Source organism: Arachis stenosperma, chromosome 1 (genome assembly GCF_014773155.1).
Source record: "Arachis stenosperma cultivar V10309 chromosome 1, arast.V10309.gnm1.PFL2, whole genome shotgun sequence".
Lineage (NCBI taxonomy): Eukaryota > Viridiplantae > Streptophyta > Magnoliopsida > Fabales > Fabaceae > Arachis > Arachis stenosperma.
The window spans coordinates 28721326-28793414 of record NC_080377.1 but is presented as its reverse complement, the minus strand read 5'-3'; the positions used below and the strand labels follow the sequence as shown (position 1 = coordinate 28793414).

At 38.9% G+C, this 72089-nt stretch overlaps 1 non-coding gene across 1 annotated transcript; it reads left to right on the top strand.

Moving 5' to 3' along the window:
* The first annotated feature begins 60971 nt into the window (after nucleotides 1-60971).
* LOC130951163 (small nucleolar RNA R71) lies at nucleotides 60972-61079 on the top strand. Its single transcript, XR_009073851.1, has one exon. It is a non-coding gene; the product is annotated as a small nucleolar RNA R71 (small nucleolar RNA).
* Nucleotides 61080-72089: the final 11010 nt, after the last annotated feature.

The following is a 72089-nucleotide window of genomic DNA, read 5'->3' as shown; positions in this document are numbered from 1 at the left end:
ATTTATCTGCTTGATTTCTAACTATTATGATGTATTTTAGACGAATTTTAGATAGATTAGCGAACATAAAGACAACGTATTCCAGACAAATTTCAAACATAAAAATATTTCTTTTTAGACAAATTTCAAACAAAAAATATACTTTATTTCAAACAAATTTCTAACGAATTTAGTGAAATATAACAAATTTTTTTCAAACAAATTTTAGACAAATCAAATATTTCTTTTCAATTAAATTTCAGACAAATTTAATTTAAAAGAATTTACGTATTTGAAACAAATTTCATACAAAACAAAATTATTTTGGCACAAATTTTTTACAAATTTAATATAATATTTCAAACAATTTTCATACAAAATAATTTGCTATTTAATATATAAATATTTTAGAAATTAAATTGTATTCGATTTGCTTTCTATATTAAGACCATCATAATCATTTTTTTCATATTACATCATCAAAATTATAAACACATAATAAAGTTTTGAAAAAACCAATCACCATAAAAGAGCTAAAAAATATTTATTATTAAAATACTTGTCCATAAATGTAATCAAGCTAAAATAAAAAAATAATTAAACAAAAACAAAAAAAGCCTTTAAAAAGGTCAAATATCATGAATAAAATCAAATGTACTAACTAATTCTCCTAAAAATTCCTTAATCTAAATCAGAAAAAATATATACTCCAAACATCAATTACTTATGTTATCATCCTCATTATCACTAGAGCCTGTCCCAAGCTCATCATCCGCAAGAACAGACATGGTTGAAGTAAGTGGGAGATTCAACTTTTTATACAAAGCATAAAGTGTCCAATTTTTTTCTGTTGAGCTTTTAGTTGACGTCCTTGAACCTTTAACTTATGCTGAACATTACTCTTCATTGATCATTTCTTCCTCCTTTGCCTTTTCTTTACACGTGTGAAGTTCTTGGTCAATATTTAGATTATTTTTGGATGCAAACAAGTTCCTCTGGAAAATGTTTTATGGCTAGGATCAGATATACTTCTAAAATTTTACACACATAAAGAATAAAGAAGAAAGTTAAAAATGCATAAATGCATAGATTCTTACGTGTTTCCTTGTTGACAACCTGGATCCTCTGACTTTCTTATGCTAAAATTGTTAAATGAGAGATCTCTAAATAAAGTTCATGGAATGGGTTCAGAATCTAAGAAGCAGCAATACATTATATTTATGTACTATATTTATTGACTTCATGGAACACTTATTGCTTAACAAAATCGTAACAATATCTGATAGACATCCATTCTAGCATCAATTCTTGTCTAACACATTTTCCTAAGGTCATATAGAAATTTAAACCTATTTTTAAGGCTAAGTGATTTATTTCAACAATAATATGTTACTAGCAAGACATATGCTTAAGATGTGATAAGATTTATAGTACTTATGCACTATTTTCCCCATTTATTTACTACAAGTGTCACCAGTTTGATATCAAATTGGTATATCTTTCATGAACCAATTGTTTATAATATAAAATTAATAGAATGGAAGGAAATATATAAGGCTAATTTTTTACTTGTATAGGTGGAGCACCAAAAATCTTGAAAATATTTTCTTCAAAGTGTTTCAGTTGCTCTGATAACACAACCCTAGACCATATTATGATGAACCAAAAGCATAGTATGGCATGTTACCAAAAAGTTGCCTTTTCTTAATATTCCAAAAAACATGCTTGACGTTAGGATTTTTGCCAGTAAAGAATTTCATAAAAATAGTCGCGTTGTAGATATAGTCTCTAAACCGACAGAAATCCCTTCGTACAAACGTTTTGGTTATCACAAGTAACAAACCCCTAAATAAATTGTTAACTGAGTATTTAAACCTCCGGTCGTCTTCTCAAGGAATTGCAGGGAGGTATGTTCTTATTATTGGTTACGAAAAAGGTAAAATTGGGGTTTTGAGAGTGAAGAATAAATATGGCAAATAAATTAAATGGTAATTAAAATAAATAAATACTGTAAAGCAAACTTTTGTACAAGGTATGACAAATTGGAAGTGTAGATTTATCGGTTGTGATGGAGATTGGATTTTAATCCCACTTTGTTAACCTCTAACTATGGAGACAAGTTAAGTGGATGAATTAATTTCAATTTTCAATCAACAATGAGTTTGACAAATCAAGAGTTACCAATTGTTTAACCAAGGACAAAAGGGGAAAAAAAGTAAATTGCTGGAATAAAATATCTTCAGATCGGAAGCAATGGTAACGTAAATAAAAGCAAGCAATCATAAACTGAAAATACCTCAATTATCATTAATTCAAACAATAATCTGTGACATGGAATAATTCATAAATTAAATTATAAAAGTAAATAATTAACTCAAATACTGGAATAAATAAGTAAAGTGAAAGGGAAGCTTAAAAACAAAGGAACATAAAAAACCTGGATCGAGAGTCACTCTTACAAGCTAAGAGAAGTCCTAAATCCTAATCCTAAGAGAGAGAGGAAAGAACCTCTCTCACTAAAAACTACATCTAAAACTAAAATTGTGAATTATGAGTGAATAATTATGAATGCATGCATTTTCCCACTATATAGCCTCTAATATGTGTGTTCTGGGCTGAAAAACGGGTCAAAAGCAGCCCAGAAGTCACTCCCAGCGCTTTTTGGTCCGTCCTGGTCACGGCGAAGTGACGCGGCCGCGCGGGTTGCGTTTCTGCCAGGTCACGCGTCTGCGTGACCCACGCGTTCGCGTCGCCTGGCGTCGGGGCAGCTATGGCAAATTATATATCAAATCGAAGCCCCGGACGTTAGCTTTCCAACGCAACTGAAACCGTGTCATTTGGACCTTTGTAGCTAAAGTTATAGCTGTTTGAGTGCGAAGAGGTCAGGTTGGACAGCTTAGCAATTTCTCCAACTTCTTGCATTCCTTCCACTTTTGCATGCTTCCTTTCCATCCTCCAAGCCATTCCTGCCTTATATAATATCTGAAAACACTTAACACACATATCAAGGCATCTAATGGTAATAAGAGAGGATTAATAATAAGTAAATATAAGATCAAAGAAGCATGTTTTCAATCATAGCACAAAATCAGGAAGGGAAATGTAAAACATGCGAATTGTATGAATAAGTGAGTAAAGAGTTGATAAAAACCACTCAATTGAGCATAAGATAAACCATAAAATAGTGGTTTATCAATGCTTTATACTTTATACTAAACAGAGAGGGGGAGGAAAAATAAACCGAGCATATATGGAAGTGAAATGAATGGTTCAAGCTTCTAGAGATACTCTCAAAATTTATGTATTTTGAAATTTGATAAATGCCAAAGTGGTGTCTTTGTCCAATAAACAGAGTTGAGTTGAAATCTTGAGGAAGCACAATCATATCAGCTAAGAGTTCCCAAATGTGTAAAATAGAAGCTTCATATTCACTCAAAGGAGAAAATGAACAATAACTAGTGTAAGGACAATATTTAATAAGACAAAGATAAAAATAATAAAATTTAATTCAAGAAATAGTGTACTAGCATTTGGAATACAACTTACACAAAATCTGGTTAAGATATCCAATCGGGCAGTGGTCCAATTAGAAGGTTCCTAGTTTAAAATCTATCAAAACAAAAATAAAGATGTCAATTCATAGAGTTTAGAATTGTTGATGAACTAGAACATCAATAAATAAGCTCATCCAATTAATTTTTATAGTCCCCAAGGTCTCTTTTATTGCCTTAATCAATTCCACTTCACCAATATCACTTTTAATGCAGTCACAAACATGAATCAATGACCTAAATGGTAGTTCTTCTATGAAACTAAAAACATACTGGCAATGCTACATAAATTCCAGTGATATTTCAGCGTAATCAAGCAACTTTCAACAGCATTCAATCCATAACAGCCATAATCCTAACCTATCTTAACCACTTAAATCCACTAACAACATGCAAATTCTAACTAACTAACTAATTAAAGAAAATAGACTGGAAAGCAGAGCAAAGAGAGAACCTGAGGTGATGACTAGGGTTCTTGAATCAAAGAAAGGGAAAAAGAATGCAGTGGTACTATGTTATTGCCACTGCTGGAGGTGCGGTGACAATGACGCCAAAAAGGAGGAGCTGGCCTGAGCTTCTAGTTGCAAAGGGAGAAGACGAACGTTGCTGAATGAGGGTGAGAAAAAAAGATTTTTTGAGGCTGGCGGGGGTGCGGGATTGGAGACCGACGGCGGCACCCACATGCAGGAGACAGAGTAGTTGTTCGCGAGTGAGAGCTATTACCTGGAGTGCGAGTCACGATGGCAGAGGTGGTCTTAGGTGCGAGAGTGGAGGCTGGAGCGGTAGCTGTCTGAGAATAGAGGTTTGAAGGTCTTAGAGAGTGAGGGTTGTAGCGTTGAGCGCGAAACACGAACGGCGACCACAGACAAGAGGCAGAGCACGCAGAAGAAGGGAGAAGGAGATCTAAAACTGATGCTGAAACCAAAAGGGAATGCTGAAAAAAGTTTGGATTTTTGGCAAGGTAACCTAGCTAGCTGTGATACATACGAGGGAGAAGACACTCAAAAACTGAAATCTGTGAAAATAAAAGCCGGTTTTGAATAAAATTTTAATTTTTGGCGCAAAGTAAATAAGTGGCTTTGAAACAACTACATATAATAAATTTTAAAATTAAAATTGTATTTAATTTTTACTAACAAATTAAAAAAAGATAAGATTGTAACGAAAATATAACCAATAAGTTATGGAATATTGATATCTAAATGATAGGTATTTAAAAAAATTATATCTAATATTAATTTTAAAATTTTTAAATTAAATTATGTTCTTAAATCATTGTTGTATAATAATCTCAAAAGATAAATATTTAGTAAAATAAATATTTGAAATTAAAAATTTCTTTTATATTAATAGATAAGATAAGATAACTGTATCGAATTATATAAAGGGGAGTCAGAGCCCCCTGAGTTACATTTCCCATTCCACACACATATACTTCATAAATCCATTCTGACTTGAGCGTCGGAGTGTTCTTGCTAAGTACCGACTCAATCGCTCCAGTCAAACAATTTAACAACTGTTTCGATTCATAAGTCTCTAATCCATCTCATAAGCCATACTAGAGACTTCTAGATAAGTATTTTTTTTGAGCTACTGTATCTATATATAGTGTACTAAACGAGTCAATTGAAAAAAATTCTTCATAGCTAAATTCTTTTTTTAATAACTATCATTATGTGGTTTGTGCTTTAATGTTCATTACTATAATTTTTATTATTAAAAAATTTAATATTACGTTAAGGTTAGTTCTTTATTGATTGACTCGGTCCTATATAAATATAAAATAAAAAATAGTTAAAATTTTAAAATTAAAATTTAAAATACATATTTTCACTAATATTTTAAGAATATCTAGCTATTCTAAAATAATTAGAACATGAACAATAAGTATTTTGTTAATTTTACTCTATCATAAATATTTTTATTTTATTTTTATATGAAAATAACTATTATTTTTAAATTTTAATAATTTATTAATTAGTTTATATCTATTATACTATTATATACTACAAGTATTTATTAAAAAATAATATTTATAGATATTATCTAATTATGAAAAAAATAAGTGAGTTTATTCTTATTATTAAATAAAAATATAATTAAATTAAGAATGAGTGAGTTAATAACTAAAATTAAAATAAATTAAATAGAAATAAAATATTCGATGAAAGATATTTATATATATTGTAATTTTCATAAATAATATTAAAAATCACAACAGCTCAGTGGCATGGAAGGACATTCCTTTTCTTGAATATAGGGGTTTGATCCCCATGTCATGCATTTCTTGAAATTTTAGATTTCAATCAGTTTTATTTTTTGTACGGTCCAATTCGATTTTAATAACTATGGTTATTTGTGCCTTTTTATGAAAAAAAGTTTGGATTACCTTTTGAAAAAAATATTTATTCTTTTATATTTTTTAAATGTTAACAGATGGAATACTTTTTAATTTTTAATAAAAAAATTAAAAAAACTTTTAAGTGGCCAATATTTTTTTATAGTTTTAATCTTGTATATAAACTAATATTATTTACTATCTAATTTCCGTATTTTCTATATTAAATAAAAATCTTAATTCCCTAATATTTTCTATTAAATTAATGTGAAATGCAAATCGGTGTCTAGACAAAATTTTTATGCCGATGAATTAATCAGTTTATAATAATTGAAATTTTATAAATAATAGGTTAACATATTGAATTATTGATCCTTTTTATGTAATGTAGATATTATTTTTTTAATTGAACAAAAATTTATAATTAATTATGCAATTAAAATCAATTATTGTATGCACCGCAATTAAATTGATTCTACTCATAGTTGGTTATCTCATAAAGGTATAATTTTATTAATCTAACTTTTAATATGCTTTATATGTAGATATGGAAATTTCAGAACATCAAAAGTAGATATACAATATAAATTTGCCAAACCGAAGAGTATTACTGCAGGAATTTGTCAATGGTGTTCGACATTTTATTGATACAGTTACAAAACAACCTCAATTTATACTTGAAGGCGGTGTACTTAGATGTCCTTGCAACAAACATAAAAATAAAATTTTTTCACCTCCGGATGAGGTTTCACTAGATTTATATAAATATGATTTCATGCCAAGATACTGGTGTTGGGATTCACATAGAGAGAGTCCATTGCATTTGAATATAAATCTTGATAATCAAGAAGGCATATGTTCTTCTCCGCATGCTAGTGTGCCAATAAAAAATTCGTATGAATCTATGGTGGTTGATGCTCTTGGACCAGAATTGATTAGTCAATTTGAAGAACACATGGAGGAGCCTCCGAATGCAGAAGCTAGAAAATTTTATGATTTATTACAGTCTGCTCAGCGCCCATTATTTGAAGGATGTGTTGGTCATTCAGAATTATCAATGGAAGTTAAAATGTTGAGTATCAATTTTTATTATTATTTATTATTTATATTATTTTTTTAGAAGAGTGGATATAATTTATTTTTAAGTTTTTATATATGTGATTCTTTTAGATACACTTTATCTTAAATTTGTTACCAAATTAATTTTTAAATTATTATAACGTAAATAATTAAAAGAATAAATTAAAAAATAATAGACTAATTTAAAATATAAATAATATTTTTATACTGAATGTTAAAATTTTTCAATAAACATTTAAAATTCGTTTGAAAACTGATGCACTTTTAAACAGAATTTACAGATGATGTTATTTTCGTCCCAAATTTATGGTAACAAATTTTAGCTACTTCAAAGTGTTAGGTATAGTAAAATCATTTAAGACTAATTATAGACAAATTTGGGATAGAATTAATATTTTTCAAAATGCGTCCTAAATCCGTCTGAAGTTATTGCGCATATTCAGATGGAATACGAACGAATTATAGTTTTTTTCCAAAATGTGTTGCTAATCTGTATGAAAATTTTGGCACTATCCAAAAAAATTTGGCGCCAAAATTGGGACAAAATTTAGACAAATTTAGGACAGAATATATTATTCCAATATCTCCACTAAAAATTGTTCAACATTTGTCTCAAATTTGTCCGAAATGAAAAAAGTCATTCAGACGGAATATATTTCGTTTGAAATTTTTGTCCGAAAAAAATCCTATTTCTAGATTTATACCCCTTTTTAATTTTATTTTAATTTTCTACTTTTCACATAAAATAAATATATTAGAAAAAAATCAACATAATATAAAATCACTAATTCGAATAATAGAATGATCTAAATTTGGATAATAGAATTATCTAATTTTTTAAAGTAAATTGAAATTAACCGCATCAAAATCTGATTTCTATAACCTATTTAAAATGTATCTCCTCGTATTTAAAACTTAATGATCAATTTGTATACTGATGATCAACCTAATGCTCTTTTCATCTTAAAAGGTGCCTTTCCTGCCTTGTCGGATGAAAATTGTGATCTGATTGGAAGGAGCTTTAATGTTATTGAAATTAAAGATGCTTTGTTCAGTGTGGGGGGGGGGGGCCTAAAAGCTCCAAGTACTGATAGTATTCAAGCTATCTTCTATCAGGATAAATGGGATACTGTTGGTGCAGATCTTTGCCATATAGTTGAGGAAGTCTTCCGGGATCTGTAGGTGGTGACCAGCGTTAACGAAACGCTTATTACTCTAATTCCGAAAGTTGATCAAGTATCTTCCCTTAAACAAATGTGGCCTATAAGTCTTCGCAATGTGTCCTACAAAGTTATTACTAAGGTTCTGGCTAGAAGGATTCAGAGTTGCATGGAAAAGTTAATTAAGCTGACTCAATCTAGTTTTGCAGGGAGGCAGACTTCTGATAATATTGTCATCACGCAAGAAGTGATTCATTCCATGATGAATAAGAAGGGGGTGAAGGGTTGGATGGCCATCAAGGTCGATTTAGAAAAAGCTTATGATAGGCTTAAGTGAGGTTTCATTAGAAACACTCTTCATGATATTGGCTTTCCTCAACACATTATTCATCTAATTAGCGCCTGCATTTCCACTGCAAAGATGAGGGTATTATGGAACGGGGAGGCTTTAGAGAAATTCTCCCCTACTAGAGGCATTCGGCAGCGGGATCCCTTATCGCCCTATGTTTTTGTTCTCTGCATGAAAAGGCTCTCGCAACTTCTTAGTGTGCCAGTGGATCTTGACATCTGGAAGCCTATTTGTCTTAATCATGATGGGCCTAAGTTCTCCCATTTATGCTTCGCGAATGATCTTATCCTTTTTGCGGAGCCAACATGGACCAGGCGCGAGTTATCAAGCAAGTGTTGGACGAATTCTATGTTAGCTCTGGACAGAAAATTAATAAAGAGAAAACCCGTATCCTCTTCTCTCAAAATGTTGGAAACAGTGTCAGGGAAGATATCAATGAAGCCCTCCAGGTCACTAGAACGAATGATCTCAAAAAATATATGGGTGTTCTTATCCTTCACAAGAGGGTTAACAAGAACACCTATAATGGTATTATTACAAAAATGAAGTCCAGATTAAATAGTTGGAAGGCAAATTCTCTCTCTCTTGCCGGAAGATCAACCCTGGCAAAATTTGTTCTTTCATCTTTACCTTCTTATACTATGCAAACTGCTCTCTTCTCAATATCTACTTTTAATACTATTGATCAAAATTGCAGGAATTTTATCTGGGGAGAGACTGACCACAATAAAAAACCTCATCTAGTAAGCTGGAGCAAATTAAAGGAACCAATAAACTCTAAGGGGAATTGGAGTACGCCATGCTAGGGAGTTGAATCAGGTGTACATCATGAAAATTAGGTGTGGTCTAGTTGAGACGAACAACAATCTTTGGGCCAAGGTGCTTAGGTCCAAGTACAAGTGTGAAAGTGAAATTCTCTCTATTGTCTAAAGCAGGAGTAAGGATTTGAACTTATGGAAGGGGGTTTGCTCTTCTTGGGATAAAGTGGAAAGCAATACGATCTAGAGGATTGGGGATGGCTCAAAAATTGATTTTTGGAATCACCAGTGGGTTCCGACTGCAGGGCGTCTTAAACAGCATGCTCTTTAGGTAAGTGTTGACTTCAATTCCAATTTATCTACTAATGACTTTCTCTCGGTTTCAGGCATGTGGGATGAAAGGAAGCTCAGGGACTGGTTGCCAGAGGATATTGTGAAGAGAATAATGGCCATGGCTCCTTGATGAATAGACTTTTGTGTGGTCTAGAATTTACAAATATATTCTCGTTGAAAGTATAGTTCCTCTTGGGTAACACGATTAGGATCATATGACTTATGGATTGATGAATATGGAGAAGGTGTATATGGAGATGGTGGTTCTGTGTATGGTCCATATGGCCCGTAAGGTAGTTGGTATGGTGGGTAAGGGTTAGGGTCATACGGTGGTGTTTGGTAACATGGGACTTGTAGGTATGGTGGTTCAAAATTATGTTAGGGGTAGGGCTCATAGGTATAGTATGGTGGATGTTGATTGTCACGAAAAGGTCCACCATAACCATTGTCTTGGTATGCATCATAGAATGGTTGTTGCTCGTGACACATTGGAGCGGGTTGTTGCCAAGAGGGTTGATCAAGTCCTTATGGCGCCTCCCATCTTTGATTGTCCCAACTTTGATGCATGTTCTTATTGTGATCTCCTCTTTCTGCAGCATAATTGTAACCAAACTCATAGCCACAAGGGTGAGAATTCATAGTAGCTAATAAGAATTAAAAACACAAACAAACAAACAAGCAAAAAGTAAATATTTACAATAACCAATAATAAGGCACACGTTTGCAATTCCCTGGCAACGGCGCCATTTTGATGAATGGACTTTTGTGTGGTCTAGAATTTACAAATATATTCTCGTTGAAAGTATAGTTCCTAAACCAACAATAATCCTTTCATGCAAAAGTTTGGTTGTCACAAGTAACAAACCCCTTAAAGTAATAACCAAAGTATTTAAACCTCGGGTCGTCTCTCAAGAAATTGCAGAAAAGTATTCTTGTTATTGGTTATGGGTTGTATCTTTGGGGTTTTGAGATAAGGAACAAGAAAGTAAATTGCAAGGAAATTCAAATGATAAAAAGGTCTTGGCAAGGTTTGGTGGTCAAGGATATCTATCCTTATCACTAACCACAACATGAGAATTGGCAAGGAACAATCCCACTAAGTCATCCTCTAACAAGTAAAGGAAAATCAAGTGAGCCATATCAATCCAAGTCCATAAGTCCTAGCTATTCACTAATTGAAGTAATGGAAGCTAGAGTTAATGGCTATCAATTATCAATCACTTAGACATTAGTAACTCAAGAATTCCTAAGTTACCATCCCAAGCCAAGAACATAAAACCTACTCTAACATCCTTCCAAGCATTTTATCAAACACTTGGAGGGCATAACATAAAAATATAGAAAATTAATAAGAGAATATTAAATCTAAAACCAACAATTGCAAAATCAATTATAACAATTAATAGAAGAAGCAATAAACATGAAATACTTCAAATTGCATTAAAAGAAAAATCAATATAACATGAAGAGTTCATAAACTAAATTGTAGAATAAATAGATCAACAAGAGAAGATAGATAAACTAAAATACTAGAACAAATAAGAGTAGAAGAGAACTAAATCAAAGTATAATAGAAATTTGAAATTGAAAAGGAATAAAACTAAGAATCCTAAAACCTAGAGAGAGGAGCCTCTCTCTAGAAAATTACATCTAAAACCTAAAATTATGTGTATGATTGATTAATGCCTTCCCCCTTTAGTCCTTGGTCCTTTTAGCCTTTTTCCGCCAAAGATTGGCTTCAAAACTGGGGCAGAAGCCTCTCTGAAATCACTGGCTGCGATTTTATTAAAGGTGTCAGCGTGGGCATCGACGCGTATGCGTACAACACGCGTACGCGTCCCTGGAGTAGTGCGCGATCCGTGCATACGTGTCTTGTGCGCGCGCATGTCCATGGGCGCGTTCCAAATCCTTGGCTTTTCATGATTCTTCCACTCTGCATGCTTTCTCTTCACTCCTTTGATCCATTCCTAGCCCTTTTCAATCTGAAATCACTACCAAACACATCAAGGCATCTAGTGGAATCAAAAAGAGATTAAATTTACCAAATTAAGGGTCTAAAAGCATGTTTTCACACTTAAGCACAAATTAGGAGATAATCACAAAACTATGCTATTTCATTGAGTAAATGTGAGAAAAGGTAGACAAAATACTCTAAATTCAACACAAGATAGACCCTAAAAATGGGGTTTATCATTCCTTCTTCTCCTTGGAGAGACGTTGATTAGATAGTGCGGGGGCTGTTGCAAGATGGATCCTTTAGCCTAAAATCAGCTTACAATTCCTTATACGAAGAGTTCCCCCTCCTTATTTGCTGTTCAACCATATTTGGAGGTGGGGAGTGCAGGAAATAGTGCATTACTTTCTCTGGCTTGTGGCAAACGATGCTATTTTAACAAATTACAATAGAAAAATAAGACATATGACTATGTACTCCTCTTTTCTGAGATGTAATGCAGCAGACGAGATAACTTTGCATGTGCTTCGAGACTCTTTTTTTGCCAAAGGGATCTGGGGTCGTCTCATTCCTCAGGAGTATAGAAATACTTTCTTTACCCTTGATCTTCAAGCTTGGTTGACTTCTAATCTGTCCAAAAATAGCAAAGTGGGAGAGAGGATCTTCAGTATTGTTGTTTCGTCCCTATGGTATACAAGGATTTTGCTGATTTTCGAAGGGAAATACACCTCGCAGTATGCATTGGTTCACTCCATCCAGGCTCGGTCAAGGGAGATAGAGAGTACATCTTCTAAGTTACTAAAACACATGAACTCAAACACCAATACAAAGCACTTGATTGGATGGGAACCACCTCTTCAAAAGATGTTTATCAAGATTAACATCGATGGGTCCTTCTATAACCATAACAACAATGCTGCTTGCGGTGGCATTCTTAGAGACTCCTTAGGAAGATTTCTGAAAGGTTTCTCCTGCAACCTGGGAAGTTGCTCCATAATGCATGATGATTTATGGGTAGTGATAAACGGGCTGCATTGTCTGGCTAAGCAGGGTTAGAGTCTACCGTTAGGGATTTATATATATGATAGCCCTCTTCCTGGTATAGTTTATTCTCTTGTTTCTGATTGTATGGGTGTTATTAGGACAAGTGGCTCTGCCTAGGCTTGCTTTTGTTTTTCTTTTTTACTGTTTGGGTCCTGACCCCTCCTTTTCCACCAGAAAAAAATCATCAATGTTAAAACATTTTACTTTGTAGCAAACCACATAATATAGTAAGACGAAAAAAGCACACAATATAGTTAAATATGTAAACAAATTGTTCTATAGAAGTTCAACATATGGGTAACTAAATATTATAGTTATTTAACATAAAAAGTCTTGTAGTTCAATTTAGTTAACTAAATATTCGGTTGTCATGAATATAGTTTAAGATTCAGGGGAATAGTTTTGAAGTTCAACATGAATAGCTATTATAGTTTAAAAAAATTACAGGAAACTAACATGTTAATCAATTTTAGATTTTATACTTCTAATTTAAAATTTAGCATTAAAATTTTATAATTTAAAATAAACAAAATTAAATTATAGTTTAAAAAAATACAGAAAACTAACTTTTAGTTAATCAATGTTAATTAATTTTAGAGTTTATAATAATAATTTTATATTAAAATGTTATAATTTAAAATAAAAAAATTTACATTAAAACAGTTGGCTAATATTAAATGTAAAAATGCTCTACATCCATGTAAAAAATACATCGAAGTTATCCAAGTCTTTTTTTGACAGACACGCCTCCCCCATCCCTTCACTCGTTTGTGATTCATTCGCCACATATAACGTAAACTTTTTCTGCATTGCAAGCTAAACCTTTGCTCAATGTAAATCTACAACTTAAACTTTCTTCTCTGCTCGATTTTTCTTCCTCTTCTTCTTCTTCTTCTTCTTCTTCTTCTTCTTCTTCTTCTTCTTCTTCTTCTTCTTCTTCTTCTTCTTCTCTGTTCACGTTCTCCTTCAACGTAATAAGCTTTGTCGTTCTCTTCTGATCGCGTTCATCTTCTTCATTTTCTTCTTCAGATCTGCTTACATTGCATTTATCTTCTTCCTATTATTCTTCGTTTTGACGCGGTTCTAGTGGCATTGGAAAGCTAACTTCTAGAGCGTTCCAACAATATATAACAGTATACCCTTATATGAAAGAAAAAGGGCATAATCCATTCTGCCACAGCCACGCCTAACTTGGAATTTTCCAAGTTAGGCACCAAGCAAACCAAAGCCAATGGTCCCCACGCTGATGAGGATGTATTTGAAGATTTGGTTTTATTTTATTTACAAATAGAAAAAGATATTATTTAATTTTAGAAAATATATTTTATATTAATTAGAATTAGATATAAAAGAGAAAAGTTTCAGCCCTTCGGGGACTTCTCTTTTACGCACCTCATTCTACAGTTTACAATTTTTTAGAATCCTAGTTTTCTCTTTGAGTCATGAGCAACTAAACCTCCATTGATAAGATTAGGAGCTCTGTTTATTTCTATGTATTGAAATGAATCCTTTTTTATTTTAATTAATGTATTGATTCAATTTCAAGGATTACTTTCGTACTTAATTTTATGAATCTGGGTGGAATAAAAGTATGATCCTTATTCTAGATGCGTTCTTGTGACCCTTAGAAGAGGTCTCTCACCTGAACACAACTTGAAAGTAAATTCCTCCTAAAGTGCTAATTACATGAACTAAGTGGGATACGTGACATATAATCCTGTTAGCTTTGGGTAATTAGGGTTTTTGTGGCACATAAACTAGAATTGGACTTAAACCTCTAATTGAAATTAAGTGACCAAGGAATTGGCGGTTAACTAGGTTAGAGGAGACTAAATTGCTAAGGAATTAGGGTTTAGTCACATATAGTTTGCCATGAATTGAATCTTGCATGATTAAAATAGTTGGTAAGAAATAGAAATCTGGAAGATAAACAACTCCGAAACCTTAACTATTTTCTCCCATATTCTTCACACTAAATTACTGTTTACTTTCTAATCTTCTAAATTTACTGTTTAATGCAATTGATTCTCAAAACACCATTTTCTACTTGTTTGACTAAGCCAATCACTCAATCATTGTTGCTTGATCCATCAATCCTTGTGGGATCGACCCTCACTCATCTGAGGTATTATTTGGTACGACTCAGTGCACTTGCCGGTTAGTTTGTGGGCTTTAAATTCTGCACCAAGTTTTTGGCGCCATTGTCGGGGATTGACTGTTATTGACAACTACCAGTTGTTTGATTGCTTAGATTAGACGTTTTTGCTTTAGTTTTTCTTGATTTATTTCTTTAAATTTTTTAATTTAACCTAGTTTATTTTTTTCTTAATTTTTGAAATTAAGTTTGATGTTGCCTTAAGTGTTTGATTACTTAGATTAGATGATTTTTCTTTTTCATTTAATTTTCTTTTATTAATAAATTATATTTTTATTTTGTTTTTTCCCCTTCAGTTTCGTTCTCCCTCCCCTGTTTTCCTTTTTTCCTTTTTTTATTTTATTATTTAGTTTTAATTTTTCTTTAAAAAAACTAAAACTTTCGTTCTTCGTTTTAATTTTTTTTAATTTTCATTTTTTTCAATAATTCAATTTATTCTCTTTATTTATTTTTCTTTTATTTTTGTTTTCCTTTATATTTTATTTTATTTTCATTTTTTTATTTCTATTTTTCTTTATTTTATTTCTTTTGAATATATATATATATTAAAAAGAATCAAAATAAAATTCTTTCTGTTTTTTTCTCTTTACTTTTCTGTTTATCACATGGTGCGTTTAATTCTGTTTGGTATTTGTGCTAAGGAAAAATAATGGAGAGAGATCACATATGGGTTACTAGTCACACCTAATGAGTGATTCATATTTTTGTGGATGGAGGAACTACCCAAATTTTAGTTGGAAAAGTCAAGACCAAAGAAACTTCAGTGCTACATGTTCCATCTATCAAGAACCACCATCTCCATATTCATACCAAGAACCACCACCTCTCTATCCATATCAAGAACCATCATCTTTCTACTTATATCAAGAGCCACCATCTCCCTATTCATACCAAAACCATCCTCTTTATACTCTTGTCAAGAACCATCATCTCCTTTTTATTCATATCAAAAGACATCATCTCTTGAGCTTGTCATGAAAGAATGCATACATGATATAAGGATGAGTTTCAAATATATAGAAAAATAAGTGGAGTTGATTATCAAGCCCTAGGAAGAAGAACAAGAAAATTCCTTCCCAAGAGATACAATGCAAGAAACTATGAAAGAAAGTGAGAAAATCAATAAAAGGAGTTTATACTCCAGTGAATTAGAAAACTACACACCCTCACAGTTGGAAAAAGAGGAAGATGCAAAAACAAAGGAGGAAGATTCACAAATAAAAGAGGAAGATACACAAACAAAGGAGGAAGCCATATGGTGCAGAATTTATAACCGACAAACTAACCGCAAGTGCAACGGGTCGTACCAAGTAGTACCTCAAGTGAATGAGGGTCGATCCCACGAGGATTGATGGACTAAGCAATAATGATTGTGTGATTTACTTAGTTAGACAAACAAAAAATGGTGTTTGCTTGTTCAAAAGCATTAAACAGGAAATTAGAAAGCAAGCAGTAAACAGGTTGTAAAATATATAAGTAAAACAGTTAAGACTTCAAAGATATTTATTTTTCGTATTAACTTTTCTTACCAACTATTTTAATCATGCAGGATTCAATTCATCGCAAACTATATGTGACTAAACCTAATTTCTTAGACCTTTTTAGTCTCCTCTAACCTTCATCAACTGCCAATTCCTTTGTCACTTTATTCCAATTAGAGGGTTAAGTTGAATTCTAGTTTATATGCCACAGAAATCCTAATTATCCAAATATAAGAGGATTATATATCAAGTACCCATGCGTACACATAGGAGCCAAAACAGCCAAGTATTTGTGCGTCCGCACAGGTCCCTGCACGTGATTTTGTTAATGAAACACGTGTTGTGCATTTTCTGAGGGCTTTTTAGCCCATTTTTGAAGGCTTTGGAGCATATTTGAAGGGGGAAGCAACTTTATATCATACCATACATTACCATACTTCATAGAATAGTTTTTAGGAGTAGTTTTAAAGTAGTTTAGTTTTAGGTTTTCTCTCTTAGGGTTTTTAATTAGGGTTTCAATGTAGCATTTTATACTTCAATTTTATTCTTGGATTATGATATCTCATTGTAAGTATTTCTTTAATTCCTCTTTTATTACACTACTTGTTCTACACTATCTTCTACTTTAATTTCTCTTGCCAATTTATGTAGTTTTGCAATTTTAGATTTCTAGTTGTTGAATTTGATGTTTGATGCTTATATTTTATGTTTATTTGAGTTGCCTTTATTGATTTTGATCATTTATGGTTCATAGCTTTCATCAATTTACCAATTTTGCCATGCTTTATGTTTATGCCCTTTATGTGTTTGATGAAATGCCAATTTTGATTATGGGGTAATTTTCACCCCTTGGCTTGGGAAAAATGAGTTTATGGATTACTAGAGCCATAATATCCAACATTTAGTGATAATTCTTAGGTTGTTACTTGTTATTGTTTCCACTAACGCTAGATTTTTACCAATTAATTTGGTAAGTTAGCTAGGATTTGTGGATTAATTACAATTATGCTCACTTAACTCATCCTTCGATGTTAAGGATTGACTTAGTGAGATTAATCCATCATAATTATCATAGTTGTGGTTATGGCAAGGAAGGGATTCCATAACTCATCCCAAGTCAAGGTTTTATTTATGTTTTGAACCACTTTTCCATCACTTTATAGCATTACTTGTTTATATTACATACATAGTTCTTTTGTTCTTTCATCACTTCATTAATTACAACTTTGTCTAGTTCTTTTATCTCTTTATTTGTTTTCTTCCTTATTATCGAAAACCCTTTCGATCTTCACAACCAATTTTATGCACTTGTCGTCACTAGTTCTTAGGGAGAACGACCGAGAGTCTAAATACTCTCGGTTTATAATTGATTTGAATTGTGACATCTTTAGATTTGAATTTGATTGATGATCAATGGTTGGGTTTGGACTATACTTGCAACATCAATCTTATTTTTAGTGAAAAAATCCAAACATATGCTTTTGGTCATTCGTCAACCACTGTCTCATCTCCCTTTAAAGGCTTCTTCTTTGACAACAACTCCTTCATGAATTTAACATGGAAAGGCATTTACTCCAAAACCTCAACAAAAGAAATATTGATTTGCAGCTTTTTGAAGACTTCCAAGAATTTTGAAAACTACTTGTCCTTGGTCTCCTTTTGAAGTATCTGAGGATATGGAATCTTAGGCTTGTATTCAGGAGCTTTAGGTAATGTTGGATGTGTGTGAAGAGTGACTGGAAAAGGATTGTCTGCACGCCTAGAAGGGGCGTGTACTACTGTGTCTTCAGTCTGCTCTAGAGCTTCTTTTTCAACCGGCTCCTCAGTAATTTGTGCTTCCGTACTTGACACTTGTCCATTTATCAAGGTTATAGCCTTGTATTCCTCTCTTGGATTTGGAATTGTGTTACCAGGAAGGCTATTAGTAGTCCTCTGATCAATTTCATTAACCTTTTTGGTTAATTGACCCATCTAAATCTCCAAGTTCTTAATTAATGCTCTGGTTTCCTGTATAAAACTCGCCATTAGTGCTTCCAAATCAATGTTCTTCTGTGGTTGAGAATTTGCTTGCTGAAAAAACTGAAACTGGTGGTTATTAAAATTATTTTATTGAAAATCAGCCTGAGAATTATTATTAAAATTCTGTGGCCTCTGAGGTTGCTCTCTCCACCCTAAATTTTGGTGATTTCTCCATTCCTGATTATAGGTCTTGGCATATGGATCATTATTGGGGTTTCTAGGAGCATTCATCGTATAGTTGACCTGTTCAAAAGGAAATTGAGCATAGTCATAATTTTTACCTTGAATGAAGCCACCATTCATGTCATATAGAGCTTCTTGAGGGGCATTCTGAGCATTAACAGCTGAAACCTACATCCTACTCAAGTGTTGAGTAAGCATATTAATCTACTGAGATGTACACCCTACCATACAGAGTATTATGCTTAAGTCATAATTCAGAGATGGCAAGGTATTACGACCTCTAAAATAAAAATTTAGTACGAATAGTATTGTGAGAAATGATTATAACTAGGAGCCTTTTTAAGAAAAAAGGGGTAAAACAAAATTTGCAACTCGAAAGCGCAACACTTCGATCGATAATGTAACGAACAAGGATAAGCCAACGCAAGATTATATATATACAAAAGAGTGTCAAAAATGGGAATATCAAAACTCAAAATGTAAAACCCGGTTAATTAACGGCTAATTAACCCATAAATGAGAATTTATTCTAGAAAGCCCAAAATGTGATTTTTATGGCTAAATGTGATAGAGGAGATTGAGACGAGAATTTCGGTACCAATTTTATAGAAATCGGACCAAGATTGGACCGAACGGGTCAAATCGGGCCAACCGGACCCAAAGTGGGCCCTTGGCCCAATATAACTAAATCAAAACCCTAGTTTTCAGCACTTTCTCTCCTCACACAACACTCAAAAACGCTGAAAAGGGGGAAGAATGGGGGGAGAATACTCTCTCAAACTTCTATCTCTCACTTGATCTTCAAACCACCATAACTTTTGATCTAGAGCTCCGATTGCCGCACCGTTTGCGGCCACGCATTCACCATGGAGAGCTTTACAAAACCCATACAATTAATCTTGAGGTAAGCCACATTTTGCTCTTAGAATTTCTAGCCTTGATTTCGAGTTTCATGAGCAAAAATGTTGAGATTTTGGGCTCTTTGATGTTATAGGACCCAACTCTCTTGAAGGAGAAGGTTAATCTTGTCTCCTTGGACCTTGGGTGTGGTAAGATTCTCAACCCTAGTGTAATTTGTTGTTCTATGATGTTTAGGTATTGAGATGTTGTGTATGGGTATGATGGTTGTGGCTTAGGTTGTGTATATGTGAATATTGGAGCTTGATTGGTGATATTGAAAAGCTTGAAAAGGGATTTGGTGGTGAAAAATCTGTTCTTAGAGGTGTTGAGGCCTTGAGAGCTTGAGGAAAAGTGGTTTGGAAGTGCTCCAGTTGAGCTTGGAAAATCGGCTAAGGTATGGTCTCGGTTTTCCGTATCTAATATGTAATGTGGTAGGAAATACTTAGGCTAGAGGCCCTAAGATAGGTATTGAATTGTTGATGTTGTTGAATGGTTGATATATATGATGTGGTCATATATGTGATGATGATTATTGATGCCTTGATGGTATGATGTATGAGAAATATGCATGTTGTGATATATGCTTGATGATTGATTATGGTTGAATTGTGGGTGGAACTATGTTGATGGTGAGTATGATATTGATTGTGTACAATGATGATTTATTGGAATTGGTGTTGTTGAAAATTGGCATGAGGAAGAGAATATGATATGTCAATGTGTTTGAGTTTGAGCCACTTGGGTGAAGTGGGTTAAAATGATGGGATAGTGATTTTGGTGATTTGTGGTAAAGTGTCAATGTGTGAGTCGAGGAGGCTTGATGTTGAATTTGATATATTTTAATTGATTTCAAAGAAAGGGATGAAATTGGCATGTTTTGATTGATTTTGAAAAGAGTTGAAAATGGCTTGTTTGAAAATGGCACTTTGTGGTTTTGTATGAAAAACATAGTTTTTGGGCATATTTTGACGGGACATAACTTGGATTACGAATCTTCGTTTTGTGCCAAATCTATTTAGAAATGAAATTGGATCCGGGATGTCCATGTCGTTCGAAGAACGGGTGAAAAATGATTTAAAATGAGAAAGTTATGTCCGTCGGAAGATTGGGGGTTGAATCTGTGAATTCTGCAGTTTTTAACTTAGAAAATTTTTAGCAGAATGACCCCCGCGCGTAGGCACACTTGGCGTGTACATGCCGTTCTTCCAGAAAGCGCCATCCACATGTGCGTGTGATGTGCGCGGGCACGCCGAATGTGCTGCACCCAATGCCCAACCATTTTCCAGAGAGTTGTGCCAGAACTGTGCCAGTTTTGTGCTTGTGGCACGAGAGCACCCACGCGTACGCATGACTAACGCATGCGCATCGCTCGGCTATTTTTCAATCCACGCGTTAGCGTGCATGACGCATACGCGTCGATGAGTTTTGTGGCCATCCACGCGTGCGCGTGGAGTGCGCGTACGCGTGGCCCTGTTTTCATCCCAAAGTTGATTTTTGAGTTTTAAAAGCCAAATCTCATACTTCTAAGCCTCCGATCTCACCATTTATGTCTTAAATCATTATGATATGCCTAGCAATGGGAAAAGGAGCTAGGGGATGTGGTAACTTGTGAATGAAGCAAGGGAAAAATGAATGATCAATGAGGATCAAAGATGATTATGTGAGATGCGGAGGAGGGTGGTGGAAGTGCTTGTTATGCCATGGGCCGAAAGGCCGTAATTGTGAATGAATTGACTGGTTATGGATTTAACCGTGAGCCGAATGGCAAGATTATTGCCGTGTTACGGCGGAGCCATGATTATGGCTAAGTATAAATGCATATATGCTGTTGAATGAATTATGAATGTTGCACTTCCACTATTGGAGATGAGAGTTTCCCTGGAAGGAAGCAGTGGCTAGCCACCACGTGCTCCAGGTTGAGACTCGAAGCTCTTTTGACCCTATGTCATAAGCGAGTGTGCTTGTGTTTTCTCTTTGGTTGTAAGGGTGACAGGGCACCGATACCCTCTAATGGCGACAGGGCGCAGATACCCTCTAATGGCGACAGGGCGCAAATACCCTCTAATGATAATAATGCGCAACAGAGAGACTGTGTCCGGGTTAGCTACCGAACATGTCGGGTTGGCTTGGTAACCGACAGATGATATCATCAGCCATTAGGGACAGGCATTCATCATATGCATACTATGTGAATTGATTGAGATTGCCTATTTGACTGTATATTACTTGCTAATTGTCTAAATGCCTTATTTGTTCCTATTTGTATATCTCTTGTCTGATATAACTGCGTTTGCTATATTTTATACTTCTGCTGGTGGTTGGGAGGTTTGAAGGAATTGGAAAGGGAAGTATTAGTTAGACTGAAGAATCTTTAGTCAGATGCCCTTATATGGTTTAGTTTGTTTATAAGCTTTGATATTATCTGGAGGAAGTTCTAGGATTGCCTTCGGCTTTCCTCTATTATTATGTATTATATATGTGGAAGCTGTTCCCATGCTGGGGACCTCTGGTTCTCACCCATGCGGATTTTGTGGCTTTCAGATGCAGGACGTGAGGTTTCCCGCTGAGGCATGCTGGAGACTTCTAGATTTGCGAAGATCCTTTGTTCTCGGGACTATGTTTTAGTTTATATGTTTTGCTTAGATACTTTTATCTCCATTAAATAATACAAACTGTGATGACTCTTCTTATGGGAGATTTTGGAGAATAGGTTTCTGTATTTGTGTCCCTTTGGGTTTCCTTTGGGGTTTTCCTTATTCTATCATATGTATATATTGTTATGCTCGGACCGGTTATCTTCGCAGCCGGAATTTGAGTCTTGATATTCCTGTTTTTGACACTCCTTTGTATATATATAATCTCGCGTTGGTTTATCCTTGTTCGTTACGTATCGATCGGAGTGTTGCGCTTTCGAGTTGCGATTTTTGTTTACCCCATTTTCTACAAAGGCTCCTAGTTATCATCAATCATTCATAATACTATACGTACTAAATTTTTATTTTAGAGGTCGTAATACCTTGCCATCTCTGAATTATGACTTAAGCATAAGACTCTGTATGGTGGGGTATTACACAAAATCCGGTTGCGAAGATAACCGGTCTGAGCATAGCAATATATACATATAATAAAATAAGGAAACCCCAAGGAAACCCAAAGGGACACAAATACAGAAAATCTATTCTCCAAAAATCCCCTCTAAGAGGAGTAATCACAGTTTGTATTATTTAATGGAGAAATAAGTGTCTAAGGAAAAACATAAAATCAAGACAGAGTCCCGAGAACAAAGGATCTTCGCTAATTCAGAAGTCTCCAGCATGCTTCAGCGAGAAGCCTCACGTCCTGCATCTGAAAACCACAGAATCTGCATGGATAAGAACCAGAGGTTCCCAGCATGGTAACAGCTTCCTCATATATAACACGTAATAATAGAGGAAAGCCAAAGGCAATCCTAGAACTTCCTCCAGATAAAATCAAAGCTTATAAACAAGCTAAACCATAAGGGGCAACTGACTAAAGATCCTTCAATCTAACTAATACTTCCCTTTCCAATTCCTTCAGACCTCCCAACCGCCAGCAGGAGTATAATATGGAAAACACAGTTATTTCAGACAAGAGATATACAAGTAGGAACAGATAAGGCATTTAGACAGATAGCAGGTAATATGCAGTCAAATAGGCAATCTCAAACAATTCACATAGTATGCATATGATGAATGCATGTCCCTAATGGCTGATGATATCATATGTCGGTTATATAGCCAACCCGACAAGTCTTGGTAGCTAACCATTGGACTGTCCCTCTGTCGTGTCTCCCCAACTCGAGTTATACTCAATATAAACTTGATCATAATCATGATCCATATCCATCACCCTCACTGGTGAATATTTATGGGGGTGAGCTCATCCGGGGCTTTCACAGTGCCCGGCTACCCTGACGACATAGGGTCAAAAGAGCTTCAAGTCTCAACTTGGAGCACGTGGTGGCTAGCCACTGCTTTCTCCCATGGAAACTCTTATCTCCGATAGTGGAAGTGCAACATTCACAATTCATTCAACAGCATATATGCATTTATTCTTAGCCATAATCATGGCTCCGCCGTAACACGGCAATAATCTAGCCATCCGACTCACGGTTAAATCCATAACCAGCCAATTCATTAACAATCACGGCCCTTCGGCCCATGGCATAACAAGCACTTCCACGGCCATCCTCCGCATCTCACATAATCATCTTTGATCCTCATTGATCATTCATTTTTTCCTTGCTTCACTCGCAAGTTACCACATTCACTAGCTCCTTTTCTCATTGCTAGGCATATCATAATGATTTAAGACATAAGTGGTGAGATCGGAGGCTTAGAAGTGTGAAATTTGGCTTTTAAAACTCAAAAATCAACTTTGGGATGAAAATAGGGCCACGCGAACGCGTACGCGTGGATGGCCACAAAGCTCATTGACGCGCAAGCATCATACACACGGACGCGTGGATTGAAAAATAGTCAAACGACGCGTACGCGTCAGCCACGCGTATGCGCGGGTACATTTGTGCCCCAAGGCAACCATTTTAGCACATCGACGCGCACGCGCACACCACACGCACGCATGGATGGTGCCATCTTGAAAAACGACGCGTACGAGCCAAGTGCGCCCACTCGCAGAAGGTCATTCTGCTAAAAATTTTCTAAGTTAAAAGCTGCAGAATTCACAGATTCAACCCCCAATCTTCCGACGGACACAACTTTCTCATTTTAAATTGTTTTTCGCCTGTTCTTCCAACGGCATGGACATCCTGGATCCAATTTCATTTCTAAATAATTCTGGTACAAAATGGAGATCCGTAGTCCAAGTTATATCCCATCAAAGTATGCCCAAAAACCATGTTTTCATACAAAACCACAATATGCCATTTTCAAAACAAGCCATTTTCAACTCTTTTCAAAATCAACCAAAACTTGCCAATTTCACCCTTTTTGAAATCAATCAAAATGTACCAAAATTGACATCAAGCCTCCTCAACTCACACATCAACACTTCACCACAATTCGCAAAATATCATCCCATTAATTTAACACTTCTCAATCAAATGGCTAAGAGACAACACATAAACATGTCATACATACTTTCTCATCCCAATTTCCAATGATACCACTTCCAATTAACCATCATTACACATACTCAATATCATACTCACCATCAACATGGTGTCACCCACAATTCAACCTCAATTTCTCATCAAGCATATATCATAACATGCATATTTCTCAAATATCATACCATCAAGGCATCAATAATCATCATCACATATATGACCACATCATATATCTCAACCATTAAATAACATCAACAATTCAATGCCTATCTTAGGGCCTCTAGCCTAAGTATTTCCTACCACATTACATATTAGATACGAGAAACCGAGACCATACCTTAGCCGATTTCCCAAGCTCAACCGGAGCACTTCCAAACCACTTTTCCTCAAGCTCTCAAGGTCTCAACACCTCCAAAAACAGATTTTTGCATACAAAACCCTCTTTCAAGCTTTCCAAAATCACCAAATCAAACTCCAATATTCACATATACACAACCTAAGCCACAATCATGATACCCATACACAACATCTCAATACCCAAACATCATAAAACAACAAATTATACTAGGGTTGAGAGTCTTACCACACCCAAAGTCCAAGGAGACAAGATTAATCTTCTCCTTCAAGAGAGTTGGGTCTTATAACATCAAAGAGTCCAAAATCTCAATATTTTTGCTCATGAAACTCGAAAACAAGGCTGGAAATTCGAAGAGCAAAATGTGGCTTACCTCAAACGGTGCGGCAATCGGAGCTCTAGATCAAAAGTTATGATGGTTTGAAGATCAACCAAGGGAGAGAACTTGAGAGTGTGTTCTTCCCTTCCCCTCCACCATTTCAGCATGCGTGTGTGTCAAATGAGGAGAGAGAGTGCTGAAAACTAGGGTTTTGGTTTAGTTTAGTTGGGCCAAGGGCCCACTTTGGATCCGGTTTGGCCCGGTTTGGCCTGTTCGGTCCAATCTTGGTCCAATTTTTATAAAATTGGTACCAAAATTTTCGTCTCAATCTCCTCTATCATATTAAGCCATAAAGATAACATTTTTGGCTTTCTAGAATAAATTCTCATTCATAGGTTAATTAGCCATTAATTAACCGGATTTTACATGAGACATAACTTTGTTCTGAGCAAGAATAGCATCCAAGGTCTCTACTTCCAAAATGCTTTTCTTCTGAGGAGTCCCAGAGTTCACAAGATTCCTATTAGAGGAGTAAAGATATTGGTTGTTAGCAACCAACTCAATAAGCTTAGTAGTCTCTTCAGATATTTTCTTCATATGCATTGAACCACCTGCAGAATTATCTAAACACATTTTGGATATTTCACATAAGCCCTCATAAAAGATCTCCAGCTGAGTCCATTTAGAAAACATGTCAGGGGGGCATTGCCTGGTCAGTAACTTGTACCTTTTCCAGGCTTCTTAGAGGGTCTCACCATCTCTCTGCCTAAAGGTCTAAACATCCACCCTTAGGTTAGTCAGCTTCTGTGGTGGGAAGAATTTGGACAAAAATCCAGTGACTACCTTATCCCAAGTGTCTAGGCTCTCCTTGGACTGAGAATCTAGCCACAGTTTTGCTCTATCCCTCATAGCAAATGGAAAGAGCATGAGCTTGTAAACCTCAGGATTCACTCTATTTGTTTTAATAATGTCACAAATCTGTAGGAAGTTAGAGATAAATTGGTTTGGATCTCCCTGCAGGAGTCCATGATACTGACAATTTTGCTGCACCAAAGTGACTAACTGAGCTTCAGCTCAAAGTTGTTTGCAGCTATAGGAGGCACCACAATACTGTTCCCATAGAGATCTAGATTGAAGGCAGTGTACGTATGAGCCAAGCACTCTTTTAGGTTGTTCATTCTCATTCGAATTTACCATATTGGCATTAACAGCACGATTAGGATCCATAGTGGACTCTGCAGCTTCCTTTTCAAAGGTCTCACTTAGATTTTCACTAGTCTTGTAAATTCTAGCTTGTTGCAAGCATCACCTCAAAGTCCTTTCAGGTTCAGGATCAAACTCTATATGAGGTTTCTTGTCCCTGTTCCTGCTCATAAAGAAATAGAAAACAAGAAAAGTGGAAGTCTATACGTCAGAGTGTAGAGAGTTCCTAGTGAGGTAACATGTGTAAATAAATAAAATAGAACAATTAAATAATTAAAGCAAACAAAAAAATTCAAAATTATAAATAAAATTAAAATAGAAATTTTGAAATTTAAAGAAAATTGAATAGGAAAAATAACTAGGTAACACCAAACTTAATTTCAGAAATTAAGGAAAACTAATAGCTATAATTTTTGAAATTAAAGAGCAAAATTAAATAAAATTAAAGCTAAAATACCTAATCTAAGCAATCAAACAACTAATAGTTGTCAATCACAGTCAATCCCCGGCAATGACGCCAAAAACTTAGTGAAGAATTTATAACCTACAAACTAACTGGCAAGTGCACCGGGTCGTACCAAGTAGTACCTCAAGTGAATGAGGGTCGATCCCACAAGGATTGATGGACTTAGCAACAATGATTGCATGATTTACTTAGTTAGACAAACAAAAAATGGGGTTTGAGTGTTCAAAAACATTAAACAGTAAATTCAGTAAATCAGAAAGCAAGCAGTAAACGGGTTGTGAAATATATGAGTAAAACAGTTAAGGCTTCAGAGATATTTATTTTCCGGATTAATTTTTCTTACCAACTATTTTAATCATGCAGGATTCAATTCATGAAAAACTATATGTGACTAAACTCTAATTCCTTAGACCTTTTTAGGCTCCTCTAACCTTCATCAACCGCCAATTCCTTGGTCACTTGATTCCAATTAGAGGGTTAAGTTCAATTCTAGTTAATATGCCACAGAAATCCTAATTATCCAAATATAAGAGAATTATATGTCACGTATCCCATTAAGTCCAAATAATTAAAGATTTAGGAGAAATTGTTTTTAAGCTGTTGTTCAGGTAAAGGGCTTTTCCAAGTTTTACAAGAACTCAAATAGAACAAGGGTCATACTTTTGTTCCACCTAGATTCATAAGATAAAGAACGAAAATAATTCTTGAAATTAAAATCAATACATGAATTAAAATAGAATAGTAATAGTATTAATCCATAGAATAAACAGAGCTCCTAACCTTAACAGTGGGGTTTAGTTGCTCATGGTTCAGAGAAAAAACTAGGGTTCTGTAAAACTGTAACATGCAGAATAAAGTAAGAGAGAAAAGAGGAGCCCGAAGGGCTGATTTTTTTTTCCTTTTATATCTAATCCTAATTAATGTAAAATATATTTCCTAAAACTAAATGATATCTTTTCCTATTTATAATTAAATTAAAAGTTTTAATCAAAATATAAAACAAAATCTTTGAATACTTCTTTTTGCGTGGGGACCATGAAATACTAGTATTGGCGCCTAACTTCACATTTGTGAAGTTAGACTTTGCCATGGCCGAATGGAATTGCTACTGGCTCCTTTATGTGGTGCCTAACTTGGGAAATTCCAAGTTAGACGCCACCTTGGATGAACGCTATTGTGGAGTTTATGGTTCTGGCGCCTAACTTGAGAAATTCCAAGTTAGGCGTCACCGTGACCGTACCAAATGGGAGGAAAGTGTATACTATTTTATGTTGTTGGAAAGCTCTGAAAGTTAGCTTTCCAATTCCGCTGGAATTACGTCAATTGAGCCTTTGTAGCTCAAGTTATTTCCATTAGAGTGCAAGGAATTTAGAGTTGACAGCATCATTCACTTTCTTCTCTTTTTCTACAGAAACTCCATCAAATCCATCCAAATGCTACCTGAAATAAATAGAATTGTACAAAACTCAAAGTAGCATCCATAGTGGCTAAAAGATATTTAAATCTTGATTAAACTCAACAATTCGAATACAATTTACTAGAAAAAGATAGAAAAGATGCTCACTCATCACCATGCACACTCCAAGCTTGCACATTCCAATAATTCCAGAGGAAGCCATACAAGTCCCTTTAATTATATACATGCAAGCTCCTGAGAAGAAAAATCTGAATGCACCATTCATATTTGAATTGAAGTCTTCTCCCCCAACACTTGAATATGCTTTCCTTGGTCCTAATGAATCAGAGAGTTGTATGGGAGTTGCTTTTTGGTGGGTATCATTTCTCTCCTCATGTCCACTAAAGTCATTTCTCTTAACTAACTAGCAGAAGAGGAAGAAAAAGCAACAATCAACTGTCAAGCTAGTGATGTTAAAGAAGCGCTTATTAGGAGGCAACCCAACTACTAGTATCCATGGTTTTGCAGTTACTTTGGTTTTAATTTTATAGTTATTTTGATTTTAGCATTATAATTATTTTAGTTCTGGTTTTAAATTACTTTATCTCGATTTTTTAGAATTTTTATTGCTTTACATGTGTTTTGGTCATACAGAGTGATTAGAACAAGAACGGGAGCAACTAAAAGGAATTTTTGACACCCTGGAATTTTTCTTTGCTTGGGGACAAGCAAACTTTTAAGTTTGGTATTGTAGAGTGCACTCTTTGTTTATCTCACCATCAAGGGCACCAAAAGGAGGTGAATCATCTTCACGGAGGAGCACAGCCTGATGAATAAGATGTCCACCAAGATAACTGAGGTGGTTGAGTCCCTTTCATTCTACTTCTCCTTTCGTTCTTATTTTGTTATATTCCTGTTTTCTGTTGCTTTAATTGCCTACATGATTTTTAGTATTTTTACTTCTTAGGTTTTAGTTTTTAAATTGAAAAGATGTCTCATGTACCACTCACTGAGCTTGAATCTAAATAAAAAAAGAAAAGAAGTGATGTATTGCATGAGAAATTGAGTTTATATTTAAGAGTAGTCTTATTTACTTAATTGTGGTGGTATTAATTGTGATTCTAAATGCATGATATGAATAGTACATATTTGAATTTGAATCAAAGGATGTTGATGCATGAGGAATAGGAGTTTAGAGAACTATTATGAATTCTCTGAACAAAACTTTAATCCTTGAAGCAAAAGAAACAGCAAAAAGAAAATAAAGAAAAGCAAGGTCCAAGGCTCTGAGCATCAATGGCTAGGAAAGTCAAATATAATTAAAAAGATCAAAGAGTTGTTTTCCTAGCCATATGCTTGTGGTGTGAATGTGTCAAGTAAACCTTGAGACAGAGCACTAAGAGTCGAGATCAAGTGCATTTAACAGAGTATGCCAAAGGCTTTGAGCACCACTGTCTGGGAGTAACTGAAAGAAAAATTAGAACTGAAAGAGAGTTCCCTAGTTAAGTGCTTGTGGTATTTTTATGTCAAGTAAAACTTGAGACAAAGCATTTAAATTCACAACTAGGCTCAAGGTGCAAAGCCCCAAAGAAATGAGAATAAAAGAAAATTTGCAGTGTTCAAGGATTAATCCGAAGTAAAAAGGCCAGAGAATTCATATCCAGATTCTAATTCCAAATGACAGTGACATTCCTCAAATTCAAAGGATAGAGAGATGCCAAAATTATTCAGGGAGGATGCCAAAATTATTCAGAGCTTCAGTGTATGAACCCCACCTTGAGAAAAGACAGGAGCTTAATTGAGCACTCACTTCTCATGTAAATTCACATCCTAAGTTTATATTAGTTTTTGTTGCTTGAAGACAAGCAACAATTCAAGTTTGGTGTTGTGACGCGTGAGCATCTTTTCAATCTTTTTCTAGTGAATTTGCATTTGAATTGTCAAGTTTAATCAAAATTTAAATGCTCTTTAGCCACAATAAATGCTACTTTGAGTTGTGTGCAACTTTGTTTAATTTAAGTAGCATTCGGATGGAATTGACAAGGTTTGTATAGAAGAAAATAGAGAAAGTGAATGATGTTGTCAACCCTAACCTCCTTGCACTCCAACTAAAATAACCTAAGCTACAGAAGTGCAATTGACGCGATTTCAGTGACATTGGAAAGCTAACTTCTAGAACTGTCTAACAATATATAATAGTGTACCATTATTCTCCATTTTGTATGGCCAAGGTGGTGCCTAACTTGGAATTTCCTAAGTTAGGTGCCATAATCACAAAGTCTTCCAATACATGCAGCCAAGGTGACGCCTAACTTGAAATTTCCCATGTTAGGCGTCATATGAAAGAAAAAGGGCAGAATCCATTCTACCACAGCAACACCTAACTTGGAATTTTCCAAGTTATGCGCCAAGCAAACCAAAGCCAATGGTCCCCACACGGATAAGGATGCATTCAAAGATTTAGTTTTATTTTGATTAAAACTTTTATTTTATTTACAAATAGGAAAAGATATTATTTAGTTTTAGAAAATATAGTTAACATTAATTAGGATTAGATATAAAAGGGAAAAGTTTTAGCCCATCAGGGGACTTCTCTTTTACGCACCTCATTCAACAGCTTACAATTTTTTAGAATCCTAGTTTTCTCTTTGAACCATGAGCAACTAAACCTCCATTGTTAAGGTTAGGAGCTCTGTTTATTTCTATGGATTGAAATTATTGTTTTTCTATTTTAATTAATGTATTGATTTAATTTCAAGGATTACTTTCGTACTTAATTTTATGAATCTAGGTGGAACGGAAGTATGACCCTTATTCTAGATGCGTTCTTGTGACCCTTTGAAGAGGTCTCTCATCTGAACACAGTGATGAGCGGATAATTTGTACGCTTTTTGGCATTGTTTTTAGTATGTTTTTAGTATATTTGGTTTAGTTTTTAGTATATTTTTATTAGTTTTTAGTTAAAATTCACTTTTCTGGACTTTACTATGAGTTTGTGTGTTTTTCTGTGATTTCAGGTATTTTTTTGCTGAAATTGAGGGACCTGAGCAAAAATCTGATTCAGAGACTGAAAAGGACTGCAGATGCTGTTGGATTCTGACCTCCCTGCACTTGAAGTGGATTTTCTGGAGCTACAGAAGCCCAATTGGCGCGCTCTCAACGGCGTTGGAAAGTAGACATCCTGGGCTTTCCAGCAATATATGATAGTCCATACTTTGCCCAAGATTTCATGGCCTAAACCGGCGTTCAAAGTCACCTTCAGAATTTCCAGCGTTAAACGCCGGAACTGGCACCAAAATGGGAGTTAAACGCCCAAACTGGCACAAAAGCTGGCGTTTAACTCCAAGAAGAGTCTCTACACGAAAATGCTTCATTGCTCAGCCCAAGCACACACCAAGTGGGCCCGGAAGTAGATTTTTATGTCATTTACTCATCTCTGTAAACCTTAGGCTACTAGTTCTCTATAAGTAGGACCTTTTACTATTGTATTTGGAGATCTTGGTAGCTATCTTTGTTCTTAGGCTATCTTAGATCATTGAGAGGCTGGCCATTCGGCCATGCCTAGACCTTGTTCTTATGTATTTTCAACGGTGGAGTTTTTACACACCATAGATTAAGGTGTGGAGCTCTGCTGTACCTCGAGTATTAATGCAATTACTATTGTTCTTCTATTTGATTCCGCTTGTTCTTGTTCTAAGATATCACTTGTTCTTCAACTTGATGAATGTGATGATCCATGACACTCATCATCATTCTCACCTATGAACGTGTGCCTGACAACCACCTCCGTTCTACCTTAGATTGGGTGAATATCTCTTGGATTCCTGATACACGATGCATGGTTGATCGCCTGACAACCGGGCGCTCGCCTGACAACCGAGCCAGCCATTCCGTGAGATCAGATTCTTCGTGGTATAGGCTAGAACTGATGGCGGCATTCAAGAGAATCCGAAAGGTCTAACCTTGTCTGTGGTATTCTGAGTAGGATTCAATGATTGAATGACTGTGACATGCTTCAAACTCCTGAAGGCGGGGCATTAGTGACAGACGCAAAAGAATCACTGGATTCTATTCTGGCCTGATTGAGAACCGACAGATGGATAGCCGTGCTGTGACAGGGTGCGTTGAACATTTCCACTGAGAGGATGGGAGGTAGCCACTGACAACGGTGAAACCCTTGCATAAGCTTGCCATGGAAAGGAGTAAGAAGGATTGGATGAAGACAGTAGGAAAGCAGAGAGACGGAAGGGACACAGCATCTTCATGCGCTTATCTGAAATTCCCACCAATGAATTACATAAGTATCTCTATCTTTATCTTTATGTTTTATTCGTATATCACCATATCCATTGGAGTTTGCCTGACTAAGATTTACAAGATGACCATAGCTTGCTTCATACCAACAATCTCCGTGGGATCGACCCTTACTCGCGTAAGGTTTATTACTTGGACGACCCAGTGCACTTGCTGGTTAGTTGTGCGAAGTTGTGTTTATGCCATGGTATTGAACACCAAGTTTTTGGGGTTCATTACCGGGAATTATGAGAGTTGTGAAAAGTATTGTTCACAATTTCGCGCACCAAGTTTTTGGCGCCGTTGCCGGGGATTGTTTCGTGTATGGACAACTGACGGTTCATCTTGTTGCTTAGATTAGGTATTTTTCAGAATTCTTAAGAATGAGTTCTAGAGTTTCATGATGACCTGTTGAAATCTGGCTGGCTGAGAAGCCATGTCTAATCTTATTGGACCGAGGTTTCAACTGATCATCACAAGAGCTTATTGATCTCTATCAATCTTGCTATTGGAGCAATGATCTGCTAAGGCTTGGCTGGCCATTGGCCATGTCTAGTGTTTTGGACCGAAGCTTTCTTTGAAAGCTTGGCTGGCTATGAAGCCATGTCTAATTCCTGGACCGGAGTCTTAGACTAGCATTGCAATGATTCCTGGAATCCAAATTAAGAATTTTGAAACCTTTATTTTCTATTTCCATATAATTTTCGAAAAATCCAAAAAAATTTCAAAATCATAAAAAACCAAAAATATTTTATGTTTCTTGTTTGAGTCTAGTGTCTAATTTTAAGTTTGGTGTCTTGCATGCATTGTTTATTTGATCTTGGTTCTATTTTCAAGTCAATAGTACAGGGAACGGAAGATTCAGAACATGCAGCAGAGGAATTACACAGAAAAAGCTGGGCGTTCAAAACGCCCAGTGAAGAAGGACAGACTGGCGTTTAAACGCTAGCCAGGGTGCCTGGTTGGGCGTTTAACGCCCAAAAAGGTAGTGCATTGGGCGTTAAACGCCAGAATGTGCACCATTCTGGGCGTTTAACGCCAGGATGGCACAAGGGGGAGGATTTTGTTTTCAAATCAATTTTTTTCAAGTTTTCAAAGTTTTTCAAAATCAAATCTTTTTCAAATCATATCTTTTCAATCAAATGTTTTCAAAATCAATTTCTTTCCTTTTTCAAAGATACTTGCTAACAATTAATGATTTGATTGAACATTTTAAGTATGTTGCCTTTTCTGTTGAGAAAGGTTTAATGTTTGAATCATATCTTTTCTTGTTAGGCAAGTCATTAATTTTTAAAATCAAATCTTTTTAAAATTGTTTTCAAATCATATCTTCTCAATCATATCTTTTTAATCACATCTTTTTCAAAACAATTTTCAATCATATCTTTTTGATTTCTAATTTCAAAATCTTTTTCAAAAATTACTTGATCCCTTTCTCACTCTTGATTTTCGAAAATCAAATTAAAGTTTTTCAAAATGCTTTTAAAATCTTTTTAATTAATTTTTGAAAAATTTCCTCCTCTCTTCTCACATCCTTCTATTTATGGAGCACCACTCCTCCTCAATGCACAATTCGAACTCTATCTGACTAAGTTCGAATTCTTCTCCTTCTTCCTTCTATTTTTCTTCTTCTCTGACACCTCAAGGAATCTCTATACTGTGACATAGAGGATTCCACCTTTTCTTGTTCTCTTCTCTTTCATATGAGCAGGAACAAAGACAAAAGCATTCTTGTTGAAGCTGACCCTGAACCTGAAAGGACCTTGAAGCGAAAGCTAAGAGAAGCTAAGGCACAACTCTCTGTAGAGGACCTAACAGAAATCTTCAAAGAAGAAGAACCATGGCAGCCGAAAACAACAACAATGCCAACAATGCAAGGAAGGTGCTTGGTGACTTTACTGCACCTACTCCCAACTTCTATGGGAGAAGCATCTCTATCCCTGCCATTGGAGCAAACAACTTTGAGCTTAAGCCTCAATTAGTTTCTCTAATGCAACAGAATTGCAAGTTCCATGGACTTCCATTGGAAGATCCTCATCAGTTCTTAGCTGAATTCTTGCAAATCTGTGACACTGTCAAGACTAATGGGGTTGACCCTGAGGTCTACAGACTTATGCTATTCCCTTTTGCTGTAAGAGACAGAGCTAGGACATGGTTGGATTCACAACCTAAAGAAAGCCTGAACTCTTGGGAAAAGCTAGTCAATGCCTTCTTGGCAAAGTTCTTTCCACCTCAAAAATTGAGTAAGCTTAGAGTGGAAGTCCAAACCTTCAGACAGAAGGAAGGAGAATCCCTCTATGAAGCTTGGAAAAGATACAAACAATTGATCAGAAAATGTCCTTCTGACATTCTTTCTGAATGGAGCATCATAGGTATTTTCTATGATGGTCTCTCTGAACTATCCAAGATGTCTTTGGATAGCTCTGCTGGAGGATCTCTTCATCTGAAGAAGACGCCTACAGAAGCTCAAGAACTAATTGAAATGGTTGCAAATAACCAATTCATGTACACTTTTGAAAGGAATCCTGTGAACAATGGGACAAATCAGAAGAAAGGAGTTCTTGAGATTGACACTCTGAATGCCATATTAGCTCAGAACAAGATATTGACTCAGCAAGTCAATTTGATTTCTCAAAGTCTGTCTGGAATGCGAAATGCACCTGGCAGTACTAAGGATGCTTCATCTGAAGAAGAAGCTTATGATCCTGAGAACCCTTCAATGGAAGAGGTGAATTACATGGGAGAACCCTATGGAAACACCTATAATTCTTCATGGAGAAATCATCCAAATTTCTCATGGAAGGATCAACAGAGACCTCAACAAGGTTTCAACAACAATAATGGTGGAAGAAACAGGTTTAGCAATGGCAAGCCTTTTCCATCATCTTCTCAGCAACAGACAGAGAGTTCTAAGCAGAGCCACTCTGACTTAGCAACCATGGTCTCTGATCTAATCAAAACCACTCAAAGTTTCATGACTGAAACAAGGTCCTCCATTAGGAATTTGAAGGCACAAGTGGGACAGCTGAGCAAGAAAATTACTGAACTCCCTCCTAGTACTCTTCCAAGCAATACAGAAGAAAATCCAAAAGGAGAGTGCAAGGCCATCAACATGGCCGAATGTGGAGGGGAGGAAGAGGCAGTGAACGCCACTGAGGAAGACCTCAATGGACGTCCACTGGCCTCCACTAAGTTCCCCAATGAGGAACCATGGGAATCTGAGGCTCAAAATGAGACCATAGAGATTCCACTGGACTTACTTCTGCCATTCATGAGCTCTGATGAGTATTCTTCCTCTGAAGAGGATGAGTATGTCACTGAAGAGCAAGTTGCTAAATACCTTGGAGCAATTATGAAGCTAAATGACAAGTTATTTGGAAATGAGACTTGGGAGAACGAACCTCCTTTGCTCACCAAAGAATTGGATGACTTGTCTAGGCAGAAATTACCTCAAAAGAGGCAGGACCCTGGGAAGTTCTCCATACCTTGTACCATAGGCACATTGACCTTCAAGAAGGCTCTGTGTGACTTAGGGTCAAGTGTAAACCTCATGCCTCTCTCTGTAATGGAGAAGCTAGGGATCTTTGAGGTGCAAGCTGCAAAAATCTCACTAGAGATGGCAGACAATTCAAGAAAACAAGCTTATGGACTTGTAGAGAATGTTCTGGTAAATATTGAAAACCATTACATCCCTGCTGATTTCATAGTCCTAGAGACTGGGAAGTGCATGGATGAATCCATCATCCTTGGCAGACCCTTCCTAGCCACAGCAAAGGCTGTGATTGATGTTGATAGAGGAGAATTGATCATTCAAGTGAATGAAGAATCCTTGGTGTTTAAGGCTCAAGGATATCCCTCTGTCACCATGGAGAGGAAGCATGACGAGCTTCTCTCAAATCAGAGTCAAACAGAGCCCCCACAGTCAAACTCTAAGTTTGGTGTTGGGAGGCCACAACCAAACTCTAAGTTTGGTGTTGAACCCCCACATTCAAACTCTAAGTTTGGTGTTGGGAGGTTCCAACATTGCTCTGAGAAAATGTGAAGCTCCATGAGAGCCCTCTGTCAAGCTACTGACATTAAAGAAGCGCTTGTTGGGAGGCAACCCAATGTCATATTTTATCTATTTTTCTTTGTTATTTTATGTTTTCTGTAGGTTGATGATCATGAGAAGTCACAAAATCAATTGAAAAAGCAAAAACAGAATGAAAAACAGGAAGAAAAACAGCACACCCTGGAGGAAGAACCTACTGGCGTTTAAACGCCAGTAAGGCTAGCAGATGGGCGTTTAACGCCCAGTCTGGCACCATTCTGGGCGTTTAACGCCAGAAAGGGGCACCAGACTGGCGTTAAACGCCAGGAAAGGGTAAGAACCTGGCGTTAAACGCCAGAAATGGGCACCAGCCCGGCGTTTAACGCCAGAATTGGCTAAAAACGCATTTTTACATGCCATTTGGTGCAGGGATGACTTTTCCTTGACACCTCAGGATCTGTGGACCCCACAGGATCCCCACCAACCCCACCACTCTCTCTCTTCTTCACCCATTCACCAATCACCTCAACACCTCTTCCCCAAAAACCCTTCACCTATCAAATCCCATCTTTTTCTTCACCACTCACATCCATCCTTCATAAAACCCCACCTACCTCACCTTCAAATTCAAACCACTTTCCCTCCCAAACTCACCCTCCCATAGCCAAACCATGACCCTCCCCCTCACACCTATATAAACCCATCTTCACTCCTTCATTTTCACACACCCTAAACACCACTTCTCCCCCTCTTTGGCCGAACACAAAGCCATTCCCTTCTTCCTCATTTCTTCTTCTTCTACTCTCTTCTTTCTTCTTTTGCTCGAGGACGAGCAAACCTTTTAAGTTTGGTGTGGTAAAAGCAGTGCTTTTTGTTTTTCCATAACCATTTATGGCATCCAAGGCCGGAGAAACCTCTAGAAAGAGGAAAGGGAAGGCAAAAGCTTCTACCTCCGAGTCATGGGAGATGGAGAGATTCATCTCAAGGGTGCATCAAGACCACTTCTATGAAGTTGTGGCCTTGAAGAAGGTGATCCCCGAGGTCCCTTTTTCATTCAAAAAGAGTGAATATCCGGAGATCCGACATGAGATCCGAAGAAGAGGTTGGGAAGTTCTTACCAACCCCATTCAACAAGTCAGAATCTTAATGGTTCAAGAGTTCTATGCCAATGCATGGATCACCAAGAACCATGATCAAAGTGTGAACCCGGATCCAAAGAATTGGCTTACTATGGTTCGGGGAAAATACTTGGATTTTAGTCCGGAAAATGTAAGGTTGGCATTCAACTTGCCTATGATGCAAGGAGATGAACATCCTTACACTAGAAGGGTCAACTTTGATCAAAGGTTGGACCAAGTCCTCACTGACATTTGTGAAGAGGGCGCCCAATGGAAGAGAGATTCAAGAGGGAAGCCGGTTCAACTAAGAAGGCATGACCTCAAGCCCGTGGCTAGAGGATGGTTGGAGTTTATCCAACGCTCAATCATTCCCACTAGCAACCGGTCCGAAGTTACTCTAGACCGGGCCATCATGATTCATAGCATCATGATTGGAGAAGAAGTGGAAGTTCATGAGATTATAGCCCAAGAACTCTATAAGGTGGCGGACAAGTCCTCCACCTTGGCAAGGTTAGCCTTTCCTCACCTCATTTGTCACCTCTGTTATTCAGTTGGAGTTGACATAGAAGGAGACACCCCCATTGATGAGGATAAGCCCATCACTAAGAAAAAGATGGAGCAAACAAGAGACCCCTCTCATCATGAGATCCCTGAGATGCCTCAAGGGATGCACTTTCCTCCACAAGACTATTGGGAGCAACTGAACACCTCCCTAGGAGAATTGAGTTCCAACATGGGACAACTAAGGGTGGAGCACCAAGAACATTCCATCCTCCTCCATGAAATTAGAGAAGATCAAAGAATCATGAGAGAGGAGCAACAAAGACAAGGAAGAGACATTGAGGAGCTCAAGCACTCCATAAGATCTTCAAGAGGAAGAACAAGCTGCCATCACTAAGGTGGACCCGTTCTTTAATCTCCTTGTTCTTTGTTTTCTTGTTTTTCGAATTTTCATGCTTATGTTTATCCATGTTTGTGTCTTATGATCATTAGTGTCTTAAGTGTCTATGCCTTAAAGTTATGAATGTCCTATGAATCCATCACCTTTCTTGAATAAAAAAAAATGTTCTTAATTGAAAAAGAAAAAGAATTGCATGAATTTTGAGTTTTATAACAGTTTAATTATTTTGATGTGGTGGCAACACTTTTGTTTTCTGAATGCATGCTTAAACAGTGCATATGTCTTTTGAATTTGTGATTCATGAATGTTGGCTCTTGAAAGAATGATGAAAAAGGAGACATGTTACTGAGGATCTGAAAAATCATAAAAATGATTCTTGAAGTAAGAAAAAGCAATGAATACAAAAAAAAAAAGAGAGAAAGAGAAAGACGAAAAAAAAGAAAAAAAAGAGAGAAAGAAAAAGAAAAGAAAAAGAAAGAAATAAAGTTGTGATCCAAGGCAAAAAGAGTGTGCTTAAGAACCCTGGACACCTCTAATTGGGGACTTTAGCAAAGCGAGTCACAATCTGAAAAGGTTCACCCAATTATGTGTCTGTGGCATGTATGTATCCGGTGGTAATACTGGAAGACAGAGTGCTTTGGGCCACAGCCAAGACTCAATAAGTAGCTGTGTTCAAGAATCATTATACTTAGCTAGGAGAATCAATAACACTATCTGGATTCTGAGTTCCTAAAGAAGCCAATCATTCTGAGTTTCAAAAGATAGAGTGAGATGCCAAAACTGTTCAGAGGCAAAAAGCTAAAAGCCCCGCTCATCTAATTAATACTGATCTTCATAGATGTTTTTGGAATTCATTGCATATTCTCTTCTTTTTATCTTATTTGATTTTCAGTTGCTTGAGGACAAGCAACAATTTAAGTTTGGTGTTGTGATGAGCGGATAATTTGTACGCTTTTTGGCATTGTTTTTAGTATGTTTTTAGTATATTTGGTTTAGTTTTTAGTATATTTTTATTAGTTTTTAGTTAAAATTCACTTTTCTGGACTTTACTATGAGTTTGTGTGTTTTTCTGTGATTTCAGGTATTTTCTGGCTGAAATTGAGGGATCTGAGCAAAAATCTGATTCAGAGACTGAAAAGGACTGCAGATGCTGTTGGATTCTGACCTCCCTGCACTCGAAGTGGCTTTTCTGGAGCTACAGAAGCCCAATTGCCGCGCTCTTAATGGCGTTGGAAAGTAGACATCCTGGGCTTTCCAGCAATATATGATAGTCTATACTTTGCCCAAGATTTAATGGCCCAAACCGGCGTTCAAAGTCACCTTCAGAATTTCCAGCGTTAAACGCCGGAACTGGCACCAAAATGGGAGTTAAACGCCCAAACTGGCACAAAAGCTGGCGTTTAACTCCAAGAAGAGTCTCTACACGAAAATGCTTCATTGCTCAGCCCAAGCACACACCAAGTGGGCCCGGAAGTGGATTTTTATGTCATTTACTCATCTCTGTAAACCTTAGGCTACTAGTTCTCTATAAGTAAGACCTTTTACTATTGTATTTGGAGATCTTGGTAGCTATCTTTGTTCTTAGGCTATCTTAGATCATTGAGAGGCTGGCCATTCGGCCATGCCTAGACCTTGTTCTTATGTATTTTCAACGGTGGAGTTTCTACACACCATAGATTAAGGTGTGGAGCTCTGCTGTACCTCGAGTATTAATGCAATTACTATTGTTCTTCTATTCGATTCCGCTTGTTCTTGTTCTAAGATATCACTTGTTCTTCAACTTGATGAATGTGATGATCCGTGACACTCATCATCATTCTCACCTATGAACGTGTGCCTGACAACCACCTCCGTTCTACCTTAGATTGGGTGAATATCTCTTGGATTCCTGATACACGATGCATGGTTGATCGCCTGACAACCGAGCGCTCGCCTGACAACCGAGCCAGCCATTCTGTGAGATCAGAGTCTTCGTGGTATAGGCTAGAACTGATGGTGGCATTCAAGAGAATCCGGAAGGTCTAACCTTGTCTGTGGTATTCTGAGTAGGATTCAATGATTGAATGACTGTGACGTGCTTCAAACTCCTGAAGGCGGGGCGTTAGTGACAGACGCAAAAGAATCACTGGATTCTATTCTGGCCTGATTGAGAACCGACAGATGGATAGCCGTGCCGTGACAGGGTGCGTTGAACATTTCCACTGAGAGGATGGGAGGTAGCCACTGACAACGGTGAAACCCTTGCATAAGCTTGCCATGGAAAGGAGTAAGAAGGATTGGATGAAGACAGTAGGAAAGCAGAGAGATGGAAGGGACACAGCATCTTCATGTGCTTATCTGAAATTCCCACCAATGAATTACATAAGTATCTCTATCTTTATCTTTATGTTTTATTCGTATATCACCATATCCATTTGAGTTTGCCTGACTAAGATTTACAAGATGACCATAGCTTGCTTCATACCAACAATCTCCGTGGGTGGTCGACCCTTACTCGCGTAAGGTTTATTACTTGGACGACCCAGTGCACTTGCTGGTTAGTTGTGCGAAGTTGTGTTTATGCCATGGTATTGAACACCAAGTTTTTGGGGTTCATTACCGGGGATTATGAGAGTTGTGAAAAGTATTGTTCACAATTTCGCGCACCACACAGCTTGAAAGTAAATTCCTCCTAAAGTGCTAATTACGTGAACTAATTGGGATACGTGACATATAATCCTGTTAGCATTGGGTAATTAGGGTTTTTGTGGCACATAAACTAGAATTGGACTTAAACCTCTAATTGAAATTAAGTGACCAATGAATTGGCAGTTAACTAGGTTAGAAGAGACTAAATTGGTAAGGAATTAGGGTTTAGTCACATATAGTTTGCCATGAATTGAATCTTGCATGATTAAAATAGTTGGTAAAAATAGAAATCTGGAAGATAAACAACTCCAAAACCTTAACTGTTTTCTCCCATATTCTTCAGACTAATTTACTGTTTACTTTCTAATCTTCTGAATTTACTGTTTAATAAAATTGATTCTCAAAACTCCATTTTCTACTTGTCTAACTAAGCCAATCACTCAATTATTGTTGCTTGATCCATCAATCCTCATGGGATCGACCCTCACTTACCTGAGGTATTACTTGGTACGACCCGGTGCACTTGCCGGTTAGTTTGTGGGCTTTAAATTCCGCACCAATGGACGGAGGTGTACTGAATTGAATTGAATTGAATTGATAATCTGTAAATTATAGGCAGAGCTATTTGAATTTGATTTTATATAATGGATTATGTTTCATTCACTCAGCACTATACAATTGTTTCACCATGAGTACGTGTTCGGTTCATTATGCAGAAAGCTGTTTGAATTTTATTTTATATAATGGATTATGTTTTGTTCACTCAGTACTATATAATTGTTTCATCATGAGTACGTGTTCGAATCATTATGCAGAAAGCTGTTTGAATTTGATTTTATACAATGGATTATGCTTCATTCATTCAGTACTATACAATTGTTTCACCATGCGTACGTGTTCGGTTCATTATGCAAAAAACTATTTGGATTTGATTTTATATAATGGATTATGTTTCGTTCATTCAGTGTTGTACAATTGTTTCACCATAACAACATGTTCGGTTCATTCTGCAGACCATGTGGGTTGTGGATGACCAATTTGTCCCCAAGTTCGGATGATTTTTAAGACATTAGAAAAAGTCAAAACGTTCTACAAAAATTATTTCAAACTTGCCAGTTTTTCTACCAAAATAAGGAATACAACATGATGTGTGGAAAACGATCCAACACAAAACTCACCGGCAAGTGTACCGGGTCGCATCAAGTAATAATAACTCACATGAGTGAGGTCGATCCCACAGGGATTGAAGGATTGAGCAATTTTAGTTTAGTGGGTGGTTTAGTCAAGCGAATCAAGTGTTGGTTGAGTGATTTGTGTTTATCAGAAATTAAATGACAGTAAATGTAAAGGGGGAAGGGAGAAATGCAGTAAAATAAAGAACAGAAGAGTAAAAGTGCAGAAACTTAAAGAGCAAGAAAGTAAATGACTGAAACTTAAAGTGCAAGAAACTTAAATTGCAGTAACTTAAATGGCAAGAAAGATAAATTGCTGAATGTAAAGGGGAATTGAGGAATGGGATTGCAGGATCTAAACAAGAAGAAGTAAATTGCAGTAAAGAAGGTAGCAGAAATTGAATTGGATGCAAGCAGAAATTTAAACAGCAAGGAAATTAAAGTGCAGTAAAGGTTCACAGAGGAACCAAAAGTGATCTCAGGATCCCAAGGGCTTAGGTAGCAGAGCCTAAAACCCAATTTCCTTCCCAGATCTGAAGTTACTAAGCAATTGACAGAAAATTAAAGATGAAGCAGTAGAAGAACAGAATTTGGATTGAATTATGCAGAAAATATAATGCAAAGAGTTTGAATGGGAATTGGGACAGAATTTCCCCAATTTCACACATCCACAACTCAGAAAACAGAAGAGTAGAATTGCCCAAGGGAATTGAGGAAGGAGATCAATCAACTCTCCCTTGATCCTCTGAAGTCTCGGCCAATTCTCTCCAGAACAATTCCGAGAGAGTCAAAGCTCCAAAGGAATGTGAAAATGAAAATTCAAAAGCCAAGGTAAAAGTAAAAATTCAAAAGTGAGCATAAAGGTCCTAATTACATCAAACTAAGTCCTATTTATACACTTTCTATTCTTGGATAATGGGATTTGGATGGGCTTTTGGATTGGTGAAGAAATGAATTCAAATTTATTTTTAATTTGAATATTGGCCCAAAAACCACTCCCAGGAGGCTGCCCTGCCCTTGTGGAGGGCAGGGCAGAAAATTGATGCATGGTGGTGTGATTTGGTGCGGCCTTGGTGCTTGTGATGCGAGTCTGTGCGCGCCAGAGGCTGCCCTGCCCGCGCCAAGGGCAGGGCGGGAAAGTTGGTGCTGCCAAGGTTGAAGCGTGCGTGCGTTGGTGCTGCCAGAGGAGGAATTTGGTGCGCCAGGAAAGGAAATTGGCGCGCGGGACGCGCGTTGGTGCTTTGGAGGCTGCCCTGCCCGCGCCAAGGGCAGGGCAGGATCGGTTTGGTGCGCCAGGGAAGGAACGCGCGCGCCAGGATCGTGCCAAGGAAGGAATTGGTGCGCCAGGAAGAAATTTTGGTGCGCCAGAAAATCTTGTGTGGTGCGCTATTCCAATTGCTGCCCTGCCCGCGCCAAGGGCAGGGCAGGATCCTTCCTTCACGTCGTGGGTTCGATCCTGGGAGGAAGCAAACACGCTAGTTATTTTCTTGGTTTCTTGGCACCATAGTCACCCTTAGTTCTTGGCTTCCTCATGGTCCCTTGTTCGAACCTTGTGGCATGCATGGGAGCTATTTTTCCTTGGATTTCTTTCCTTGATGTGCCCGATCCTGCTCTCCACAAGGGCAGGGCAGAGTTTGCTTCTCTTGGCTCCAAGGCACCATTTTGTGCTCTGCCCTTGGAGTGGGCAGGGCAAGGTTGCCTTGTCTTGGTTCGGTCACTTAGTGCTGCCCTCCTAGAGGGCATTCTGCCCTTGTGGAGGGCAAGGTTGCTTCCCCCATTAGTTGAGGCACGCTTCTCCCTTCTTTGGCCACGCTTCCCTTTTCTTTTGTCACGCTTCTTAGGCCACGCTTTTCATTTTCTTTTCTTTTCTTCACCTAAAATAAACCAAACAACCACTCAAAGTATCACTAAATTCAAGAGGCTTATAAATCAATTAAAATGCAATTAAAATTAGCTTAAACCTCATGATTTATCATTAATTTCATAGTGGTTGCTTGATTTAGAGAAGTTATGCATTTTTACTCCAAATCACTAACTTAGGATGCAAGAAAGTGCATAAATGCTAACAAAACAAGTGAAATTAGCTTGAAAAATGGGTATATGATGACTTGTCATCACAACACAGGACGGAGACAATATTAAGAATAAACTAATTGTATGCAGCAGAGAGAGGAGGTGGAAATCGAAGATATCTCCTACTTTGAAGACAAATCCCTCAGCCGGCATAAACTGTCCAGCAAGGATATACGTACACATATTGAAGGACGTAGGTCTCTGGACAATTTTCAAAGTTGTTCTGAATCACTCACACTTCTGCTGTCTAGACCGGGCAGAGATGCTCAAATAATACAGGGAGCTAAGCATGTTCGTGTGTCGCACCATTGAAACCAATGAGGAAGCCGACATCAGACCTAGAAAAACTTACCAATCATTCGTAACAATAGCCGACAGTCACCGTGAACTAAGTTTTATAGAAAACAATGTGAGGAATTACATCACATGGGAAGTACGGAACATGTCCGAACAAGACGACGCCAAAGAATTCGGGAAGTACCTATTAAGAATGAAAGAGAAGAACTAAAATTTTTTTTTGAGCTCAACTTCGAAGGGGATCAGTCCATCAAACATGCATTCTGGGCTGACGCAAGAAGCAGGGCGGCATGCGAGTATTTTGGAAATGTCATTTCATTCGACACCACGTACAACACAAACAGGTATTCGATCCACCCAAATTAAGTGTTCATGTTCAACATTTGTTCATATTTCGGTTCACCAATTTGTTAGAGTGTGCATTTATGTAGGTACAATCTAGTTTTTGGTTCATTTGTGGGCGTGAATCACCACGGTCAGTCGACACTTCTCGGATGCGCGTTGATGAAAAACAAGGACATCCAATCATTCAAATGGCTATTCGAGTGTTGGCTCCATTGCATGGGAGGGATAGCACCAAAAGGCATTCTCACCGACCAATGTGCATCGATGCAAAAGGCCATCGAGATGTGCATGTCAACAACAATTTATCGCTGGTGCATCTGGAACATCATGAAGAAGATCCCAAACAAACTAAGCAACTACAAGCGACACAAAGAAATGGAACAAAAGATGAGCCACGTCGTTTGGAACTTGTTCACAAAGAGTCATTCGATAGAAATTCGAACGATTTTCTCACAAAGTATGGCCTCGGAGGCAACAAGTGGCTCTCAGGTAACTGAGGTTTTAATTTGAATTATTTTTGGGTCAAAACATGCATAGATTTTGGTTCAGTGCAGCTCATTGGTTCGGTTCATTCTGCAAATTTGTACGAGGATCGACATATATGGATTCTAGTTTACTTGGATCACCACTTCTGGGCTGGGATGAGAAGCACACAAAGGAGCGAGAGGATGCACGCATTTTTCAACAAGTTCGTCACACACAACAATTCTTTGAGTCAATTCGTGAAGCAATACGAGAATTGCCTAGCAAGTAGAGAGCAACGAGAGAGAGAATTCGACACTGCAAATTTTTACACCATCATACCGTGCGCAACAAAATCAGCAATAGAGGCGCAATTTCAGTATGTGTATACCCACGAGAAGTTCAGGGAAGTTCAAGCACAATTCAGAGGAAAGGTGAACTACATCATAAGATCAATGCATTTCACCCAAGGTTTTACAACATATGAAGTCATAGAGCAGGTTTCTAACTCCACATTCAACATCAACAAGTATTTCATCACCTACGACGCAGTATCACAAGAGGTAAAATGATAGTACTTGTTGTTCGAGTCAAGGGACATACTATGCTGCCATTCCCTAAGCGTTCTAAGCTTCAGGAAAGTGGATAACGTGGCACCAAAATACATACTAGAGCGTTAGAGCAAGTACATAAAGAGGAGGCACACACACATCAAGAGAAGCCAAAACGAGCCTCTACTGGAGCCGAAAAGCAAGAGATTCGACGATTTGGTGTTTCGGTCGCACAATATATGCGAATTTGCATCTGAATCTAAGGAGCTTACTGGAATTCTGCACCGGGCATTCGACAATGTCATGGCCGAGATGCAAGAATATCATGCGAGAAGCTAAGAAAAACGTTCGTTATCCCACGAAAAAGCGACGTTAAGCGACGTGAACGACCTTCAAAGCCCTCGACGTGTTAAAACAAGAGGCCGGCCCAAGAATAGACTTGGATCAAACGTAGAAAAAAAGATCTCTAACGCCACGAAAAAAAATGAAAAAGCCAGCTCCAAGCGAGGAAAAATTGATTTGCTTTTAATTAGGCGAAAATTCATTTGTGCATTTCGCTAATATACAATTTATTTTCTCTTTTTACAGTTGAATCTTTTAGATGGCGGACCAACAATTCAGCCAACTTCAAGCTTTTACAATGCACCAGATATGAATTATCCTGGAAAGGGTTATACGAGTTTCTATTAACATAAATTTTCTTTCATTTATGAGAACATTTCGGTTCACTGAAGTTATAGCAGGGTTAATTTGTGACTGTTGTTTGTATTTATTTAATAGTCACTTTTTTTGCTTTTGATATTAGCTTTTGTGAAATTCTTTATTCAATAGTCACTTTTTTATTTGTTGAATTGTCGATTTATTGTGCTATGTGATGAGCGGATATTTTATACGCTTTTTGGGAGTAATTTCATGTAGATTTTAGCATGTTTCAGTTAGTTTTTAGTAGAATAATATTAGTTTTTAGGCAAAAATCATATTTCTGGACTTTACTATGAGTGTGTGTATTTTTCTGTGATTTCAGGTATTTTCTGGCTGAAATTGAGGGAGTTGAGCAAAAATCTGACTTAGGCTGAAAAAGGACTGCTGATGCTGTTGGATCCTGACCTCCCTGCACTCGAAATGGATTTTCTGGAGCTACAGGAGTCCAATTGGCGCGCTCTCAACGGCGTTGGAAAGTAGACATCCAGGGCTTTCCAGCAATATATAATAGTCCATACTTTGCGCAAGGATAGACGACGTAACTTGGCGTTAAACGCCAAGTTCATGCTGCTGTCTGGAGTTAAAACGCCAGAAAAACGTCATGATCCGGAGTTGAACGCCCAAAACACGTCATAACCTGGAGTTTGACGCCAGGAAAGGCCTCCACACGTGGAAAGCATTAGTCTCAGCCCCAGCACACACCAAGTGGGCCCCAGAAGTGGATTTCTGCACCAATTATCTTAGTTTATTCATTTTCTATAAACCTAGGTTACTAGTTTACTATTTAAACAACTTTTACAGACATTTCTTGTACCTCATGACATTTTTCAGATCTGAATTACATACTTTTGACGGCATGAGTCTCTAAACTCTATTGTTGGGGGTGAGGAGCTCTGCAGCGTCTCGATGATTTAATACAATTCCTTTGTTTTCCATTCAAACACGCTTGTTCTTATCTAAGATGTTTATTCGCGCTTAATTGTGAAGAAGGTGATGATCCGTGACACTCATCACCTTCCTCAATCCATGAACGTGTGCCTGACAACCACCTTCGTTCTACATCAGATTGAATGAATGTCTCTTAGCTTCCCTAATCAGAATCTTCGTGGTATAGGCTGGATTGATGGCGGCATTCATGAGAATCCGGAAAGTCTAAACCTTGTCTGTGGTATTCCGAGTAGGATTCTGGGATTGAATGACTGTGACGTGCTTCAAACTCCTGAGGGCTGGGCGTTAGTGACAGACGCAAAAGAATCAATGGATTCTATTCCAACCTGATTGAGAACCGACAGATGATTAGCCGTGCTGTGACAGAGCATATGAACGTTTTCACTGAGAGGATGGGAAGTAGCCACTGACAACGGTGACACCCTACAGAGAGCTTGCCATGGAAGGAACCTGCGTGTGAGAAGAGGATTTCAAGGAAGAGTTGAAGTCAAAGGACAAAGCATCTCCAAAACCCCAACATATTCCACAATCCTTTATAAACAAGTAACTCTATTATTCCCTATTATTTTAACTTACAATTTTAAGTAGTTTGTAGTTTGACCTTTTACAAATAAATCCCAATAACTTCATTAGCCTCCTGACTAAGATTAATAAAATAACATTGATTGCTTCAAGCCAATAATCTCCGTGGGATCGACCCTTACTCACGTAAGGTATTACTTGGACGACCCAGTGCACTTGCTGGTTAGTTGAACGAAGTTGATCTTGTACCAGGCTCTATTATCATATTCCATAAAGAGATACAATTTCGTCCACCAAGTTTTTGGCGCCGTTGCCGGGGATTATTGAGTTTGGACAATTGAAGGCTTATTTTATTTCTTAGATTAGGAATAATTTATTTTTAATTTTATTCTTATTTTTAATTATTATAGAGTCATTAAATCAATATTGATAGGATAGTTTCTTTTCAAAAATTTCTTTTCAAAATTTATTATTTTTTCTTTTAATTAATTGCTAATTTTCGTGAGTTTAGTGTCTTGTTCTAAGTTTGGTGTCAATTGCATATCTTATATTTTTCTTTAAAATTTTCGACTTGTGTTCTTTGTTCTTCATTGATCTTCAAGTTGTTCTTGTTTATTTTTCTTGTTTGATCTTGAGTTTTTCTTGTTTTGTGTCTTTTCTTGTTTTTCTTGTGCTTTTTCAAAACCTTATCTTTTAAAAAAAAATAATTTATACTTTTATCCACAAAAATAATTTTTCTTGATTTAATCTTGTGCCAAACTTTAAGTTTGGTGTTTTCTTGTTAAGTTCTCTTTAAATTTCGAAAATTTATTAAAGTTTTCTAAAAATTTTAAGTTTGGTGTTCTTTCTTGTGTTCTTGGTGTTCTTGTGAATCTTCAAAGTGTTCTTGAGTTTTTCTTGTGTCTTGATCTTAAAATTTTTAAGTTTGGTGTTCCTTGGTGTTTTCCCTCCAAAAATTTTCGAAAATAAGGAGCATTGGATCTAAAAATTTTAAGTCTTGTGTCTTTTGTGTGTTTTTCTCTTTCATCATAAAATTCAAAATTCAAAAAATTTTATTTTCCAACTATTTTTAAAACTACTTTTTCGAAATTTTTAATATAAACTTCAATTTTCAATTTCAAATTTTTCGAAAAAATTTTCACAAAATATTTTCAAAATATTTTTTATATATTCCATTTTTTTTTTATTCCACTATTATAAAATAAATAATTCTCAACATATAAATTCTCAGCTTGTATTCCATTATGGAAGTAAGTATGAATGGACAGTCCAAGAGGACTCTGGGGTCATATGCTAACCCCACTACTGCTTCATATGGGAGTAGTATCTGTATACCCTCCATTGGTGTTAGTAGCTTTGAGCTGAATCCTCAGCTCATTATCATGGTGCAGCAAAACTGCCAGTATTCTGGTCTTCCACATGAAGAACCTGCAGAGTTTCTGGCACAATTTCTGCAAATTGCTGATACAGTACATGATAAGGAAGTGGATCAGGATGTCTACAGATTACTACTGTTTCCATTTGCTGTAAAAGATCAAGCTAAGAGGTGGTTAAATAACCAGCCTAAGAACAGCATAAAAACATGGAAACAGCTGTCAGAAAAATTCCTGAATCACTATTTCCCTCCAAAACGGATGACACAGCTAAGGCTAAGCATCCAAGGCTTCAAACAAGGAGATAATGAATCCCTTTATGATGCCTGGGAGAGATACAGAGAGATGCTAAGAAAATGCCCCTCTGAAATGTTTTCAGAATGGGTGCAATTAGACATCTTCTACTATGGGCTTACAGAAAAAGCTCAGATTTCTCTAGACCACTCAGCTGGTGGATCTATACACATGAGAAAAACAATTGAAGAAGCTCAAGAGCTTATTGATACAGTTGCCAGAAATCAGCATCTGTATCTAAGCAGTGAATCCTCTATGAAAGAATAAGCTAAAACAGTAACTGCAGAACTCAGTCCAGTGGATCAGGCTAATGAATTCAATCAGCAATTAGATTTTCTAACTCAGCAGCTAGCCGAATTCAAGGAAATACTACAGGAAACAAGAATGGCTAACAGGAACATGGAAGTACAATTAAAGCAGACAGAAAAGCAACTGTCAAAACAAATAACAGAAGAATGCCACGCAGTTCAATTAAGAAGTGGGAAAACATTAAATACTTCACTTCAAAGCAGCAGGAAACCAAGAAATGAACAGGTGGATACTCAAAATCCCTCTGAGGACAATCAGAGCCCAGAGAGGAATAAAGCTGGCGCTGAACGCCCAGACCATGCTCATTCCTGGCGTTCAACGCCAGAAACAAGCATGGATCTGGCGTTGAACGCCCAAAGGGAGCATGGTTCTGGCGTTCAAACACCAGTAACAAACAAGGAAGTGGCGTTTGACGCCACTCCAGCTCCCACCACTGGCATTCAAATGACAGTGGGGAATCAGTCACATACAAGTGCTGACCTTTCTAAAAAGGCTTCCCAACCCACTTCTGTAGGTAATAAACCTGCAGCAACTAAGGTTGAGGAATACAAAGCCAAAATGCCTTATCCTCAAAAACTCCGCCAAGCGGAACAGGATAAGCAATTTGCCCGCTTTGCAGACTATCTCAGGACTCTTGAAATAAAGATTCCGTTTGCAGAAGTACTTGAGCAAATACCTTCTTATGCTAAGTTCATGAAAGAAATCTTAAGCCATAAGAAGGATTGGAGGGAGACTGAAAAAGTCTACCTCACTGAAGAATGCAGTGCAGTCATTCTGAAAAGCTTACCTGAGAAGCTTAAAGATCCTGGGAGCTTTATGATACCATGCACATTAGAGGGTAATTGTACCAAGCAAGCTTTATGTGATCTTGGGGCAAGTATCAACTTAATACCCGCATCTACTATCAGAAAGCTTGGTTTAACTGAAGAAATTAAACCAACCAGGATATGTCTTCAACTTGCTGATGGCTCCATTAAGTACCCATCAGGTGTGATTGAAGACATGATTGTCAAGATTGGGCCATTCGCCTTTCCTACTGACTTTGTGGTGCTGGAAATGGAGGAGCACAAGAGTGCAACTCTCATTCTAGGAAGACCTTTCCTAGCAACTGGCCGAACCCTCATTGATGTCCAAAAAGGGGAAGTAACCTTGAGAGTCAATGAGGAGGAGTTCAAGTTGAATGTTGTCAAAGCCATGCAACATCCAGACACCCCAAATGACTGCATGAGTGTTGATATTATTGACTCTTTGGTAAGAGAGGTCAATATGGCTGAGAGTCCCGAATCAGAGCTAGAGGACATCTTTAAAGACGTCCAGCCTGATCTGGAGGAGTCAGAGAAAATAGTGGAACCTCTGAAAATCCCTCAGGAAGAGGAGAAACCTCCTAAACCCGAGCTCAAGCCATTACCACCTTCCCTAAAATATGCATTTCTGGGAGAAGGTGATACCTTTCCTGTAATCATAAGCTCTACCTTAGAGCCACAGGAAGAGGAAGCACTAATTCAAGTGCTAAAGACACACAAGACAGCTCTTGGGTGGTCCATCAGTGATCTTAAGGGCATTAGCCCAGCTAGATGCATGCACAAGATCTTACTGGAGGGGGACGCCAAACCAGTGGTTCAACCACAAAGGCGGCTGAACCCAGCCATGAAAGAAGTGGTGCAAAAGGAGGTCACTAAATTACTGGAGGCTGGGATTATTTATCCTATTTCTGACAGCCCCTGGGTGAGCCCTGTCCAAGTTGTCCCTAAGAAAGGTGGCATGACAGTGGTTCATAATGAAAAAAATGAACTGGTTCCTACAAGGACAGTTACAGGGTGGCGTATGTGCATTGATTACAGAAGGCTCAATACAGCCACCAGAAAGGATCATTTTCCTTTACCATTCATAGACCAGATGCTAGAAAGACTAGCAGGTCATGAATACTACTGCTTCTTGGATGGATATTCAGGTTATAATCAAATTGCAGTAGATCCCCAGGATCAGGAGAAAACGGCATTCACATGCCCATCTGGAGTATTTGCATACAGAAGGATGCCATTTGGCCTGTGCAATGCACCTGCAACTTTTCAGAGGTGCATGCTCTCAATTTTCTCTGACATGGTGGAAAAATTCCTGGAAGTCTTCATGGATGACTTTTCAGTATTTGGAGACTCATTCAGCTCCTGCCTTAACCATTTAGCACTTGTTCTGAAAAGATGCCAAGAGACTAACCTGGTTTTAAACTGGGAAAAATGTCACTTTATGGTGACTGAAGGAATTGTCCTTGGGCACAAAATTTTGAACAAGGGGATAGAGGTGGACCAAGCTAAAGTAGAGGTAATTGAAAAATTACCACCACCTGCTAATGTTAAGGCAATCAGAAGCTTTCTGGGGTATGCGGGATTCTATAGGAGGTTTATAAAGGACTTTTCAAAAATCGCCAAACCTCTGAGCAACCTGCTAGCTGCTGACACGCCATTTATCTTTGATAAAGAGTGTCTGCAGGCATTTGAGACCCTGAAAGCTAAATTGGTCTCAGCACCAATCATCTCTGTACCAGACTGGACATTACCATTTGAACTGATGTGTGATGCCAGTGACCATGCCATTGGTGCAGTGTTGGGACAAAGGCATGACAAGCTTCTGCACGTCATTTACTATGCCAGCCGTGTCTTAAATGACGCACAGAAGAATTATACAACCACAGAAAAAGAGCTACTTGCAGTGGTTTACGCCATTGATAAATTCAGATCCTATTTAGTAGGATCAAAAGTGATTGTGTACACTGATCATGCTGCTCTTAAATATCTACTCACGAAGCAGGATTCAAAACCCAGACTCATCAGATGGGTGTTGCTTCTGCAAGAGTTTGATATAGAAATAAGAGACAGAAAAGGGACAGAAAATCAAGTAGCAGATCACCTGTCCCGAATAGAACCAGTGGAAGGGGCGTCCCTCCCTCTCACTGAGATCTCTGAAACCTTTCCAGATGAGCAACTGTTCGCCATCCAGGAAGTGCCATGGTTTGCAGACATTGCAAACTACAAGGCAGTGAGATTCATACCCAAAGAGTACAGTAGGGTGCAATCAAAGAAATTAATCACAGATGCAAAGTACTATCTTTGGGATGAACCATATCTCTTCAAGAGATGTGCAGACGGAGTAATCCGTAGATGTGTGCCTAAAGAGGAAGCACAGAAGATCCTTTGGCATTGCCATGGATCACAGTATGGAGGACATTTTGGAAGTGAGCGAACAGCCACAAGGGTCCTCCAAAGTGGCTTCTACTGGCCCACTCTCTATAAAGATTCCCGAGCATTTGTGCTTAATTGTGACAGTTGCCAAAGATCAGGCAACCTACCTCACAGTTATGCCATGCCTCAACAAGGAATCTTGGAGATTGAGTTGTTTGACGTATGGGGCATTGACTTCATGGGACCTTTCCCACCATCATACTCAAACACTTATATTCTGGTGGCAGTGGATTATGTATCCAAATGGGTGGAGGCTATTGCAACACCCACTAATGACACTAAAACAGTGTTGAAATTCCTCCAGAAACATATCTTCAGCAGATTTGGTATCCCTAGAGTGCTAATCAGTGATGGGGGCACTCATTTCTGTAATAAACAGCTTTATGCTGCTCTGGTACGTTATGGAGTCAACCACAGGGTAGCTACTCCATATCATCCACAAACTAATGGGCAAGCTGAAGTCTCAAATAGAGAACTCAAAAGAATCCTGGAACGGACTGTAATTAACCGTAGAAAGGATTGGGCAAGAAGCTTGGATGATGCTTTGTGGGCATACAGAACAGCATTTAAGACCCCTATAGGGACCTCTCCATACCAGCTTGTGTATGGAAAGGCATGTCACTTGCCAGTGGAACTGGAACACAAGGCCTACTGGGCAACCAGATTCCTGAACCTTGATGCCAAGTTAGCTGGAGAAAGACGATTGCTCCAGTTAAATGAGCTAGAGGAATTTAGACTCAATGCTTTCGAAAATGCAAAAATTTACAAAGAGAAAGCAAAAAGATGGCATGATAAGAAATTGTCATCCAGAGTCTTTGAGCCAGGACAGAAAGTTCTGTTATTTAATTCAAGGCTCAAATTATTCCCTGGGAAATTAAAATCCCGGTGGAGAGGTCCATATGTAATTACAAGCGTATCACCATATGGATACATAGAACTTCAGGATAGTGACTCTAACAAAAAGTTCATTGTTAATGGACAAAGAGTCAAACATTATCTTGAAGGCAATTTTGAGCAAGAATGCTCAAAACTGAGACTTGATTAAAACTCAGTAATAGTCCAGCTAATGACATTAAAGAAGCGCTTGCTGGGAGGCAACCCAGCCAATCACAAAATTTAATTTTATTCGTATTCATTAATTAATTAATTTTGTTTCAGGTATATGTCAAGTATCTTCAAAGGTGAAATAGCAATTGGTTGAAGTCACAGAGTTACAGGAAAATTTGGAAGCTCACTGGCATGAAAAAGCCAGTAAGAAATACTTTGGGCGTTAAACGCCCAAAAGAAGCTCCCACTGGGCGTTTAACGCCAGTAAGGGTAGTGGTGCGCGAAATTGTGAACTATACTTTTTCACAACTCTCATAATCCCTGGTAATGGCTCCAAAAACTTGGTGCGCTCAATACCATGGCATTACACAACTTCGCACAACTAACCAGCAAGTGCACTGGGTCGTCCAAGTAATAAACCTTACGTGAGTAAGGGTCGATCCCACGGAGATTGTTAGTATTGAAGCAAGCTATGGTCATCTTGTAAATCTTAGTCAGGCAAACTCAGATATATATGGTGATGAACGAAAATAACATAAAAGATAAAGATAGTGATACTTATGTAATTCATTGGTAGGAACTTCAGATAAGCGCATGAAGATGCCTTCCCTTCCGTCTCTCTGCTTTCCTACTGTCTTCATCCAACTCTTCTTACTCCTTTCCATGGCAAGCTCGTATAGGGTCTCACTGTTGTCAGCAGCTACCTCCCATCCTCGCAGTGAAAGCTAATGCACACACTCTGTCACAGTGCTGCCAATCACCGGTTTGGTTCCCTCTCCTACCGGAATAGAATAACTCTTTTGCGTCTGTCACTAACGCCCAGTAGGTTACATGTTTGAAGCACGTCACAGTCATTCAATCATTGAATCCTACTCAGAATACCACAGACAAGGTTAGACCTTCCGGATTCTCTTGAATGCTGCCATCAGTTCTTGCCTATACCACGAAGACTCTGATCTCACGGAATGGTTGGCTCGTTTGTCAGGCGAGCACTCGGTTGTCAGGCGATCAACCATGCATCGTGCAATCAGGAATCCAAGAGATATTCACTAAGCCTCAGATGCTTGTAGAACAAGAATGGTTGTCAGTCACCTTGTTCATGGGTGAGAATGGTGATGGGCGTCAATCATCACCTTCATCATGTTGAAGAACAAGTGATATCTTGGATAAAGAACAAGCGGAATTTGAATGGAAGAACAATAGTAATTGCATTAATACTCGAGGTACAGCAGAGCTCCACACCTTAATCTATGGTGTGTAGAAACTCCACCGTTGAAAATACATAAGAACAAGGTCTAGGCATGGCCGAATGGCCAGCCTCCCAAAGAGGGTTCAATCATAAAAACATTATCAAAAGATTCTCCCTAATACAATAGTAAAAGGTCCTACTTATAAGAAACTAGTAGCCTAGGGTGTACAGAAATGAGTAAATGACATAAAAATCCTCTTCCGGGCCCACTTGGTGTGTGCTTGGGCTGAGCAATGAAGCAATTTCGTGTAGAGACTCTTCTTGGAGTTAAACGCCAGCTTTGGTGCCAGTTTGGGCGTTTAACTCCCATTTGGGTGCCAGTTCCAGCGTTTAACGCTGGGATTTCTTGAGGTGACTTTGAACGCCGATTTGGGCCATCAAATCTTGGGCAAAGTATGGACTATTATATATTGCTGGAAAGCCCAGGATGTCTACTTTCCAACGCCGTTGAGAGCGCGCCAATTGGGCTTCTGTAGCTCCAGAAAATCCACTTCAAGTGCAGGGAGGTCAGAATCCAACAGCATCTGCAGTCCTTTTCAGTCTCTGAATCAGATTTTTGCTCAGGTCCCTCAATTTCAGCAAAAAAATACCGGAAATCACAGAAAAACACACAAACTCATAGTAAAGTCCAGAAAAGTGAATTTTAATTAAAAACTAATAAAAAAAGATACTAAAAACTAACTATATCATATCAAAAACATACTAAAAACAATGCCAAAAAGTATACAAATTATCCGCTCATCACAACACCAAACTTAAACTGTTGCTTGTCCTCAAGCAACTGAAAATCAAATAAGATAAAAAGAAGAGAATATGCAATGAATTCCAAAAACATCTGTGAAGATCAGTATTAATCAGATGAGCGGGGCTTTTAACTTTTTGCCTCCAAACAGTTTTGGCATCTCACTCTATCCCTTGTAATTCAGAATGATTGGCTTCTTTAGGAACTTAGAATCCAGATAGTGTTAATGATTCTCTTAGTAAAGTATGATGATTCTTGAACATAGCTATTTATTGAGTCTTGGCTGTGGCCCAAAGCACTCTGTCTTCCAGTATTACCACCGGATACATACATGCCACAGACACATAATTGGGTGAACCTTTTCAGATTGTGACTCAGCTTTGCTAAAGTCCCCAATTAGAGGTGTCCAGGGTTCTTAAGCACACTCTTATTGCCTTGGATCACAACTCTTATTCCTTTCTCTCTTTTTTTTTTTCGTTTTTTTTTTTTGAAATGCTTTTTCTTGCTTCAAGAATCATTTTATTGATTTTTCAGATCCTCAGTAACATGTCTCCTTTTTCATCATTCTTTCAAGAGCCAACATTCATGAACCACAAATTCAAAAGACATATGCACTGTTTAAGCATACATTCAGAGAACAAAAATACTGCCACCACATCAAAATAATTAAACTGTTATAAAATTCAGAATTCATGCAATTCTTTCCTTTTCAATTAAGCACGATATTTTTGAAGAAAGGTGATGGATTCATAGGACATTCATAACTTTAAGGCATAGACACTAAGACACTAATGATCACAAGACACAAACATGGATAAACATAAGCATTAAAATTCGAAAAACAGAAGAACAATAACAAGGAAATCAAAGAACGGGTCCACCTTAGTGATGGCGGCTCTTTCTTGCTCTTGAAGATCCTATGGAGTGCTTGAGCTCCTCAATGTCTCTTCCTTGTCTTTGTTGCTCCTCCCTCATGATTCTTTGATCTTCTCTAATTTCATGAAGGATGATGGAGTGTTCTTGATGCTCCACCCTCAGTTGTCCCATGTTGGAACTTAGTTCTCCTAGGGAGGTGTTTAGTTGCTCCCAATAGTTTTGTGGAGGAAAATTCATCCCTTGAGGAATCTCAGGGATCTCATGATGAGTGAGATCTCTTGTGTACTCCATCCTTTTCTTGGTGATGGGCTTGTCCTCATCAATGGGAATGTCTCCCTCTATGTCAACTCCAACTGAATAACAGAGGTGACAAATGAGATGAGGAAAGGCTAACCTTGCCAAGGTGGAGGTCTTGTCCGCCACCTTATAGAGTTCTTGGGCTATAACCTCATGAACCTCTATTTCTTCTCCAATCATGATACTATGGATCATGATGGCCCGGTCTATGGTAACTTCGGACCGGTTGCTAGTGGGGATGATTGAGCGTTGTATGAACTCTAACCATCCTCTAGCCACGGGCTTGAGGTCATGCCTTCTCAATTGGACCGGCTTTCCTCTTGAATCTTGCTTCCATTGTGCGCCCTCTTCACATATGACTGTGAGGACTTGGTCCAACCTTTGATCAAAGTTGACCCTTCTAGTGTAAGGATGCTCATCTCCTTGCATCATAGGCAAGTTGAACGCCACCCTCACACTCTCCGGACTAAAATCCAAGTATTTCCCCCGAACCATAGTGAGATAATTCTTGGATTCGGGTTCACACTTTGGTCATGGTTCTTTGTGATCCATGCATTGGCATAGAACTCTTGAACCATCAAGATTCTGACTTGTTGAATGGGGTTGGTAAGTACTTCCCAACCTCTTCTTCGGATCTCATGGCGGATCTCCGGATATTCACCCTTTTTGAGTGAAAAGGGGACCTCGGAGATCACCTTCTTCAAGGCCACAACTTCATAGAAGTGGTCTTGATGCACCCTTGAGAGGAATCTATCCATCTCCCATGACTCGGAGGTGGAAGCTTTTGCCTTCCCTTTCCTCTTTCTAGAGATTTCTCCGGCCTTGGATGCCATAGATGGTTATGGAAAAATGAAAAAGCAACGCTTTTACCACACCAAACTTAAAATGTTTGCTCGTCCTCGAGCAAAAGAAGAAAGAAGGTAGTAGAAGAAGAAGAAATGAAGAAGAAGGGAGATGGTAGTGTGTTCGGCCAAAGAGGGGGGGGAAGTGGTGTTTAGGTTGTGTGAAATTGAAGGGTTGAAGAAGGGTATATATAGGAGAGGAGGGGGTGAGTGGTTCGGCCATTATGGGTGGGTTTGGGAGGGAAAGTGGTTTGAATTTGAAGGGTGAGGTTGGTGGGGTTTTATGAAGGATGGATGTGAGTGGTGAAGAGAAAGATGGGATTTGATAGGTGAGGGGTTTTTTGGGGAAGAGGTGTTGAGGTGATTGGTGAATGGGGGAAGAAGAGAGAGTGATGGTAGGGTCCTGTGGGGTCCACAGATCCTGTAGTGTCAAGGAAAAGTCATCCCTGCACCAAATGTTGCTCAAAATCACGTTTTGAGCCATTTCTGGCGTTAAACGCCGGGCTGGTGCCCATTCCTGGCGTTTAACGCCAGGTTCTTGCCCTTTACTGGCGTTTAACGCCAGTCTGGTGCCCCTTTCTGGCGTTAAACGCCCAGAATGGTGCCAGACTGGGCGTTAAACGCCCAACAGCTAGCATTACTGGCGTTTGAACGCCAGCTTCTTCTCCTCCAGGGTGTGCTGTTTTTCTTCCTGTTTTTCATTCTGTTTTTGCTTTTTTCATTGTTTTTGTGACTTCTTATGATCATCAACCTACAAAAAAGATAAAATAACAAAAGAAAATAATTAATTATAAAACATTGGGTTGCCTCCCAACAAGCGCTTCTTTAATGTCATTAGCTTGACAGAGGACTCTCATGGAGCCTTAGAAATACTCAGAACCGTGTTGGAACCTCCCAACACCAAACTTAGAGTTTGAATGTGGGGTTTCAACACCAAACTTAGAGTTTGGTTGTAGCCTCCCAACACCAAACTTAGAGTTTGACTGTGGGGGCTCTGCTTGGCTCTGTTTTGAGAGAAGCTCTTCATGCTTCCTCTCCATGATGACAGAGGGATATCCTTGGGCCTTAAATACCAAGGATTTTTCATTCACTTGAATGATTAACTCTCCTCTGTCAACATCAATCACAGCCTTTGCTGTGGCTAGGAAGGGTCTGCCAAGGATGATGGATTCATCCATGCACTTCCCAGTCTCTAGGACTATGAAATCAGTAGGAATGTACTGGTCTTCAACTTTAACCAGAACATCCTCTACAAGTCCATGGGCTTGTTTTCTTGAGTTGTCTGCCATCTCTAATGAGATTCTTGCAGCTTGCACCTCTAAGATCCCTAATTTCTCCATTACAGAGAGGGGCATGAGGTTCACACTTGACCCTAAGTCACACAAGGCCTTCTTGAAGGTCATGGTGCCTATGGTACAAGGTATAGAAAACTTCCCAGGATCCTGCCTCTTTTGAGGCAGTTTCTGCCTAGACAAGTCATCCAGTTCTTTGGTGAGCAAGGGAGGTTCATCCTCCCAAGTCTCATTTCCAAATAACTTGTCATTTAGTTTCATGATTGCTCCAAGGTATTTAGCAACTTGCTCCTCAGTGACATACTCATCCTCTTCAGAGGAAGAATACTCATCAGAGCTCATGAATGGCAGAAGTAAGTCCAATGGAATCTCTATGGTCTCATTTTGAGCCTCAGATTCCCAAGGTTCCTCATTGAGGAACCCAGAGGAGAGTGGTGCACGCCCACTGAGGTCTTTCTCAGTGGCGTCTTCTTCCTCTCTTTCCTCTCCATATTCGGCCATGTTGATGGCCTTGCACTCTCCTTTTGGATTTTCTTCTGTATTACTTGGGAGAGTACTAGGAGGGAGTTCAGTAACTTTCTTGCTCAGCTGACCCACTTGTCCTTCCAAATTTCTGATGGAGGACCTTGTTTCATTCATGAAACTTTGAGTGGTCTTTATTAGATCAGAGACCATTGTTGCTAAGTCAGAAGTATTCTGCTTAGAACTCTCTGTCTGTTGCTGAGAAGATGATGGAAAAGGCTTGCCATTGCTAAACCTGTTTCTTCCACCATTATTGTTATTGAAACCTTGTTGAGGTCTCTCTTGATTCTTCCATGAGAGATTTGGGTGATTTCTCCATGAGGAATTATAGGTGTTTCCATAGGGTTCTCCTAGGTAATTCACCTCTTCCATGGAAGGGTTCTCAGGATCATAAGCTTCTTCCTCAGATGAAGCATCCTTAGTACTGTTTGGTGCATTTTGCATTCCAGACAGACTTTGAGAAATCAAATTGACTTGTTGAGTCAATATCTTGTTCTGAGCCAATATGGCATTCAGAGTGTCAATCTCAAGAACTCCTTTCTTCTGACTAGTCCCATTGTTCACAGGATTCCTTTCAGAAGTGTACATGAATTGGTTATTTGCAACCATTTCAATCAATTCTTGAGCTTCTGCAGGCGTCTTCTTCAGATGAAGAGATCCTCCAGCAGAGCTATCCAAGGACATCTTGGATAGTTGAGAGAGACCATCATAGAAAATGCCTATGATGCTCCATTCAGAAAGCATGTCTGAAGGACATCTTCTGATTAATTGTTTGTATCTTTCCCAAGCTTCATAGAGGGATTCTCCATCCTTCTGTCTGAAGGTTTGGACTTCCACTCTAAGCTTACTCCATCTTTGTGGTGGAAAGAACTTTGCCAAGAAGGCATTGACTAGCTTTTCCCAAGAGTCCAGGCTTTCTTTAGGTTGAGAATCCAACCATATTCTAGCTCTGTCTCTTACAGCAAAAGGGAATAGCATCAGTCTATAGACCTCAGGGTTAACCCCATTAGTCTTGACTGTGTCACAGATTTGCAAGAATTCAGCTAAAAACTGATGAGGATCTTCCATTGGAAGTCCATGGAACTTGCAATTCTGTTGCATTAGAGAAACTAATTGAGGCTTAAGCTCAAAATTGTTTGCTCCAATGGCAGGGATAGAGATGCTTCTCCCATAGAAATCAGGAGTAGGTGCAGTGAAGTCACCCAGCACCTTCCTTGCATTGTTGGCATTGTTGTTGTTTTCGGCTGCCATGTGTTCTTCTTCCTTGAAGAATTCGGTCAGGTCCTCTAAAGAGAGTTGTGCTTTGGCTTCTCTTAGCTTTCTCTTCAGGGTCCTCTCAGGTTCAGGATCAGCTTCAACAAGAATGCCTTTGTCTCTGCTCCTGCTCATATGAAAGAGGAGAAAAAAAAGACAATATGGAATCCTCTATGTCACAGTATAGAGATTCCTTGAAGTGTCAGAGGAAAAGAGAAATAGAAAGAAGAAGGAGAAGAAGAATTCGAACTTTACTTAGATAAGGTTCGAATTGTGCATTTAAAAGGAGTGGTACTCCATAAATAGAAGGATGTGGGAAGGAGGGAAGTGGATTTTCGAAAATTCATTTAAAAGATTTTGAAAACATTTTGAAAATTTGATTGATAATTTTCGAAAATTAAAAGTGAAAAAGAAATCAAGTGATTTTTGAAAAAGATTTTGAAATTAGAAATTAAAAAGATTTGATTGAAAACTATTTTGAAAAGATGAGGTTAAAAATTTAATTGAAAAGTTATGGTTTTGAAAAGATGTGATTGAGAAGATATGATTTGAAAACAATTTTAAAGGATATGATTTGAAAACAATTTGAAAAGATATGAGTTTAAAAATTAATGACTTGCCTAACAAGAAAATATATGATTCAAACATAAAACCTTCCTTAACAGAAAAGGCAAAAAAATGTTCAATCAAATCATTAATTGTTAGTAAGTATCTTTGAAAAAGGAAAGAAATTGATTTTGAAAACATTTGATTGAAAAGATATGATTTGAAAAAGATTTGATTTTGAAAAACTTGAAAAAAATTGATTTGAAAACAAAATCTTCCCCCTAGCACCATCCTGGCGTTAAACGCCCAGAATGGTATACATTCTGGCGTTTAACGCCCAAAATGCTACCTTTTTGGGCGTTAAACGCCCAACCAGGTACCCTGGCTGGCGTTTAAACGCCAGTCTGCCTTCTTCACTGGGCATTTTTGAATGCTCAGCTTTTTCTGTATAATTCCTCTGCAGTGTGTTCTGAATCTTCAATCCCTTGTATCATTGACTTGAAAAGACACAAATTAAAAATATTTTTGGATTTTTAATAATTAAAATGCAACAAGAATCAAATAACAATGCATGCAAGACACCAAACTTAGCAGTTTGTGTACTACTGACACTATATGAGACACAGAAACACTCAAGCCAAAAGAATTCAAAGATCAAAACAAAGAACTATATGCATGAATTCGAAAAATATAACAAAAACATGCATTTGACACCAAACTTAAGATGAGACTCTAGACTCAAGCAAGAAACATCAAATATTTTTGGGTTTTTATGATTTTACAATTTTTTTTTTTGTGTTTTTCGAAAATTAAGTGGGAAAAGGTATCAAAATTCTTAATGAGAATTCCAGGAATTAGTGCAATGCTAGTCTAAGACTCCGGTCCAGGAATTAGACATGGCTTCACAGCCAGCCAAGCTTCCAAAGAAAGCTTCGGTCCAAAACACTAGACATGACCAAAGGTCAGCCAAGCCTTAGCAAATCACTGCTCCAAAAGCAAGATTGACACGAAATCAACAAGCTCTTGTGGTGATAAGTTGAAACCTCGGTCCAATCAGATTAGACATGGCTTCTCAGCCAGCCAGATTTCAACAAATCATCATGAAACTCTAGAATTCATCTTCAAGAATTTCGAAAAAAATACCTAATCTAAGCAACAAGATGAAACCGTCAGTTGTCCAGCCTGAACAATCCCGGGCAATAACACCAAAATCTTGATGTTGTTGCCGGATCTTGGCACTGATGTTACCAAAAGCTTGCTCAAAACATGAACAATCCCCGGCAACGGCGCCAAAAACTTGGTGCGCGAAATTGTGAACTATACTTTTTCACAACTCTCATAATCCCTGGTAATGGCTCCAAAAACTTGGTGCGCTCAATACCATGGCATTACACAACTTCGCACAACTAACCAGCAAGTGCACTGGGTCGTCCAAGTAATAAACCTTACGTGAGTAAGGGTCGATCCCACGGAGATTGTTAGTATTGAAGCAAGCTATGGTCATCTTGTAATCTTAGTCAGGCAAACTCAGATATATATGGTGATGAACGAAAATAACATAAAAGATAAAGATAGTGATACTTATGTAATTCATTGGTAGGAAACTTCAGATAAGCGCATGAAGATGCCTTCCCTTCCGTCTCTCTGCTTTCCTACTGTCTTCATCCAACTCTTCTTACTCCTTTCCATGGCAAGCTCGTATAGGGTCTCACTGTTGTCAGCAGCTACCTCCCATCCTCGCAGTGAAAGCTAATGCACACACTCTGTCACAGTGCTGCCAATCACCGGTTTGGTTCCCTCTCCTACCGGAATAGAATAACTCTTTTGCGTCTGTCACTAACGCCCAGTAGGTTACAGGTTTGAAGCACGTCACAGTCATTCAATCATTGAATCCTACTCAGAATACCACAGACAAGGTTAGACCTTCCGGATTCTCTTGAATGCTGCCATCAGTTCTTGCCTATACCACGAAGACTCTGATCTCACGGAATGGTTGGCTCGTTTGTCAGGCGAGCACTCGGTTGTCAGGCGATCAACCATGCATCGTGCAATCAGGAATCCAAGAGATATTCACTAAGCCTCAGATGCTTGTAGAACAAGAATGGTTGTCAGTCACCTTGTTCATGGGTGAGAATGGTGATGGGCGTCAATCATCACCTTCATCATGTTGAAGAACAAGTGATATCTTGGATAAAGAACAAGCGGAATTTGAATGGAAGAACAATAGTAATTGCATTAATACTCGAGGTACAGCAGAGCTCCACACCTTAATCTATGGTGTGTAGAAACTCCACCGTTGAAAATACATAAGAACAAGGTCTAGGTATGGCCGAATGGCCAGCCTCCCAAAGAGGGTTCAATCATAAAAACATGATCAAAAGATTCTCCCTAATACAATAGTAAAAGGTCCTACTTATAAGAAACTAGTAGCCTAAGGTGTACAGAAATGAGTAAATGACATAAAAATCCTCTTCCGGGCCCACTTGGTGTGTGCTTGGGCTGAGCAATGAAGCAATTTTGTGTAGAGACTCTTCTTGGAGTTAAACGCCAGCTTTGGTGCCAGTTTGGGCGTTTAACTCCCATTTGGGTGCCAGTTCCAGCGTTTAACGCTGGGATTTCTTGAGGTGACTTTGAACACCGGTTTGGGCCATCAAATCTTGGGCAAAGTATGGACTATTATATATTGCTGGAAAGCCCAGGATGTCTACTTTCCAACGCCGTTGAGAGCGCGCCAATTAGGCTTCTGTAGCTCCAGAAAATCCGCTTCGAATGCAGGGAGGTCAGAATCCAACAGCATCTGCAGTCCTTTTGAGTCTCTGGATCAGATTTTTGCTCAGGTCCCTCAATTTCAGCCAGAAAATACCTGAAATCACAGAAAAACACACAAACTCATAGTAAAGTCTAGAAAAGTGAATTTTAATTAAAAACTAATAAAAATATACTAAAAACTAACTATATCATATCAAAAACATACTAAAAACAATGCCAAAAAGTATACAAATTATCCGCTCATCAGGTAGCCATATGGGCGTTATACGCCAGAAAGGAGCACCTTCTGGGCGTTAAACGCCAGAAAGATGCACCTTCTGGGCGTTTAACGCCAGTCTGCTAGCATCCTGGGCGTTCAGGAAAACGCCCAGTGACAAAGGACTTCCTGGCGTTCAACGCCAGAAAGAAGCACCAAATGGGCGTTGAACGCCCAGGAGAAGCAACATGTGGGCGTTAAACGCCCAAAACATGCACCATGTGGGCGTTTAACGCCAGGATGGTGGGGAGGAGGTAAAATTCGTTTTTCTTTACAATTTTTCTAAATTTTTATGTTTCAATTCATGATTTCTTGCATAAACATGTTTCAAAATGTCATCTTTCAAAATCAAATTGGTTTTCTAAAAATCCTAATTTCTAAAATCCCTTTCTCAAAAGTATCAAATGTATCTTAATTTATAACACAAATCTTTTCCAATCCATTCTTTTTCAAATCTTTTTAATTTCTTTTTCAAATCTTTTTCAACCCATCATATCTTTTGATTTCGAAATTGCCTTTCCCTCTATTCATCTTCTGTCCTTCATTTTGCTTGAGGACAAGCAAACCTCTAAGTTTGGTGTGATTTGCCATGATCACTGAGCTAAAACTCATTAAGATCATGGCGCCTAAGAGAACAGGAAGAGCAAGGATGTGAACTTAAAGGAGCTGAAGCGTCAGAAATTAATTCTTGAAGGCACCCCACAGACTAGAGGAACATCCACTTCCCAAAATACAGGTTGTTAAGTTCTAATTCTAGCTTTAACTCTGTGATAGTATTTGTTCATACCCTGACCGAGCTCCTCCAACTCGGCATAATCCATGAAAGGTCCGACCTCATCCCAAGGCCCACGCCTAAGGTCGGACCTCGGACAAATAAAGCTAAGAAGGCCCATCAAAAGGAACGAAGCCCAAAACCTAAAGGCCGAAAAAGCCTAGGAAAGGCGGTTCCGCAAAGATAGAGGTAAAACTCCCAAAAGATAAGATAAGATAAGAATATCTTATCCAGGGAAGATCACGACCAACTACTATAAATACACTGGAGCACCCAGGTATGACATACATTCCACATTCTACACATATCTGCTTGGACCCATGCTAACTTAAGCATCGGAGTGTCATTGCAGGTACAACCACCAACCGCCAACACATCAAGCTCAGGTCCCTGACCCCCACCTCGGGCATCTCCAAACGACCGAGCTACACGTTTCAGGTAACCCCCGGAACATTGGCGCCGTTGCCGGGGACCTGGAAGTCATCCCTTTACCATGGCGGACGACCCTCTCAACAATGACCACGCTGCATCAGAACAAGAGGAGGAAGTTGACACTGGAGAACGACCGGACAGCCCTCTATCACCACGCACTCCAGGAGGAAACAAACAGAATCGCCCAAAGACATCGCTCCCAAACAAAGATCCACAAAATCCCGAAAAAGAAAAGAGCTCAGAAATTCTAGAAGCAGTCCGGGCACAACAAAACCGACTGAAACAACTCGAAGAGGACATAAAGAAGCAAAAAGAAACTGAACAAGATCTGAGAAGGGAGGCTCGCAAGCGCAGAGAATTAGAAGAAAAACTGCGGAAAATAGAGGCCAACCTGAAAGATCGGACAGAACGCGACACCACCCCCGAAGGCAACCATGATCCCTTCACGCAAGAGATCATGAAGGAGAAGGTACCGCGAAACTTCAAACCACCCGATATGGATCTCTACGACGGCACCACCGATCCAAGTCACCACCTCAGCAACTTCAGAAGCAGAATGTACCTAGTTGATGCCTCCGACGCGATTCGGTGCAAAGCCTTCCCCACCACTCTCACCAAGTCAGCCATGAAGTGGTTCGACAACCTGCCACCAAGATCAATCACCAGCTTCGAAGACCTAACCAACAAATTCCTAACAAGATTCTCTATTCAAAAGGACAAGACAAAGCATGCCCCCAGTCTACTCGGGATCAAGCAAGGTAACCAAGAAACTCTCCGAGAATACATGGAGCGATTCAACAAAGCCTGCCTGGACATACAACACTTACCCACTGAAGCGGCCATCATGGGACTAGCAAACGGCCTAAAAGAGGGACCGTTTAGCCAATCCCTATCCAAGCGCTACCCGACCTCCCTATACGAGGTGCAGGAGCGGGCAGAAAAATATATCAACATGGAGGAAACCTCCCAGCTAAGAGACTCTTCTAGGAAGGAATCAACCTACCCACTCCGAGATCGGGATCGGGAACAAAAGAAAAAAGAAGACCCCAACTCGGACAAGCCACGGAAGTACCACAACTACACCCCCCTCCGAGTCTCCCTGGTAGACGTCTACAGAGAAGTATGCCACACCGAAAAGATCCCACCGCCCCGACCTCTAAAACACAAGAGAGCGGGAAGAGATCGGTCCGAATACTGTGAATATCACAAGCTCTACGGTCATTCTACTAACGACTGCTATGACCTAAAAAATGTTATAGAAAAACTGGCCAGAGAAGGAAAACTCGACAGATACATAGCAGAAAAAGGAGAAGAGACCAGGAAGAGAAGGCGGGGAGATAACGAAGGTCGGGCCGAACAAACCCCGCGAACCCCTGAAAGACACGTTCACATGATAAATGGAGGTTTTGCAGGCGGGGGAACATCCAGATCCTCGCGAAAAAGACACCTCAAAGAAGTCTATCATGTCCGAGAAGACAGCCCCCTGCCCGAGTTACCTACTATCTCATTTACCCGAGAAGATGCTCAAGGGATAATTCTCGGGCACGACGATCCAATGGTAGTCACCATTATCCTAGCAAACGCCAACTTACATCGAACCCTGATTGACCAGGGAAGCTCGGCAGATATCCTGTTCAAAATGGCATTCGACAAGCTCAGACTTGAAGAAAAAGAACTAAAGGCCTATCCCACCGACCTATTTGGGCTAGGGGACACCCCGATCCATCCCTTAGGATACATCCCGCTACACACTACCTTTGGAAGAGGCAAGCAATCTAAAACATTAAGCATCGACTACATTGTGGTCGACGTCACTTCGGCATATAATGCCCTCATTGGGCGACCAACCCTAAACAGACTGGCAGCTATAGTCTCGACCCCACACCTCTGCATGAAGTTCCCTACCGCAAAAGGAATCGCTACCCTAAAAGGCGACCAAAAACTAGCGCGACGATGCTACAACGAAAGCCTGAGCCTAAAAGGGAAGGAGGTCAACACGATAGAACTCGGACGAGTGCAGTCCCGAGAAGATCTTCGACCACAACCAGAGGGAGAGTCCGAAAAAGTCCAGATTGGGAACACACCTGAAAAAATAACAAACATAGGAGCGAACCTCAAAACGGGCCTAAAAGAGGAACTCATCACCCTCTTAAAAGAGAATTCCAACCTCTTCGCCTGGAAAGCCTCCGACATGCCAGGCATAAGCCCCGACTTGATGTGCCATAAGCTATCAATTTACCCGGGATCCCGACCTGTCCAACAAAGACGCCGGAAGCTCGGACCCGAGCGCATGCAAGCGATAGAAGAACAAGTACAAGCACTACTAGATGCAGGGTTCATTAGGGAAGTAAAATACCCCCTATGGCTCGCAAACGTGGTCCTGGTAAAAAAGCCCAACGGAAAGTGGAGGATGTGCGTCGATTACACAGACCTCAACAAAGCCTGCCCCAAAGACCCATATCCACTACCAAACATCGACGCCTTAGTAGACGCAGCCTCAGGCTACAGATATCTCTCCTTCATGGACGCATACTCGGGATACAATCAAATCCCGATGTACGGACCCGACCAAGAAAAAACCTCGTTCATAACCCCAAGGGCAAACTACTGCTACGTAGTAATGCCCTTTGGGCTGAAGAACGCAGGGGCAACCTACCTGAGGCTAATGAACAAAGTGTTCTCAGAGCACATCGGACTGCAGCTAGAGGTGTACGTCGACGACATGCTGGTAAAGACACAAGAAGACAGAAACTTACTGACCGACCTCGCCAGCGTCTTCGGCACCCTCAGAAAACACAACATGAGACTTAACCCGACAAAGTGCACCTTCGCCGCAGAAGCCGGAAAGTTCTTAGGCTTCATGCTGACTCAAAGGGGCATCGAAGCGAAGCCGGATAAATGCCAAGCAATACTCAATATGAAAAGCCCGACGTGTGTCAAAGAAGTACAACAACTGAATGGAAGGCTGGCCGCCCTATCAAGATTCTTGGCAGGATCAGCGATAAAGTCACTACCTCTCTACTCACTCCTAAAGAAAGGGAAACCCTTCTCATGGACCCCGGAGTGCGAAAAAGCCTTTCAAGAATTCAAGGAATTCCTCGGGCAGCCACCAATCCTAACCCGACCTTTAAAAGGGGAAGAGCTCGTACTATACCTCTCGGTCGGACATCGAGCAATCGCTTCAGCATTAATACGAGAAAATAACCAAGGACAACACCCCATATACTTTGTAAGCAAGGCACTACAAGGGGCCGAATTAAACTATCAGAAAATAGAAAAATTCGCCTACGCCCTAGTGTTCACAGCTCGGAGGCTCCGTCCCTACTTTCAAGCCCACACCATCAAAGTCCGGACAAACCAACCCATGAGACACATCCTACAAAAACAGACCTGGCGGGACGAATCCTACAATGGGCGGTGGAACTGTCCGAGTTCGACCTCCACTATGAAGCCCGGACTGCCATAAAATCTCAGTATCTAGCCGACTTCGTCGCAGAATACACTGAGACCCCTGGAACCCCACTCTCATGGAACCTGTATGTCGACGGGTCCTCAAACAAAACAGGAAGTGGAGCAGGGGTTATACTCGAAAGCGACCAAGGAACGCGGATAGAACTATCCCTAAAATTCGAGTTCCAGGCTTCGAACAACCAAGCCGAATACGAGGCCCTACTAGCAGGCCTAAAACTAGCCGAAGAGGTCGGAGCCCAGAAAATCACGATCTTCAGCGACTCCCAGGTCGTCACATCACAATAAATGGAAGCTACCAGGCCAAAGACCCAACTATGAAGAAATACCTGGACCAAACACAGGCACAATTACGCCACTTTTCAGAAATACAGATCCAACACATACCGCGGGAACAAAACGCCCGGGCAGACGCCCTCTCAAAGCTCGCCAGCACCAAGCCCGGAGGCAACAACAGAAGTCTCCTCCAGGAAACCTTACAATCTCCCTCCGTGACAAGAGAAGAAGAAACGCTAAATATATCCAACCAACAGCAAGGATGGATGACCCCCATACTCAACTACCTGAAGTCGGGAACTCTCCCCACCGAAAGAAAGGAAGCTAAAAGACTCACGAAAGACGCCCAGAATTATACACTAATTCACGACGTATTATACAGAAGAGGATTCGCAAACCCCCTCCTTAGGTGCGTCCCGACCTCAGAAACAAAGAGCGTCCTCGAAGAAGTCCACGGAGGCATGTGTGGGAACCACCTCGGAGCTCGGGCGTTATCCAAGAAAGTAGTCCGAGCCGGGTTCTACTGGCCAACTTTGCAAAGAGACGCAACGGAGTTTGTGAAAATATGCCCCCCTGCCAAAAACACGCCAACTTCCACAAAGCACCACCCGAAGACCTCATCAGCATCACCGCACCATGGCCCTTCGCAAAATGGGGACTTGACCTACTCGGCCCGTTCCCCCCAGGACCGGGGCAAGTCAAATACCTCATAGTAGGGGTCGACTACTTCACAAAGTGGATCGAAGCTGAACCCTTAGCCACCATCACGGCTCAGAAAAGTCACAAATTCCTATACAAAAATATTGTCACAAGGTTCGGAGTCCCCTACTCCATCACAACAGACAATGGAACACAGTTCACGGACACAAGTTTTCAGAACTTGGTGGCCGAACTAAAAATCAAACAGCAATTCACCTCAGTCGAGCACCCACAAGCCAATGGACAAGCAGAGGCTGCAAATAAAGTCATCTTGGCCGGGTTAAAACGGAGACTCCAAGAGGCCAAAGGGGCATGGGCTGAAGAGCTCCCCCAGGTGCTATGGGCATATCGGACAACTCCACACTCTACAACAGGAGAATCGCCATTCCGACTAGCTTATAGGATGGAGGCAATGATTCCTATCGAAATAGATGAAGGGTCACCCAGAGTCATCTTCTACAACGAAGAAGGTAACCCGCAGGCACAAAAGGAAGAACTCGACCTCCTCCCCGAGGTCCGAGAAAGGGCCCGGATCCGAGAAGAAGCCTTAAAACGGCGAACGGCCCTCAGATACAATCAGAAGGTAATAAAACGAAGCTTCTCCACTCACGACCTAATTTTAATCCGAAATGACATCGGAACACAAAAGTCGGGAGAAGGAAAGCTAGCCGCAAACTGGAAAGGACCCTACAAAGTAACAGAAGTCTTAGGAACAGGCTATTACAAGATATCCGACCTAGAAGGCAATGAGCTGACCAGGGCCTGGCACGCCTGCAATCTAAGACGGTACTACAGCTAGAAAAATTTGACCCGAGGTGTACTCTTTTTCCCCTACAGGGGTTTTTTAATGAGACACCCGGTCAAGTAAGGCACCCGACCTAGTCAAGGGTAAACACTCTGTAAATATTCTTTCTTTTTTAAATACTAATCAAATCTTTCTATTTTCTTTTGTTCTTCCTCGTGATGAAACAAATCCTGAAAAAGTACCCCGCCAAGGCGCATTAATTTATGCTCGGCAAAACGCAAAAAATCATTTGCCAAAAAGACCGCACAAGGTCGGCAAAGATAAAGCGACGAGGTTCAAATTAATGTGAGAAGTTATAAAGTAACTCTGAAAAGGTTCAAAAAAAGCCAAATAAAAAGATATTACAAAAATAACTTAAAAGGCCGACCAACGACAAGGTCGGACCCAACAAAGGGAAGTACTCAAACACCCGAGGTCCGAGGAAAAACCCGGATCCAAGAAAGAAGCCTTAAAGCAGCAAAAGCCAAGATTTCGAAAACGCTTACTAAAAAGTTGCTATATAAAAACAACTAAAAAGTACAAGCGAAAAAACGAAATCAAAGGAAGAGGCAAAACCAAGATTTCGAAAACGCTTACTAA